Below are 72,089 nucleotides of genomic sequence, written 5' to 3' on the forward strand. Positions count from 1 at the left end.
TCTTTGTATTAACCTGTGGTGTGCAGCTCCTCCAAGGAATACAGAAGTGCTCAACTTCTGTGTTTCAGGTGATCTGTATCCAGCCGTATGAAGAAATAAAGGGTCATTGACCTACTGCGGAACCGAGAAACCCTGTTGGGGGTCGAGATTTTCATGAGGACTGAGGTAAAGTACTTAAGCTCTTCAGCTATTACCTTGCCTCCATCACTAGCCGTCCAGCATCAATTTGGAGCGGCCCAATGTCTACTTTTGCCTCTCGTTTGTTTCTTATGTATTGAAAGAAACTTTTACTGTCATTTTTCACATTACTGGCCAGCCGACGTTCAGATTTGATCCACTCCTTCCTTATTTCTCCCTTTGTTATCCTCTGTTTGTTTTTGTAGCCTTCCCAATCTTCTGATTTCCCAGTGCTCTTGGCCACTTTATAGGCCATCTCTTTTACTTTGATACATTTCCTGACTTCCTTTGTCAGCCATGGCTGTCTAATCCCCTCTCCCGGATAAACTTTTTTTTTCCTTTGGGATGAACCTCTGTACTGTGTCCTCAATTACACCCAGAAACTCCTGCCATTGTTGCTCTCCTCTCTTCCCCGCTAGGCTCTGCTTCCAGTTGATTTTCATCAGTTCCTCTCTCATGCCCCTGTAATTACCTTCATTTAACTGTCACATCATTATATCAGATTTTGCCTTCTGTCCTTCAAACTATAGACTGAACTCTACCACATTATGATCACTGCCTCCTAAGTGTTCCCTTACTTTAAGATCTTCTGTAAAATCTGGCTCATTACATAGCACTAAGTCCAGAATAGCCTGCTCCCTTGTGGGCTCCATCACAAGTTGTTCCAAAAAGCCATCCTGTAAACATTCCATGAATTTCCTTTCTTTGCATCCATCGGCAACATTATTCACCAAGTCCACCTGCATACTGAAGTCCCCCATGATCACCGTGACCTTCCCTTTCTGACATGCCCTATCTATTTCCCGGTGCATCCTGCGCCCCTGGTCCTGACCCCTGTTAGGAGGTCTGTACATAACTCCCATTATGTTTTTTTTTGCCTTTGTGGTTCCTCAACTCCACCTGCACAAACTCCACATCATCTGACCCTATGTCATTCAGTGCTGTAGATTTAACATCATTCTTAACTAACAAGACAACCCTACCCCCTCTGCCCACCTCCCTGTCTTTTCGATAAGCTGTAAATCCTTGGATGTTTAACTGCTAGTCCTGAACCCCCTGCAACCACATCTCTATGATGCCGACCACATCATAATCATTCAAGATCATTTGTGCCATTAATTCATTTACTTTGTTACGAATACTATGAGCATTTAGGTAAAGTGCCTTAATGCTAACTTTCTTAGCATTATTAGAGATATTGGAAATCATAAGATGTCCTAAGTTATCCTTTCTTTTTGCTGCATTCCGAGTCTGCCTTGAGCTTAAACCCACCTGTACACATGCTATCCTGCTGCTTATCCTTCCATTTAACTCCATATTCCCTGTCACTTTCACTTGCAATTCCACCCGATTCAGAAGTTTAAAGCCCCACTGACCACTATATTTATCCTTTTCGCGAAGACACTGGTTTCAGATCAGTTCAGGAGGAGATTATCCCAACAGTACAGATCCCCCCGGTTCCAAATCTGATGCCAATGCCCCATGAAATCGAATCCCTCTTTCCCACACCACTCCCTTAGCCACTCCCTTACTTCCCTAACTTTCTTATCTGTATGCCAATTGGCACGTGGCCTGGGCAGTTATCTGGAGATTATGACCCTTGAAGACCTGTACTTCAATTTCCTTCCCAGTGCTTGATAATCCCTGAACAGGTCCTGTACCCTAGCTTTGTCTATGTTGTTAGTTCCAACGTGGACCACAATGACTGGGTCATCCCCCTCCTGCACCAACATCCTTTGAAGCCAGTCAGAGATGTCCTGCACCCTGGCACCGGGCAGGCAATACACCATGCGGGACTCCGGATCCGGCTTGCACAGGATACCATCTGTCCCCCTATTTATAAAATCCCCTGTATAAACTACTTGCCTTTTTGCTCCCCCCTTCTTGGATGGCCTTCTGCACCATGGTGCTGAGGTCAGTTAGCTCATCCTGTCCACAGACCTTTCCCTCATCCGTACAGGGAGCAAGAATCTCATACCTGTTGGCCAAGGCCAAGGGCTGAGGCTCCAGCACCCCTGAACTCAGAATCTCTCTACCTGCCTCACTTACAGTCACACCCTGTTTCCCTGAACACTTATTGAATTTGAATTACTTAATCTACCGGGTGTGACTGCATCCTGAAACAAAGTGTCCAGGTAACTCTCCCCCTCCCAGATGTGACGCAGAGTTTGAAGCTCAGATTCCAGACCTTACTTCCGCCCAGCTCCCGCCGCTCTCTGCAGTAAAAAGGGCCGCTGGCTTCGAGGTCAGTGCTAAAAGAGCAATCACTTACCTTCCCAACAGCCTCTCTGCTCTGACCTCACTTTCAACCAGCTCCTGCCGCTCACTGCTGTAAAAAGCTAGCAGGTAATCATAAAAGCTAATGCAATGTTGGCTTTGTCACAGAGACCTGTGGGGGCTTTTTTAGTAAATAGGAGAATCCTAGCATCAGAGTAAAGGCAGGAGAATGGACATGTATACAGGTTTGCCCCCCTTAGCTAATCATGAGGAAGCCTGGAATATCTGGAGTCAAATGAATTCAGTAATATCTAAGAAAATTCCAAATTCCTTAAAGGATTGACAGTAAGGGCACAAAGGTTATTTCTCTGGCCCTGTGGGTGAGTACCCGAGAAACTTCTCAGAATAAAGGAAAATCCATTTCGGACTGAGATGAGGAGGAATCTCTTCACTGAGAGGATGATGAGTTTTTGAAATATTTTGCCCCAGACAACTTGTAGAAGCTCCACCATCAAGGCAGAGATTAGTAGATTTCAAGTTACTAATGACATCAAGGCACATGGAAATGTACACGAATGGCCATGACTTGGAACTGCGGAGATGGTTTGATAAGGGTGGAGGTGTAGGTGCTGTAGGTTCTGTGCTGTCAGCTGAAGGAGGTTAAACAGACCAGACATCTCCTTGCTGTCTGAACAACTGCTTACAACTTTATTTTCATCAGCCCACCCAGTGTGGCATGCTTCAGGCTTCCCCTGTCATCTTATGCCATGGCTTTCAATTTATGCACTGACCTGTAATTACATGGTCCATTCACTCCCTCTCTTAAACAGACCTCAACATTTGTCATGCTCAGACTCTAGCCCCAAATCCCATTTTACAGCCTGTACATTCATAAATTACATCACTCTTTCCTCAGCTGACCTCTGAAATCACTTGGGTAATTGCATTAGTCACTCTGGCACAGAGGAGATTGAATGGAAAGAGTAACTGTTTGTTTAGTAACTGTCAATAATGTCAGTCCCCATGGATCCTAATTGTGTTGCTGCAGGGTGTACTACATCTACTTTTAAGGGGCATTGTTCAATTTTTCCTCGCATTGTGCCATTGGGAGAGATAGCCGTGATACTAACAGAGATCTGGGACACCAGAGAGAGAGAGAGAGAGAGAGGAGGACAGATCACAGTTTACAATTGGAGAGTAATAGATTAGAATGATGCAACAATGTATTGGAATCTGGAAATGATGGACTGGAACAATACAACACTGGATTTGATGCTAAGAAAAAATGATTGTAATGTTACAAGAACAGATTGGAATAGTTTGACAAAGGCTCAAAACATCAGAATAGTCGATGGGAATGGTAAAATAATAGGAAGGGGTTTCATTGAGATGTTGAATTCTCTTTCTGCTACTTTTGCTTGGAAGCCACTGAAAATCCGTGTTCGAATGGTCCTTCGGATTATACAATTCATTTATTATCTGATTCTCGCTATCGTGCAGTGCCTGGTAAGTCCTTTGTACTGCTATAAGTTGTGGTATTTACGGTGCGACACTTGATGCTCCTATTTTCTTTCCTCTGCGTTGTTCATTCTGCCAACATTGATGAGGGTCTTACCGTGCTTGAAATTAATCTCTCATCTTTCCTGCTTCTTGCTTTCCTCTCGGTCCAGCTGGTAGATCTCTCGACCTGGCTATCACAGTGTGTGATTGAGTGCTCACTAATTCAGTATCCATTCCTCCACTGACTTCATGTCTATGAATTTGAGGTATTTGATCAATCAATACTAGAATCCTTGCTTGCATTTACAAACACCATTGTTTTACCATTGGTTCCGTCACTTGTTCACATGAGAGTAGCATCTGTTAGACCCATTTCTAAAATTCATTAACAGACAATTCAAGCTAAGTTTCTGTGATTTCCATTATGGGGCAAATGTATTACAGTCATGAACACTTCAGTTAACAGCCACTTTTATCTCATCTTATATTTTCATTGCATGGTCAATTTATGGAATAATAATTGTTGGATCCACCAAATAACCTGAAGACTGAAGTAAATATTTGTGACAGGAACAGATAAAAAATGCCAATTGTGCTCAATAAAACTGGTAACATTGTTCCAAGCAGAAACAATAACTACATTCTTTGCTTTCCTCATAGCCACTGTAGTAGCAATTGTGATCCTGTCCCAGAAAAAGTGTGGTCTCTCCCAATGTGACTCTCATGGCATTAGCAGATCTCCTGGTCATTATCTTTAACCTCAAATGGTGACACATTCCATTTGTCTAATTGGGAGAGCATCATTTCTTAGAAGGTATCCCTGTGTGTAATATCCACGCTGTCCTGCTTTATGCAGCCACTGACTGTTCTGTCTGGTTCACCGTCACTTTCACCTTTGATCGATTTGTAGCCATTTGTTGCCCAAATCTGAGAAGTAAGTATTGCAAAGTGAAAACAGCAGCCGTGGTTCTGGCAACAGTGACTGCATTGAGCTGTTTGAAGAACATTTTCTGGTATTTTCTGTTTACTAATAAGTATCACGACAGCAGCAGACCCTGGCTTTGTCGAGTGAAAAGGAACGTGAAGTTTTCTCCAGTCTGGGGAGCAATTGAGTTCTGTCATTACATACTAACACCAGGAGTTGCCTTTATTCTCATTCTGCTTCTCAATGTTTTAACGGTTAGACACATTGCAGTGACCAGCAGATCCCGCAGGAGACTCCATCAGCAGAGCAACAGAAAGAGTGCCAAAGACCCAGAGATGAAGAGTCGAAAGAATTCCATCATTTTATTGTTTCTTATCTCAGGAAATTTCATTCTGTTATGGTCAGTATCAATGGTGTATTCCATAAATTGGAGAATGACATTTTTGGTATATGAGTCTGTATATCTGCCTCTTTTTATAATGGAACTGGGCTACATGCTGCAGATGCTGAGTTGCTGCACAAACACTGTGATTTATGTCATCACACATCCTCAGTTCAGAGAGCATTTGAAGAATATTGTGCACTATCCCTTTATTCCAATTGTGATATGTATTAAACATTGAGACTGACTGAAAAATGACATCATCAGCTATCAATGTTGCACTCGATTCTGTCGAATCAACAGTCCCGGTGCCTTATTAATAAACATCATTGAAGGAAGATGATATCTCCAGGACCTTTGCTCTGTGATTTTTCCTGCCTAATTTGCCAGCCTGTGCACCTGTGCCAGGACACTGTTTATCTGCATCTCAATCCAAGTGTGGGTGTGTGGCTGTGCATGTGTAGAAGCATCAGATAGACAGATAGAGGAGCAGGTTCAGGAACAGACACTGTACTCAAGAGTGATCACAACATGATGAAATGTTGTCTTATCTGAGAGTGATAAACGTGGCAACAACCTTGCTCTTTTAACTTAATTCAAAGAAATACTCACCCGTGAAAGCACAGTTGGTTATGGAGTACAGCAGAAGCAGGATGTGAAATGTAGCATGGTAACTCAGCAGCTTTCAACTCTTAAGGAGGTATTTCATACTTCTCAAAAACTCATTTCACTGAGAGGCACTGCAATGAGAAGGGAATACCATTCTTTACTAACTACAGATGTTAAGCATCGTATCAAGGTGAATGAAATTGGTCAATGCTGTGAAGCTGACTGGTATAAGGTTGGATTTCGTTGAACCGTTAATGGATGAAGTTTTGAAAGAGAGGGAGAAAGTGGAATAGAAATTCTAAACCAGCAAGAAGTTTTGTTTCTACAAAGGTAGATAAAAGGATAATGGGAGCTACAGGAATATTCATCCCTGAGTGCATGGAATTCAGGAATTAACAATGATAAAGGAGGGAATGGTAAAGACATTGACCAAATAGTTTCTATCTCATTCTGTAGATGACGGGATAGAAATGGGCAAAATGACAGGAAATCAGGTGGAATGAACAGGGACTGAAAATGATTATTATCGTTCAGTGACTGGGAAATCGCAAGAAGTGTTGATGCAGGAAATTAGAGATGATACAGTGTGGACCTGGAGTAACACAGCAGGTCGGGCAACATCAGAGGAGCAGGAAAGTTGGCATTTTGGATTGGGGCCCTTCATCAGCACTGTGGAGGGGGAAGGAAGCTCAGCAATAAATGAGGTGGTCTGGGTTTGGGGGAAGGAAGGTGAGGTGGTGATGGGTGGATGCAGGAAGGGATTGTGGAGATTGGTCAATGGGAAGGATAAATGTAATAGACCAAGTTGTCGGACGTACAGGTTAATCCCTGTTGGAAACGGAATGACCGTTCGGGGCCAAGGATGGAGTTGAGTGAGAAGGAGGACAGGAAAGTGTGGAGCATTTGCAGAGAAAGGTACCGTGCATAGTGGGGCTATTGGGGGGTATGGAGCGCACAAAGGAGTCGTGGAGATCTCTGTGGAAACAACTCAACTGCATCTCCTGCATTTCCTGCAACTTTACCCGAAAACACCCACACCCCAACAGTAACAAAGATAGAGTCCCCCTGATCCTCCCATACCTCCCTACCAATATTTGAATCCAATACATGCTCCACCACTTTCACCACTTGCAATCAGACCCCATCACCAAAGAGATATTTCCCTCCCCATCCCTATCAGCATTTTGGAGCGACCGCACTCTCCACTAATACCTTGTGCGCTCCACATCCCCTCCCGGCAACTGCAGGAAGTGCTACAACTCCCCTTTGCACCTCCGCTCTCTCCCCCATCCAACACCCCAAGTGATCATTCTGTATCTGGCAGAGATTCACCTGAACCTCCTCCAATCTGGTCAACAGCTTCCGTTGCAAGCAATGTGGTCTCTTCTGTGTGGAGAGACCAAGTGCAGACTCAGTAAATGATTTGCAGAGTATCTGTGCTGTGTACGCTCCAATCAAGACCACCTTCCTGTTCCCAGCCATTTCAACTCCCTCCCTACTCCCTTGGCATCATATCCAAGACATAATATTGCAGTTGGGGATCTAACAGCATAATGGCCTCAACATACAATTCACTGACTTCAATATCACCCCAATCTCCGTCTCACCCCATGTCTAGCCCTCCCTCTTGTTCCCATCTCCTTGACCTGATACAACCACCTTCCTTCTCACCTTTCAGACCCACCCTTCCCATTGACTAATCACCACAATCCCCTATCTGCATCCACCAATCACTACCCACTGACCATCTCCCCACCGCCCCCCCCGCCATTTATTTTTGAGCTCCTTTCCCCCTCGCCAGTCCTGAAATAGGGTCCCAATCTGAAACATTGACTTTCCTGCTCATCTGATGCTCCCTGGCCTGCTGTGTTCCTCCAGGCCCACATGCATTGATATCATTATCATTCATGCAGGGTATATATTGCATTGTAGTGTTGAACATGTACTGCAAGGGTGTTGAGGTAAAGCAGGAGATTAACACTCAGCAATGATACTCTCTTGAGAAACCAGTACAGATAAGATGACCCAAATAACTCCATCTGCTGCAGCAATTCTGTGATTCTATCAGGAAAACAAAACAGGCTGAAGAATGATCTGTTCCTTACACCTGACTCTTTGCTTTCTAGGATCCTGAAATAAGTGACAGCGTATGAGTGCCAGACTTAATCAATTGGGCCAGTGGGCTGAGGAGTGGCAAATGGAGCTCAGTTTAGATAAATGCAAGGTGTTGCATTTGAGTGAAGCAAAACAGGGCAGGGCTTACATCATCAATGGTAGGGTCCTGAGGATTGTAATGGAATGAAGAGATCACAGGGTACAGGTTCATAGCTCCTGGATAATAGAGTCATGGTTAGACAGAGAGATGAGGGCTGCTTGCACATGCTAGCTTTCATTGGTCAGAGCATTGATTATAGCAGTTTGGATGTCTTGTCGTAACTGTACAATGTGTTGGTGAGACCACATTTGGACGACTCCATGTAGATCTGGTCACTTTACTACAGAAAGAATGCTGATATAAGTTTGAGTTCTAAGAAGAATTGAAGTGGCTGGTACTGCTTTCCCTGGAGCTGAGGAGACTCAGAGGTGACTATATATATGACTATGAAATCACAAGAGCTTTGGAGACTCAGGGGCAATTGTGGAGATGACTACGAAATCATGACAGGCATGGATAAGGTAGATACACAAAAGCTTTTCACCATGGTAGGTGCGTCAAAAACTGGAGAAGCATCAGTTAAATGTCAGAGGAATGAGTTACGGAGGGTCTGGTTGTCCAGTTTTTTTGAACACACAAAACATTCCTGGAATGGACTGTCAGAGGTAGTGGAGAAGGGAGAAAATAAAGACTTCAGATGCTGGAAGCCAAAGTCTACAGGTGTGAGACTGGAAAAGCACAGCAGGTCAGGCAGCATCAGTGGAACAGGAAAGTCAAAGTTTTGGGCCACATTCCTCCGTCAGAACTGGGGAGGAGGAGAGGAGCCAAGAAATAAATAATGGCAGGAGAGTGGGGCGGCGGTAGGGTAGGAGAGATGATGATTGGCTGAAGCAGGGTGGGGGTTCATTTTGATTAGTCCATGGGAAGGCTGGTGTGGAGAGTTGAGTAACAGGATCAACAGGTTAGGTCAGGTCAGGGAGGTCAGGAGGAGGGGAAGGACTGGACATGCGATAAGGTTAGGATGGATGAACTTTGAAGATGGTGAAGTCAGTATTGAGGCCATTTAAACTCCCAAGATGAAATATCTGGTGTTGTTCCTCCAGTTTATGTTTGGCCTCAGTCTGACAGTGGACATGGCCAAGGATGGGCATGTAGCCAGGGGAGTGGGAGTGGAATTAAAATGAATGGAAGCTGGAAGGCCAGTTTGTTTTATGCGTACCGAATGCCAGTTGGTGCCTGAGTCTGTGTTTTGTCTCCCGGATATAGAAAAGACCACATCAGGAGCAATGCATACAACAGGTTTAATTTAAAGGGAGACATCAGAGCAGGGGAGCTTAAAACTGTGGTAATTTCCTTGTGATCTACATGGGAAGTGGGCTCATTTCCCATTCCGGGCACTGGGAATGTGAGTAAGAAATGTCTCCAGTTCCAAATCCTGGGTTTTGGAACTGGTGTAGCGGATGGGATTTCTGTGGAGCATCTGCAAAGCTGAGAGAGCCGTGGATAGTATACATAGTGAGGTGGTCACACCTCAGGCCGAGAGTGCAGGAAGTGAATGAGTGACCATCACGCAGAGTAAGCAGATTCAGAAGACAATGCAGGAATCCCCTGTGGCCATTCCCCTGAGAAACAGATATGACACTTTAGATCCTGCTGAGGGCAATGGTCTCTCAGTGGGAAGAAGCAACAGCCAATTTCAAGACACCACCACTGGTTCTGCTGCACATGTGAACAGCAAAGCCTGAGGAAATACAATAGCTGTTCAATTGTAAGAGGAACAGGTAGGATTTCTGTGGCTGCAGACCACACTCCAGGATGGCATGATGCATCGCTCATATCAGGGGCAAAGGACGTTTCATAGTGGCTACATGAGGGGGAGGGTGAACAGCCAGTGCTCATGATGCACGTTGGTTCCAAAGCCATGGGAACACGTGGGAGAACGTCTTAATAGCAGACAATAGGGTGATTGGAAGCAAACTCATAATTTAAAGTTAGACATCTCAGGGTTGCGACCAGTGCAATGTGCCAGTCCGGGAGCAGATAGCAGGATGTGACAGAAGAACATGGGGCTAAAGAGATGCTCTGAGGTGGCAGTTTTCAAATTCCTGATGGAGTTGGGACGAGGACAAACTGGACTGGTTTCACCTGGTTAGGCCCAGGGGGCTTACACTTTGCCCCAAATTCGAGAGGGGCATCATGCCATCTCTTAGTCTGGCCTGCAGCCACAGATGCCTGTGGGGAATATGAGTGAGAGTGGTTGGGGAAGGTTTTGTTTAAATTGGCAGGGATTGGGAAGCAATGCAGGGAGTCAGGGGAAGTAGAGTCAAGGCAAAGAGAAAAAGACAAAATGATGAATAAAAGGCACGATAGGCAGAGGGACAGAATCAAATAAGGACACAGTCTGACAGTAAGATTGCTGAGAACCTAATAGCAGACTGTCGAATTTTCTATCAATGTGTAAAGAGAAAATGTTTGGAGACCTCTTTTACGCAGACTGAATGGACCCCCAATTGCATTCAGCAGAAATCCATCAGCAAAAGCTATCTGCCGAAGGAATGCAGCGAGTTAAACTGGAATTTTCCAGAGAGTCTATCCATCCGAGGAGCAGCTTCCTGGAGCCATACAGAAGCGGCCAACCCAGGTGCTGTGTTAGAATCCATCTTGCCAAAGAAGGTATATGAAAGAGGGAGTTATTGCAGGGGCAACGTGTGTTAGGAGCATCATTGTACCAGTGAAGTTGTTGTGTCAGGGACTAGTCCTGACAGAGCAGTTTTCATGTCAGGGGTAGTTGTGCCAGAGGGGTAGATGTAATCAGGGAGCTCAACATATCATGGACAGTCATGTAATGGGATTGGTTGGTGATGTCAGGGGACAGACATGTCGAGGAGTAGTTGTGTCAGGATGTAGGCGTGTTGGAGGTCGTAATGTTTGGGGGAGGTTGTGCCAGGGTTATGTTGGTGGTAGTTGTGGTGGGGGGTGGGTGCTGGGGTGTTCGTCCATTTCGGCATTTTCACTTCAGGGGGTAGTTGTGATATGGATTTGTTTTGTCAGAAGGGAATTTGTGTTGGGAAGTAGTCATGTTAGTGGAAGTTGCATTGGGGGCAGTCATATCAGGGGCAGTTGTGTTGGGGGGTAATCATGGCAAGGGCAATTCTGTTGGGGGACAGTCATGTTAGGGGTGGCTGTAACAATGCAGTCCTTTCGGGGGACAGTGGTGTCAGGGGGAATTCATGCGAGAGTTAGTTTTTTTAGGGTGCAGTGGTGTCAAGAGGCAGAAGAGTCAGGACATAGCCATGTCAGGGGGCAGTTATGTTGGGGTTAGTTTGTCAGGGGATAGTTGTGTCAGGGGGCAGTTGTGTCTGGGATTAGTGTGTCCAGTGTATGTGTATCAGGAGGCAGTTGTGTCGGGGTAGCTGTGGATTAGGTGTGTTGGTGAGTCATCATGTCAGGGGGAATGTGGGCTGGGTTTAACATGTCCTGGGATGGCCGTGTCAGAGGTTTGTTCCATCAGAGGTCAGTTGTATCAGAGGTTAGTTGTGACAGATGGCACTTCCGTCAAGGATACTCATGTCAGGATCTTCATGTCAGGGGAAGGGAGGGCATCCGGTAAGCCGATGGCCATTGTGTAAAAACAGTCTGGAAGAACACAGCAGGCAAGGCAACATCTGGGGGAAAGGAGCATCAACTTTTCAGGCATTTCTGGGAGGGAGTGATAGTTGGGTCAAGGCAGACAGAGAGACTATGGAGCAGAGACAGTGGGGGCGTCAAGAGGAGTGGTCAACTGAGCTGAGGTTTGGGAGGGCACTGGAGGTCTGTTTTCAACCTCCCTGGGTATTGGAACGTGACATCCAGTAACATCCCCATTGCTGCCCATTCCAACCCTCCCCAGGGTTAAAGAAATGAGCAGGACTCGAATTCAGTGGTGAAATCGATCTCTTAATCACTGAATGACCAGGGTGCAGAAACAACCAAGTGGAAGGATCATAGCAACAGCCCAGACCCGTTCTTGACACACAACAGTTCCCACTATGTTGCATGTAACCCAACAAAAACCTAAATAAATAACATTCGTCCTCTGCAATGGAAGGCAGGAGTCCATTGCACATATTAGTCTGGTATAGCAAATTGACAGCACTGAGCTACTCCAGGATGCAATTCCTTCCCAAGGAGCTGCTCCTATGCCAGCAGTGGGACTGGAAGTGGTATTGCTCCTTGCTCTTTGCCTCCTATTTGGAACAGTTTTATTCCTGGAACACCAGCTGCCGTTACAGCCCAAAACACTCAAACTCTACCTGTCCATTGTCACTGTACATGGTACTTCAATGCTACTCTTGAAAAAAGAGAGATTGTGTGTGTGTGTTTTCCGAAAGAGCCTGAGAGATTAAGAGAAAACACAGTATGGAACTGGAGGAAGACAGGAGGCCAGGAAGCTGGAAAGGCAAAGTTTCAGGCTGAAACCTTCTTCAGAGAGGTACCGACACTAAGCTTCAACGTTCCGGCTCCTCTGACGATGCCTGGTCCGCTGCATGCCTCCAGCTCCACACTGTGCTATCTCCAACTTCAGCATCTGCAATTCTTACTATCCCTGAGAGATGAAATAGTTGATTCTGACAAAAACAAAATCATTGCATCTTCATCTTCATTGAAATTTCTTGCAAGCCAAAGGGTCAAACAGTTGGATACAGCCGGAAATTGGTGCCCACACACGATAATGTGTGCGTGTAGCTGAAACACAGCACTGACTCATTTCAGCTCCTCCCTGTTAAAACTGCAAACCTGCAGGTTCAAAATTAGAATTAGTAGTCTCGTTAATTCCAATCCTGTGTGAGTCTTGATCACGACAAAGCTTCCATTTTGCATTGTGCTATCGAGTGATCATTGGATATTGCACTGTGAGAACTGAGCACTGCAGGGCACGCATTAGTAACAGGGTCACCCTGGATTGGAATGAATCTCACTGTATCTTTTCTGACTCAGGGATTCAGACTGCTGTCTCGCAATCTGCTTTGACAATGCCATACCCTTAATGAATTGGCTCTGATGAAGAACTCAATCAAAGTCAAACAGAGATATATGAAACAAAAACAGAAGTTGCTGGAAAAGCTCAGGAGGTCTGGCAGCATCTATGTAGAGACAATCAGGGGGATGATCTGAGGATGCTGTCACAGACCCAAAACATTCAATTTAATTTTCTGCACACAGATTCTGGCCAGACCTGGTGAGCTTTTCCAGCAACTTCTGTTTTTATTCCTGATTTACAGCATCCACAGTTATTTTGGATTTTAGAGACAGATGAAACTGGCTGAGAAAAAGTGATGATAAATGTTAGCAGGAGACCGACACCATCAAACCAGCACAGGTGGCAGCAGGCACTATACTTGGGAAAGCAAACCCTCCTCAAGACAAGGCTTATTGACAACAATCCCAAAAATAGAAGGGTCACTGGGCTCAAGACGTTAACTCATTTGTCTCTCTCCTACTTGGAAATCAAGAGATAGCCACCACCAGAATGCTCTCTGGCCAGAATCAATTGTAGCAGTGCCAACTGTAAACAGGAGAGTGCAATCCCTGTGACATCTCTATGGAATGGTAAAGGGGTATGGAAGGCACTTCATATGTCACCCTCCACATCCCCAGCCACGTTTAGATTTAAAAACTGATACCGAACTGGTTTCCTTCCCTTTCCCACCATTCTCACCTGCAGTTGAAATACCCGCTTATAATTGTAAGCTCAGGTTGCTACAAAGCCTTCCCTCAATCGGACAAATTACGCCCCCACCCCAGTGGATGACTCCCTTCTGAGGTCAGGAGAGGAGACAAAAAGTTTCTCTTGGCAAAGCAAGGGCACTGCAGCAGTGGCTGACACTTCCTTGAGACACTCTGCCATCTCTATATTTTAATGTGTCAATATCATCTCTCTCTCTCACACACACACACACACACACACACACACACACACACACAAATCCCACTTAAACACCTTCTGAATCAAAAACCGAAACAACAGACCTACTGATGAAGGGTAACTGGACACAAAATGTTGACTCTGTCTGATTGTCAAAGAACATAGAACTGTACAGCACAGGAATCGGGCCTTTGGCCCACAAATAGTGTCCTAACATGATGTCAAATGACATTAATCCCTTCTGGAACAAAGATAAAAGTTGCTGGAAAGGTCAGCAGGTCAGGCAGCATCTGTGAAGAGACACTCAGAGTTTACGTTTTGGTTCTGACGAAACATTCCCTCCGATCACCTTAAATGTATGGCCCTAATTATAGTTACTTCCACTCTGGGAAGAAAGATCTGACTGTCAAGCCAATCTGTGTATCTCATAAATTGATAGACTTGTACCAAATCTCCCCTCAGCCTCTGCTGCTCCAGAGTCAACAACCGAGTTTTTCTAGCCTTTTCTTGTATCACATAACCTCTAATCCAGGCAGCACCCTGGCAAACCTCTTCTGCGCCCTCTCCAAAGCCTCCACATTCTTCCTGGAATGTGGTAACCAGAATACTTCAAAATGCAAGCATTATCAAAGTCTTGCAAAGCTACAATATAACATCCTGACTGTTGTTCTCAATTCCTAGATCAACAAAGCCAATCATGACACAGACATTCATTGCCATCCTCTTGTAGCAGCCTCCTGGGTGCAAACACAGAGATTGCCAACTTGGCTGAGCAGCAAGGAATGCTGGGAACATTGGCCAAGTGAAACTCTGAAATCACAAAACCCACACACCAGACACAGTGCAAACACAGCAGCAAGGTAACAGGTAGTCTGCACAGACACCCCCAATAACTTATCCACTAAACAAAAGGCAGCCCAGACAGAAAGGCACCGGGTCATGCTGCACAAAGAAACCTGACAGCAGAATGCTGTCAAAATGATTGATTTTGTTTCAGATGATTAAAGTTTCTCACCCTGATTGGTGAGAAATACAGAAAGTTACAGAATCACATTTAAAATGTATAAAAACAGAGTTCACCTGCAGACCGCTCTCTTGGAATCGTTCTTGTAATCACCTGATGCCCACCGAGAAGACCAGAATGCAAAGAGGCAGAGACCAGCTGACCATCAGGAGAGAGGGAGAGAGAGAGAAAGCAGCTTCACAGACCCAGAGACAGAGCCACGGAAATAGTGACTGTGTAAATTTACAAGAGACTCTGGAAGTATTGTAAATGTGAGAGATAGTATGTTTCATATTGATAATTATTGCAATTTTGTTCCTGATAAATTGGGAATGTTTTTACTTTGTTACTGACTTGTGTTTGTATTGAGTTACCCGCTTTGGTATTGTGGGACACCTGTGCAAATTCATTCATAACATTCCAGTCGTAGTTGTCTGCAAAATGTTTAAGGAGGAATCAGACGACACGATCTACTTATGTGACCACTTTCAGGGAGCTATAGACTTGAACTCCAAGATCCCTCTGTACATCAATACTGTTCAGGACACTGTCATTAACTGTATACTTTTCCTTAACATTTGGTCTCCCCGAGTACAGCACCTCACACTTACATGAATTAAACACCATCTGCCATTTCTCTGCCCATATCTGGAACTAACAACCTTCTACACTGTCCACACCTTCGCCAATCTGTTATATCCTTAACAGATGCTGCCAGACCTGCTGAGCTTTCCCAGCAACTTTGTTTTTGTTCACCGATCTTTGTGTCATCCGCAAACTTACGTACCCACACATCTCCGTCTGCATCCAATACATTTGGAGATATCATAAACGGCAGAGGACTCAGTACAGATCTGTACAGAACACCACTAGTCACAGAACCTCCATCCTGAAAAACAACCCTCCACCATTTCCTGACAAACGATCACTGGACCCGAAACTTGAACTCTGATTTTTTTTTCTTCACAGATGCTGCGAGACTCTTAAAGCTGTTCCAGAAACTTCTGTTTTTGTTCCTCCACTCCTATCCTCTGTCGTCTGTGGACAAGCCAGTTCTGAATCCAGGTGGCCAAGTCACTGTGGATCCCATGCATTTGTACCTTCAGGGTGAGCCTCGCATGAGGGACCTTGTCGAAAACCTTACTAAAATCCATGTAGTCAATATATGCTGCTCTTCCCTCATCAATCACCTTTGTCATCACCTCAAAAAATTCAACCAAGTTAATAAGACATGACATACACTGCAGAAAGCCATGCTGACCATCCCTAACTGTCCATGTTTTTCAAAATGTGTGTAAATCCTATGCTAAGAATTATCTGCAAAAGCTTCTCAACCACCAACATGAGACTCACCAGTCTGTATATTCCTGCATTATCCCTATTTGTCTTAAAGAGAGGAACAGCATTATTGACTCACTAGTCCTCTGGGAACTCTCCTGTGGTCCACAAGTGACAGAAATGGAGTGCTACAGGACAGTGGTTAAACGACAGTTAACACTAGTACATGAACTTAGGCACAACAGTTAACACTTGGACAGGAATTTAGTCACAGATGTGATAGCAATAAGGAGAAGTGGTGAGGCAGCAGTGCACAGTATGGGGGATCAGCTTGAGTGAGCAGAAGATAACAATAAGGAGCGATTAAGAAATAGCTAAAACTGGATCCGGGAAACACGTGGGGCTAAGTAGGTGAAAAGGTGAGGAGTATGTGGCCACAGGCAGCTATGGCACATGCGTAGTAGAGAATAGTAAAAGCTAGAGCTGAACTACAGATGGGGACGCCCACTTAGGGAGACCCGAGGGAATACAAACATTGGCGCCGGAATACATAATGAATGGGATGTTTAAAAGAAGACTGCCAGCTCTCTGTCAGGGTCTCTCCAGTTCTCCGGGGGCACCCGACTCTGCAGACTCGCAATAAAAGAACTTATATCCACGACTTTGTCTCCAGCAGTTCTGTGATTGTGAGCACGGGTGTTTTGATAAATCTCACAAATCTGGGGGCTCGTCCGGGATTGCCACTCCGAGACGTCCGACGGCAGGTCTAGGAAGAGGGAGAGGTGCACCCCGCTGAGTTCAGTGGTCCCTGAAGTCCTGGCCCGACGTTGGGCGGTCTGAGCGAGTGATATCCGGACAGGAGACTCTGCAAACAAGTGGTGGTAGGACATCGGTAGCGTGCTGCGATATAGCAATTCTTGTGCAAAGGACCCGGGTAAGAAAGAAAGACTATTGACTACTACTCGGGCGATCGGGGGAACGTCTGCCGAAGAGCGGTCGGCAGGGTCTAGGTAACAAGACCCAGGGGAAACAGGCGCAGGAAGGACAAGGTGCGTCTGGGGCAGCTCACCCAATAGTCCGTGGGTTGAGGGCAGTGGGAAGTCGGCGAAGACTTCAGGATACCGGTACCAGGGAAGAAGTAGACATGGGAAACACGTGCACGAAACCCCGAGGGGGGAAGGAAGAGAAGGACTTTAAGGGAGAGTGCCCCGTGATCCTGCCTGATAGTCTGTTAGGGCGGCAGCGAAGGAATTGGGACACGGGGCGGACGAAGGGAAAAAGTAAGGAAGTTATGATAAAATACTGTTATTTTGAATGGCGAAAAACCCCGATCCGCGGACCCTCAGTATGGTGGCCATGCTAGGGGTCCCACAAGGATTGGGTTTGTCAGAACTTGAATGTCTTTGTGAGTCAAAAGAGTCCTCCTAATCCGGAGGAGCAGGACTATGCAAGGTCTTCGATACTGACAGCAAAGTTATTTAAAATGGATGAAAACAAAGAGGAGAACTCGAGCGCCCCCACGTGGAACCCCCTTGATCACCTGCCTCCACCCTACCAGGCAGCCCATCACGGTCCGGGGGCCGCGGGTGTGGAAGCGGCGGGGGACGTAGACCCGAACGTACCTAGCAATGAGGGGGAATATGACCTAAGGGAGGATGGGGATGATCAGTCAAAAGGGAACTCTCGGAAGACCTTCCTGATGAGAGGCTTCAGAAACAAGGCAGGGACAGAAGAGGATAAGGAGAACTGAAGTGAAACTGTTAATAGAAGGCACCCAGAACCCTATCACAATCGCAATGAATCCACTCCGAGAGGTCCCGGTGGGAAACAGCGACTTGGGATTCGTAAACGTTCCCCTCACTAGCATGGAAGTCAGGAATTTTAAGAAGGAGATGAAGAATCTTTTAGAGGACCCCTTAGGGTTGGCTGAACAATTTGATCAGTTTCTGGGGCCTAATATTTACACCTGGGACAAGATGCAAGCTATAATGGGGACCCTGTTCACCTCGGAGGAAAGGCAGATGATCCGGCAAGCTGGAGTGAGGATATGGGAAAGGGACCACCCGCCCCAGCAGGGGCAACTTAGGGTATTACCTGAGGCGAAGTTCCCCGATTTGGATAAGCAACAGGAAGGTGGGAGGCAAAATATGCAGGATCTTCGGGAGCTCATAGTAAAAGGGATAAAAGACGCGGCACCGAAGGGTCAGAATTTCGAGCGAGCCTTCGAGAGTAGACAGATGAAAGAGGAAGCTCCGGCTGTCTTCTTACAGAGACTACGGAAAAATATACAACAATACTCGGGTGTAGACCCAAACTCTGAGCCGGGACAACAACTGCTGCGGGCGAATTTCGTTACCAAATCCTGGCCGGATATTAAACGGAAGCTGTAAAAATTGGAAGACTGGAACGAAAAGTCGCTTGATCAATTACTCAAGGAGGCCCAGAAGGTTTATGTGAGGCGGGAGGACGAGAAGCAAAAGGGAAAGGCTAATATGATGATGCAGGTGGTAGAGCATACCGTCGGGAAGAAATGGGAAAGAGAGAGAGGGCGGGAGGCCCTGAGACAAGAAGAGTGAGGCAAGGTGGAGGGCGAACGGAGGGAAGGAGGGAGAGGACGGAGTGAGAGCAAGGCTGGAGGACAGGACCCTCTTGGTGTTACTATTGTAATGAAAAGGGACACTTTAAATGAGAATGCCCCAAACTGTGGAAAGAGACCCGTTCTTACGCGATGACGGAGGAGGACGATTAGGGGGATCGGGGGTTCCTCGCCCACGACGGGGTCCGTGGGCGGTAGAGGGGAACCCCTGGTAAATTTAAAGATAGGATTCCGAGGAGAGGAGATGGTATTTATGGTGGACTCTGGAGCTGAAAGGTCAAGCGTGGTCCATACTCCACGCGGAACATCGTTGAGAGAAAATAAAGTGAAAGTATGTGGAGTAGGCGGGAAAGTAATTGAAACAGTTGTAATTGAGAACGTGAAAGTGACATACCAAGACCGGGCAGTTACTGAGGACCTGATCCCACGGGCAGGGGTAAACCCTATGGGGAGAGATGTACAAGTACACCTGGGGGTAGGGACTGCTCCTGTTGGAGGACATATTGTGGCTCAGTTATGCACACTGAGGGAGGACGTTGAACGAGAGATCGGGGTCCAGGTCTGGTCTGGAGAGGGCAACAGAGGGGGTTTACAGATACCTCCCCTCCGAATAACCCTGAAGGAAGGATATGGCCCAGTACGAGTGAGACAGTATCTCATCTCTCTCGAAGGGCGAAAGGGGCTCCAGCCGGTTATTGAGGGTCTTCTGCGGGATGGAATGCTGGAAGGATGTATGTCAATCGATGGGATTGCGGGAACCGCAGTAGAATTGGGGTGCCTACCCGGGAACTGGTCGGCACAGTCCTGTGAATTGTACTCCCTGATGAGAGCATTGGAGTTGTTGGACAACCGGGAAGGCACGATCTACACTGATTCAAAGTATGCATTTGGAGTAGTGCATACATTTGGCAAAATCTGGAAAGAGCAGGGAATGATAACGACAAGGGGGAGGGAGCTGGCGCATGAACAATTGATCAAAAAGACCTTGGACGCGCTCAAGAAACCTGAAAGAATAGCGGTAGTACATGTTCCAGAACATCAAAAGGGAAATTCACCGGAGGCCAGAGGGAACCGAATGGCCGACGAGAACGCCCGAAAGGCTGCCCAATCCGCGACGGTACGAATGATGTCCCTGATCCCGTTGGGGGAAGGGGTAAAGAAGGTACCGCTATTCTCAGACTCCGATAAGGAGCGGATGAAAAAGGATCTGGGAGCCAGACAAACAGCGGACGGGAAGTGGTGGTTTCCGGATGGTAGACAAATACTGAACAAGGAGAGCTAAAAACCAAAGGCTTGCTGGCACAGAGCCCTCCTCTGGATTTCCCCATCCACCCGATAAAGGCAGGAGATTGGGTCCTTGTCAAGTCGTGGAAAGAGGAGAAGTTACGGCCGCAGTGGTCTGGCCCATATCTAGTGTTGCTGACAACGGAAACAGCGATTCGAACAAAAGAAAAAGGGTGGACGCACGCGGCGCGGGTAAAGGAACCAGTGGACCCATCAACCGAGGGAGAGTGGGAAGGCCGAGCGGGGGACAATCCGTTGACATTACGGATTAAGCGAAAAAGGACGATGAAGGACAGTAACCAGTTCAAAATTGTATATCACAGTCTGTTTATTATACTGTACCTTGCGGTTTGCAGAAGTGGGTTTAATTATTTTACTACACTCTGGGCAAACTATGCTAGACAGAAGGGACAGACCAATTGTTGGGTATGTGCGGCCATCCCACATCATGGGGAATCCGGAATCCCTCTTACCATTCTGCCTATGACTAGGGAGGAAGTAGGCGAGATGCTGCAGTTCAATACCTCTGTAAGTGATACGTGGGAGTCGGGCGGGGATACATGGAAATCTAGTTCCGGGAATTGGTGGCCGCGTTGGGGTAGGTGGAAAGGGAACAAGGGGGATTACAGTTTCAAGGGATGGTTTCCCCGACCGGCCCCACGGACCAAGGGACAATTGACGGTCTCAGAGTGACACCACCTGGGGGACAGGTTAACTCAACATGTTTCTGTAACTGGAATGTGAGCGTCCCGTTCCAATTGGGGAAGTCGTCCTGTAAAGTGTGCCAAGTGGCCCATGAATATAGCCTGTCCATACCATTAAACGGGACATATTGGGTATGTGACACCAGAGCATATCCATACCTGCCTGGGGAACAACATGAACATCATGGAGACCAGGGATCCGGCATAGAGCGGACCTTGCCACCTGAACAGAAGGGGTGGAGTGGTTGTTGTTACCTAGCCTACCTAATCCCTCATGTACACATCCCGAAACAAGTCCCATGGACTAGAAAGGAACGGGGGAAGAAGAGGCGCAAACCCAGAAAGGTGACGGAGACTGACCGCTTGTTCTGGACCCTCTTTCCTCCTTATGGGGCGGCTCGGGCAGGGGTAGAAATTCAACAGTTAGCTGCTTCCTTGGAGGAATTGGCCAATGGCACGGCCATAGCTCTAAGCGAGACGCAGACCTAGGTGCGGGCCCTCACTACTGAAATGATTGCCCTCAGATTAGTGGCCCTCCAAAACCGAATGGCCTTGGATTTTATACTCGCTGAGAAAGGGGTGACATGCGCTCTGATTGGGAATGAATGTTGTACCTCTGTCCCCGATGAGTCGCAAAACATTACTAATCTCTCCCAACATATTCGGGGTCAAATTGATAAAATACGAGAAGCGGGGAATAGGTATCGCAAGGAGGCAGGGTGGGAATGGGGCAGTTGGGGCTTGACTGGATTGGGTAATTGGTTGGTGAACCTAGCGATTTATGGCCTAATCATAGTGGTAGGACTAATAATAGGCCTGAACAGCCTGAAATGTCTATTGGCCCGTATGATGCCGGCCTCCCTGACCGACACGAGAACAGCACTATTTATGATGAAAACCCCGGACAGCGAGCACAATGACGACACCCAATGGAGAGAGATTGGCCAACTTAGAAAACAACTGAAGGAACGGGGAGGGAACGCTGAGGTGTCGGTTAACCAATAATGTGTGGCAAAAGAGAAAGGGTGGAATTGGGAGAAATGGAGTGCCACAGGACAGTGGTTAAACTACAGTTAATACTCGTACATGAACTTAGGCACAACAGTTAACACTTGGACAGGAATTTAGTCACAGATGTGATAGCAATAAGGAGAAGTGGTGAGGCAGCAGTGCACAGTATGGGGGATCAGCTTGAGTGAGCAGAAGATAACAATAAGGAGCGATTAAGAACCAGCGAAAACTGGATCCGGGAAACACTTGGGGCTAACTAGGTGAAAGGTGAGGAGTATGTGGCCACAGGCAGCTATGGCACATGCAGAGTAGAGAATAGTAAAAGCCAGAGCTGAACTACAGATGGGGACACCCACTTAGTGAGGCCCGAGGGAATACAAACATTGGCGCCGGAATACATAATGAATGGGATGTATAAAAGAAGACTGCAAACTCTGTATCAGGGTCTCTCCGGTTCTCCGGGGGCACCCGACTCTGCAGACTCACAATAAAAGATCTTGTTTCCACGACTTTGTCTCCAGTATTTATGTGACTATGAGCACGGGTGTTTTGATAAATCTCACACAAGGATGCAAAGCTCTGTGTCCAAGCTCCACCAACCTCCACTTTTAACTCTCAACAATTTGGGGGAGAAGCCATCGAGACTTGGAGACTTATCCACTCTAATTCTCTTCAAAAGACCCAAAACCACTTCTTTCTTCATCTCAAAATGCCCCAGCATATTAGCATGCTCCACATAAAGCTCAGTATCCTCCATATCCTTCCCTTGGGTGGATATTGATGCAAAGTATTCATTTAGGTTCTACCCGACATCCTCTGCCTCTCAGCACAAGTTCCCTCCTTTATCGCTGAGTGGCCCTCCCTTCTCCCGAGTTATGTTCTTTTTTAATGTATGTTTTGGATGCCTCAGAATGCTGCTTGACCTTATTTGCGAAGGTCATATCGTGGCCCCTCCTAGCTCTCCTAATTGCCTGCTTGTGTTCTTTCCTGCTTTCTTCACATTCCAAATGGTCCCAATTGGATTTTAGCTCCCTCAATGTTACATGTGCATCTTTTCTTCTTTTGACTAAATTCATAACTTCCCTCATTATCCAAGGGTCCCTGACCTTGCTATTGCTTGCTTGGATCTTGCCCAACCCTGCTGTACAGCAGAGTCAGTTGTGGTGACACAGGCCTGGGTGCTGCATTTCTTCTCTCCTGAGAGGCTGATCCCATCACCCAACACTAGCCAAAACAGTGTAGCTGTTAAAGAGGGGAGCAGCCACAGGAGACTTCTGCACGATCTGCCTGCCTGTCCTCTTACTCACCCATCTACCTGACCGAACATGTGGTATGACCACTTCCTCCTACCAAGCCGTAGATTGCAGTCTCTACCTACTGTATAACCCTCAGTGTATCCAACTGTCACCGCAACTGAATAACACGATCTGTGAGAAGCTGCAGCTGCTGACACTCCTGCAGAGATACCGTCAGGGACACTAGATTGCTCTCTGATCTCCGACATCAGGCAGGAGGAGCACACCACTGCCCTCACTGCTATCTCAGCCCCTTTACACGAAGAAAAATGAATCTTACTTTGCTCGCCTTATTCACTGAAACCCAAGGGGGACATTCTGGCTGCCTCAAATGACAAACCCAGCCCTTCCTTAACTGTGAGCTCAGAAGGTGACTCAGTGCTTTGGTGCCTGCGTTCTTTTCAGTTGTTGGCTCGTGGTAGTCAAAGGGCAGATTTGGGTTTAAGGGATGTTGTCACAGCCAAATGAAAGGGACCAGGTGGACAGGCAGTGGGTGAAGACTCGTGATAACTTCACCCCTGGTGTTACCCAGCCTCCTGCATATAACAGGTGATGGCTGTGACCAGAGCTTCCCCCTTCCAACTACAATCTTCAGTTCGGATGCATGGCACATCACTGTGTGAATCCAAATGTGCCACAGTCTCGTAAATTGTCAAGGAGAAGCTGCTAACGGGGACGTGGAGACAACCTCACCATTGACCCCAGAACCAAACCCTAACCAATGCATCAAAAAAGAAACCCGAGGTGAAATCAGAGAGGGATTTCACCATTCAACCCTCCCAACCCTACCCCATTATTCAATTGGATCATAATTGATCTCCCTTGGAGGTCTCGGCCAGAGAGGTGCTGAGAGCTTGAGAAGCTGGGAAATGGGGACTTAGTTTCTGAATCAGGCATTTCCCACTGTGACCAAATTCCACCCAAATATGAATGGATCAATCAAATGGAGAAATTCTGCAGATGTGATTTGGGAGAACCGGATCGTAGTGGTAAGTGAATGCTCCAGTTGCATGGGATCAAATCTCAACATGGCCTTTTGAATGGAATTTGAAGCCCGTGCATAAATCTACAACATAAACCAAGCCTTAGTAATGATGATTATTCAACTAATCACTGATTGGTGTAAAATCCAAAACGCGTTCACTCATATCCCTGCAGGAAAGGAAATCTGCTATTGTTACTCAGTTTAGCCTCCATGTGACCCCAGACTGCTCACTCTGAGATGAGTGGGGAGTTTTTTCTTAATCCTAGGGACATGTGTCTGTGGAATTCCTTCCCTGGAATAGCAGTTGTTTGGGGAGGGAAGAAACAAAAGTCATGAGCGAACCAAATCTTGGAGAAGACTCAAGGAGGCGATCATTGTCAGAGAGGTGTACAGTGCAGGTAAAGACCTTTCAGCCCATTGTGTCTGTGCTGCTGAGAAACAAACCACCTCACCATTCTAAATCCACTCCCCAAGACTTCGCCCAAGGCTTGACATTGTGAATGCAGATCTAAATAATTCTTCTTTTGTATTTGGGCTTCTGTTTCTCCTTCTCGAACAGGCAGTGAATTTCAGATCCTCACCACAATGAGTGAAAATATTTTTCTCCACATTCACTCAAAACCTCCTGCACATTCACTGAAATGTTTACATCCCACACACCCTGGTATTTGATTCTTCCATCAAGGGGAAATGTTTCTTCCTATCTCCCCAATCTCTGCCCCGCATTATTTTATACATCTTAGTCACGTGCCCTCTCAGTATCCTCTGTCCAATGGAAAACAACCCCAATCTGTCTTTAGTAACTGGCTTTGTCTATCCCAGGCAAAATCCTGGTAAATCTCCTTCACACCTTCTCGAGTGCAATCACATCCCTCCGAAAATGTGTATTGTGGGACTGCATACTCTTGCTGTGTGTCCCAGAACAATGCTTTTTAACAATTCTACCATAACCTCCTTGCCCTTAAACTCAATGCCTTGGCAAACAAAACCAAGTGTAATGTATGCCTTGTTAACCACTCCATCTCCTTATCCCACTCTCCATGTAGGCTGATGGAACCGCGCCCAAGCTCCCTCTGATTCTCAGTGCTACACAGCGTCGAACCCTCCATCATGTGTTTCCTTGTCTGCCCTCCTGCCCAAGTGCAACACTTAATGCCTACTGGATTGAACAAGTTTTCAGAAGGTCAGCTTCAGAGTTCATGGATCTCACTGACCAGACCTGTGCTATGCACACCAGCAAATTCCCAGGCAGCATCTCTCCACTGAGGAAGACCATATCCCCTGTGGAGGATTGAGACACCTGCCTCATGTGTCTTTGACAGAATATCACACACCCAAATAATGGATGGATGCTGGAAAAGTGGAGCTTTTAAGGATGGAATCCACAACTGCACTTGAATCTGACAGCTCTACACAAATGTCAATCATGCTGCAAAAAATATCAGCATATTGTCTAAATAGTGAGAGGTTGATGAGCTCTAAGATGCAGAGAGATCTGGGAGTCCTAGTGCAGAAGACCATGAGGCATAGGAGCCAAAATTAGGCCATTCAGCCCATTGAGTCTGCTCTACCATGCGATTATGGCTGATACATTTCTCAACCCCATTTTCCAGCTTTCTCTCTGTAACCCTTGATCCCCTTGACAATCAAGAACATACCTAACTCTGTCTTAAATATGTCAATGATTCACGAATCTCTGTCCAAAAAAGTTTCTCCTTGTCTCCGTTTTAAAGGCTCTTCCAATTACTCTAAGTCTGTGCTGTCAGATCCAAGGTTTTCCTGCCAAGGGAAACATCCTCCCAATGTCCACTCTCTCCAGGCTGTTGAGTATTCCTTAAGTTCCAATTAGGGCACCTCTTATCTTTCGAAACTCCAACGAGTACCGACCCAGAGTGCTCAAACATTCTCATATGTTAAGCCTTTCATTCCTGGAATCATTCTCGTGAACATCCTCTTGACCCTCTCCAGGCCGTTTACATCCTTCCTGAGGTATGAGGCCCAAAATTACTCACAATTCTCTCAATGTGGTCTGACCAGAACTTTATAAAGCCTCAGAGATACATCCCTGTTTTTATATTCTAGTCCTCTCAAATAAATGCTAAAATTGTATTTGCCTTCCTAACTACAGACCTAACATACAAGTTCACCTGAAGAGACTTCCAAGTCCTTTTTCACTTTAGGTTTCTGAAGTTTCTCCCCATTTAAAACTGTCTATGCCCCTGTTCTTCCTCCCAAAGTGCACATCCTGACACTTGCCACATTGTATTCCATCTGCAGCTTCCTAGCTCACTCTGCAAACCCATCAATCCTTCAGCACATTCCCCTCCTCTTCAATACTACCTGTTGCTCTTCCCGTCTTTATGTCATGAGCTTTGCCAGAATGTCATCAGTTCCATCATCTCAATCAAGAATGTATAAAGTGAAAGGCTGTGGTCTGTGCACTGACCCTTATGGAATATAACTGGCTACTGACTGCCATCCTGAGAAAGACCCTTTTATCCCACTCCCTGCTTTCTGCCAGATAGCCAATCTTCTCTCCATATTATCACCTTGCCTCTAACACCATGGGCCCTTGCCTTACTCAGCAGCCTCCTGTGCAGCACCTTATCAAAGGCCTTCTTGAATTCCAGGTAGATAATATCAATTGGCTCTCTTTGGTCTACCCTGCTTGTTACCTCCTCAATGAATTCTAAAAGATTTGTCAGGCATGACCTCCTCTTGATGAAACCATTTGCTGTGTTTTCCCACGCACTTCCAAGTATTCAGAAAGCTCCTCCATTTCTCTTCAGAAGTGTCCAGACCTGAAACGTCAGCTTTCTTGCTCCCCTGATGTTGCTTGGCATGGTGTGTGCATCCAGCTCTGCAGCTTGTTATATCAAATCTCTCGCCCAACCTGGTTTTGCATTGCATAGAATCTTCTGCTGCGTGCAAGCGTCAAAAATGAGCAATTATCAAACCAGACACAATGTATTATAAGGGAAATCCTCACCACAGCTCAAAATATCGGCTTGTACTATCTGGGAAGTTGGCTGTCACCAAACTGTTTTTAGGTGACAATCAAAAATGACACGACACCAGGTTATAATCCAACAGGTTTATTTGAAGACATAAGTTTATTTATAAACCTGTTGCAGTATAAGCTGGTGTTGTGTGACTTTTGACCCTGTCCATCCCAGTTCAACACTGGCAACTCCATGTCATGTTCAAAATGAACAGGAAAAAGTTGAAATAGAAATTGAATGTGAGAAAATGTGAAGTTGTTCTGTTTGGAAGCGAGAGCAACAGAACAGAGTATTATTTTAATGGAAGAAGATTGCAGAAAGCTTCCATACAAGGGGACTTGGGGGGACATGTGCACAAAATGCAGAAAGCTAGCAGGTAATCATAAAAGCTAATGGAATGTTGGCCATTACTTCAAAGGGTTTGGAGTATTAGAGGAAAGAAGTCTTTCTGCAAATGTGAAAGGTGCTGTGAGATAAGAAGAGATAAGATTTCATTGGAGGCAGATCAGAAATGTTCACAGGGATGATCCCAGGATGAAAGAATTGACTATAGAGCAAAGATCAAACAGATTACTACAGTACTCACTGGAGTTTAGAGAATGAGAGGCAATCACATGAAAGGTGTTGAAAGTGTGATGCACAGAGAATGTTTCCCCTCACAGGACAGTCTAAGAATACAGGGCATTGTCTCAGAACAAAGGGGAACCAATTGAACACTGAGATGAGGGGAAATTTCTTCTCTCAGAGGTTCATGAGTCTTTGAAACTCTTTGTTACAGAGAGCTGTGGGGGCAGAGCCCTTGTATGTATTTAAGGCTGAAACAGATTTTAGTAAATAGGGGAATCAAGCCATCAGAGTAAAGGCAGGAGAGTGGGCGTGTATACAGGTTTGGCCCCCTTACACAGTGATGAGGGAGACTGGAATATCTGGAGTTAGATGAATTCAGTAACATCCAAGAAAATTCCAAAATGCTGAAACAAATTTTCATTAAACGCAGGAAGGATACTTCTCTGGCCCTGTGGGTGAGTACCCGAGAACCTTCTCGGAATAAAGGAAAATCCATTTGGGACTGAGTTGAGGAGGAACATGATTCATAATGTTGATGAGCCATGATCATACTGAATGGTGGTGCTGGCTCGAAGGGCCGAATGGCCTACTCCTGCACCTATTGTCTATTGTCTAACATCTTCACTGAGAGGATGATGAATTTTTGAAATGCTGTGCCCCAGACAACTTGTGGAAGCACAGTCATCAAGGCAGAGATTGTGAGATTTCAAGTTACTAATGACATCAAGGCACATGGAAATGTACATGAATGGCCATGGTTTGGAACTGCAGAGATGGTTTGATAAGGGTGGACGTGTGGTGGAGTAGGTTCTATGCTGTCAGCTGAAGGAGGCTAAACAGACCAGACATCTCCTTGCTGTCTGAACAACTGCTCACCACTTTATTTTCATCAGCTCACCCAGTGTGTCATGCTTCAGGCTTCCCCTGTCACCTTACGCCATGGCTTTCAATTTATGCACTGACCTGTAATTACATGGTCCATTCACTCCCTCTCTTAAACAGAGCTCAACATTTGTCATGCTCAGATTCTAGCCCCAAATTGCATTTTACAGACTGTATATTTATGAATGACATCAGTCTTTGCTCAGCTGAACTCTGATGTCAGCAGGGAAAGTACATCAGTTAATTCTGGCACAGAGGAGACAGGAGATAAAGGCTAACTGTTTAGTAACTGGTCCCTGTGTCAGTTTCCATGGTTCCTAGCTGTGTTGCTGCAGGGTGTTCTACATCGACTAAAGGGGCATTGCTCAATTTTTCCTTGTTGCATCAACTTTTGGAATCTGGCAATGATGGATTGGAACAATACAACACTGGATTTGAATCTAAGAACAAAAGATTGGAATGTTACAACAACAGATTGGAATGGTTTGACAATGGTTCAAAATGTGAGAACAGTCGATGGGAATGGGAAAACATTGGGAAGGGGTTTCATTGAGATGTTGAATTCTCTTTCTGCTCCTCTTGATCGGAATCTGCTGAAATACTACATTCGAATGGTCCTACAGATTATGCAATTCATTTATTATCAGATTCTCGCTATCGTTGCAGTGCCTGATATGTCTTTTGTATTTCTATATATTGTGGTATTTACAGTGCAACACTTGCTGCTCTTATTTTCTTTTCTCTGTGTTGTTCATTCCGCCAAACATTGTTAAGGGCCTTACCATGCTTGAAATTTACTCTCTCATATTTCCTGCTTTTTGCTTTCCTCTAGACCCGGCTGTTAGGTCTGTAACCCTGGCTATCTTAGTGTCATATTGAGCACTCACTGACTCAGTGTCCATTCATCCACTGACCACATGTCTAAGCAGTTGAAGTATTTGATCAATTAATACTAAAATCCTTGCTTGCATTTATAAACACTTTTGTTTACCTTTGGTTCCATCATGTGTTTACATCAGGATACCATCTCATGGGTCTCACCCATTTCCAAAATTCATTGACAGCCAACTCAGGCTAAGTTTCTGTCATTTCCATTATGGGGCAACATGTATTGCAACCGTCACATACAGTCAGTTAACAGCAACTTTTATCTCATCTTATATTTTCATTACATGGTCAATTTATGGAATAACAGTCGTTGGATCGACCAAATAACCTGAACACATGCAAACATTTCTGACAGGAACATCTCAATCAGTGCTCAATAAAACTGGTAACATTATTCCAAGTAGAAACTATAACTACATTCTTTGCTTTCCTCAGAGCCAAGGTAGTAACAATTGTGATCCCGTCCCAGAAAAAGTGTGGTCTCTCCTGATATGTCTCTCACTACCTGGTAGCCATGGCAACAGCAGATCTCCTGGTCATTATTTTTGATCACATATTGCGACACATTCCATTTGCTATTTGGAAGAGTATCATTTCTTAGAAGGTATCCCTGTGTGTAATATCCACACTGTCCTGCTTTATGCAGCCACTGACTGTTCTGTCTGGTTCACCGTCACTTTCACCTTTGATCGATTTGTAGCCATTTGTTGCCCAAATCTGAGAAGTAAATATTGCAATGTGAAAACAGCAGCCGTGGTTCTGGCAACAGTGACTGGGTTGAGCTGTTTAGAACATAGAACATAGAACATAGAACAGTACAGCACAGAACAGGCCCTTCAGCCCACAATGTTGTGCCGACCATTGATCCTCATGTATGCACCCTCAAATTTCTGTGACCATATACATGTCCAGCAGTCTCTTAAATGACCCCAATGACCTTGCTTCCACAACTGCTGCTGGCAACGCATTCCATGCTCCCACAACTCTCTGCGTAAAGAACCTGCCTCTGACATCCCCTCTATACTTTCCACCAACCAGCTTAAAACTATTAACTGTTTGAAGAACATTTTATGGTATTTTATGTTTACTCATCGGTATTATCACAGGATCAGACCCTGGTTTTGTTTTGTGACAAGGGATGTGAAATCTTCTCCAGTCTGGGGAGCAATTGAGTTCTGTCATTACATACTGACACCAAGGAGTTGCCTTTATTCTCATTCTGCTTCTCAATGCTTTAACGGTTAGACACATTGCAGTGACCAGCAGATCCCGCAGGAGACTCCGTCAGCAGAGCAACAGAAAGAGCACCAAAGACCCAGAGATGAAGAGACGAAAGAATTCCATCATTTTATTGTTTCTTATCTCAGGGAATTTCATTCTGTTATGGTCAGTGTCAATGGTGTATTCAATAAATTGGAGAATGAATTTTTTGGGATATGAGTCTTTATATCTGCCTCTTTTTGTAATGGAACTGGGCTACATGCTCCAGTTGCTGAGTTGTTGCACAAACACTGTGATTTATGTCATCACACATCCTAAGTTCAGAGAGCATTTGAAGAATGTTGTGCACTATCCCTTTACTCCAATTGTGAAATGCATTAAACATTGAGACTGACTGAAGAATTACATCATCAGCAATCAATGTTGCTCGCGTTTCTGTCTAATCCACAGTCCTGGTGTCTTATTAATAGACATCATTGAAAGAAGATGATATCTCCAGGACCTTTGATCTGTGATTTTTTCCTGCCTCATTTGACAGCCTGTGCACCTGTGCCAGGACACTGTTTATCTGCATCTCAATCCAAGTGTGGGTGTGTGGCTGTGCATGTAGAGAAGCAAGAGATAGATAGAGCAGCAGGTTCAGGAACAGACACTGTACTGAAGAGTGATCACAACATGGTGAAATCCTGCCCAGTTTGAGGGTGGTAAACATGGTCCTGAGCTTGTTCTTTAAGCTTAATTCAAAGAAACATAAACCCATGTCAGCACAGTTGGTTATGGTGTGCAGCAAAAACATTTTAACTCTGAAACCTGAGACTTTTAGAGGCATTTCATACTGCTCAAAAAGTAAACTTTTCACTGTTATACAATTGAATGAGAAGGGAATACCAGTGTTTATGAACTACAGATGTTATTGGTGAATGAAACTGGTCAATGCTGTGAAGCTGACTGGTATAAAGTTGGATTTCTTCACCCTGTCCTATTTCTATAAGGGTAGATAAAAGGATTAAGGTCCCTCAAGGAAATATTCATCCCTGAGTGAATGCATTTCAGGAATTAACAATGGTAAAGGAGGGAATGGTGTGGACATTTACCAAATATTTTCCATCTCTTTCTGTAGATGACGGTAGAAAAAAATGCCCAAAATGACAGTAAATCAGGGCGGAATGAACCAGGACTGAAAGCAATTCTTATCGCTCAGTGACTGGGAAATGGGAAGAACTGCTGATGCAGGAACTTACAGATGATACAGTGTGGACCGGGAAGAACGCAGCAGGTCAGGCAATATCAGAGGCGCAGGAAAGTTGACATTTTGGGTCAGGGCACTTCATCAGGACTGTGGAGGGGGCAGAGAGCTCAGAAATAAATGAGGTGGTCTGGGGTTGGGGGGATGTATTTGAGGTGGTGATGGATGGAATCAGGAAGGGATTGTGGAGATTGGTCAATGGGAAGGGTTGACGTAATCAACCAAGTTGCAGGACGTACAGCTTAATCCCAGTTGGAAACGGAATGATTGTTTGGGGCCATGGATGGAGTTGAGTGAGAAGGTTAAGGGGAAAGTGTAGCATTTCCTGCATTTGCAGGGAAAGGTTTCAGGAGTACTGGGGTTGTTGGGGAGTGTGGAGCACACGAAAGAGTCGTGGAGAAAGCAGTCGCTGCAAAAATGACTCAACTGCATTTCCTGCATTTCCTACACTTTTACCCTTAAACCCCCTCCCTCTGACAGCAACAAGGTTAGACTCCCCCTGGTCTTCCCATACCACTCAACCAATATCTGAATCCAATGCATCCTCCACCACTTTCAACACTTGCAATCAGACCCCACCACCGAAGAGATATTTCCCTCCCCATCCCTATTTGCTTTTCATAGGGACTGCACTCTCCACTAATACCTCGGCCACTCCACACTCCCTACCTGGCAACTGTCGGAACTGCTACCCTTCCCCCTACACCTCCGCTCTCACCCTCATCCAAGACAACAATCATTCCATATCTGCCAGGAATTCACCAGAACCTCCTCCAATCTGGTCTACTGGGTCCACTGCTCCCAATGTGGCCTCCTCTATGTGGATAGACCAAGTACAGACTCAGGAAATGATTTTCCGAGCATCTGTGCTGTGTCCGCTCCAATCAAAAACACCTTCCTGTTCCCAGCCATTTCAACTCCCCTCCCCACTCCCTTGGCGACACGTCCATCCTGGGCCTCCTTCAATGTCATAATGAGGCCACATGAACTTTGGAGGAACAATACCTTATATTGCAGTTGGGGGTCTGACAGCTTTGATATCATTCTCATTCATGAAGGAAATGTACTGTGTTGTAGTGGAGGACAGGGACTGCAAGTGTGTTGAGGTAAAGCAGGAGATTAACACTCTGTAATGATTCTCTCTTGAGCAACCAATGCAGATAAGATGACCCAAATAACTCCGTCCGCTGCAGCAATTCTGCAATCCTATCAGGAAAACAAAACGGCTACAGAATGATTTGTTCCTTACACCTGACTCTTTGCATTATCGGATCCTGAATAAGTGACAGCTGATGAGTGCCAGACTTGATCAGTTGGGCCAGTGGGCTGAGGAATGGCAGATGGAGCTCAATTTATTCAAATGCAACGTGTTGCATTTTAGTGAAGCAAAACAGGCAGGACTTCCATCATCAATGGTAGGGTTTTGAAGATTGTTTTTGAACGAAGAGATCAAAGGGCACAAGTTCATACCTCCTTGAAAATAGACAATAGACAATAGGTGCTGGAGTAGGCCATTCGGCGCTTCGTGCCAGCACCAACATTCATTATGATCATAGTTGATCATCCACAATCAGTATCCTGTTCCTGCCTTATCCCCATAACCCTTGATTCCACTATCTTTAAGAGCTCTATCCATCTCTTTCTTGAAAGTAACCAGAGAGTTGGCCTCCACTGCCTTCTGGGGCAGAACATTCCATGTATCCACCACTCTCTGGGTGAAGACGTTTTTCCTCAACTCTGTTCTGAATCGCCTACCCCTTATTTTTAAAGTGTCCTCTGGTTCAGGACTCACCCATGAGCGGAAACATGTTTCCTGCCTCCAGAGTGTCCAATCCCTAAACAATCTTACACATCTCAATCACATCCCCTCTCATCCTTCTAAACTCAAGTGTATACAAGCCCAGTCGCTCCAATCTTTCAACATATGATAGTCCTGCCATTCCGGGAATTGACCTCGTGAATCTACGCTGCACTCCCTCAACAGCAAGAATGTCCTTCCTCAAATTTGGAGACCAAAACTGCACACAATACTCCAGGTGTGGTCTCACCAGGGCCCTGTCCAGCTGCAGAAGGACCTCTTTGCTCCTATACTCAATTCCTCTTGTTATGAAGGCCAGCATGCCATTAGCTTTCTTCACTGCCTGCTGTACCTGCATGCTTGCTTTCATGAACTGATGTACAAGAACACCTAGCTCTCATGTACTTCCCCTTTACCTAACTTGACTCCACTGAGATAGTAATCTGCCTTCCTGTTCTTGCCACCAAAGTGGATAACCACATATTTATCCACATTAAACTGCATCTGCTACGCATCTGTCCACTCACCTGGCCTGTCCAAGTCACCCTGTATTCTCATTACATCCTCCTCACATTTCACACTGCCACCCAACTTCGTGTCATCAGCAAATTAGCTAGTATTACTTTTAATGCCTTTGTCTATATCATTAGTGTATATTGTAAACAGCTGCGGTCCCAGCATCGAACCTTGTGGTATCCCACTCGTCACAAACTGCCATTCCAAAAGGGACCCGTTTATCACTACTCTTTGCTTCTTGTCAGCCAGCCAATTTTCAATCCAAGTCAGTATTTTGCCCCGATACCATGTGCCCAGTTTTACTCAGCAATCTCCTCTGCGGGACTTTATCAAAGGCTTTCTGAAAGTCCATGTACACTACATCCACTGGTTCTCCCTTGTCCATCTTCATTGATACATCCTCAAAAAATTCCAGAAGATTAGTCAAGCATGATTTCCCCTTCATAAATCCATGCTGACTCTGACCTATCCTGTTCCTGCAATCCAAATAGTCATAATTTCATCTTTTATAATTGACTCCAGCACCTTTCCCACCACTGACGCCAGGCTAACCGGTTTATAATTTCCTGTTTTCCCTCTCCCTCCTTTCTTGAAAAGTGGGACAACATTAGCCACCCTCCAATCCCAGGAACTGATCCTGAATCTATAGCACATTGGAAAATGATTACCAATGCGTCCACGATTTCTCGAGCCACCTCCTTAACTGCCCTAGGATGCAGACCATCAGGTCCTGGGAACTTTTCAGTCTTCAGACTTAACAGTCTATCCAACACCATTTCCTGCCTAATATAAATTCCCTTCAGTTCGTCCATTACCCTAGGTCCTTCAGCCACTATTGCATCTGGGAGATTGCTTGTGTCTTCCCTTGTGAAGACAGATCCAAAGCACCTATTCAACTCTTCTGCCATTTCCTTGTTCCCCATAATAAGTTCACCCGTTTCTGACTTCAAGGGCCCAATTTTAGCCTAAACCATTTTTTTTCTTTTTTCATACCTAAAAAAGCTTTTTCTATCTTCCTTTAAACTTTTGGCCAGTTTTCCTTCGTACCTCATTTTTTCTCTGCGTATTGCCTTTTTACTTATCTTCTGTTGCTCTTTAAAAGCTTCCCAGTCCTCTGGCTTCCCACTCATCTTTGCAATGTTATACTTCTTCTCTTTTATCTTTATACAGTTCTTAACTTCCCTCGTCAGCCACAGCCGCCCCTGCCTCCCTTTAGGATCTTTCTTCCTCTTTGGAATGAACTGACCCTGCACCTTTTGCATTATATCCAGAAATACCTGTCATTGTTGTTCCACTGCCATCCCTGTGAGGGTATTGAACCATTGAACTTTGGCCAGATCTTCCCTCATAGCTTCATAGTTCCCTTTATTCGACTGCAATACTGACACTTCTGATTCTGCTTCTCCCTCTCAAAATGCGGATTAAAACTTATCATATTGTGGTCACTACTTCCTAATGGCTCTTTTACTTACAGGTCCCTGATCAAATCTGGTTCATTGCACAACACCAGATCCAGAATTGCCTCCTCCCTGGTAGGCTCCAGTACAAGCTGTTCTAAGAATCCATCTCAAAGGCACTCTACAAACTCCCTTTCTTGGGGTCCAGTACCATCCTGATTCTCCCAGTCTACCCGCATGTTGAAATCTCCCACAACTGTAGTGATACCTTTGTGACAGGCCAATTTCAACTCTTGATTCAACTTGCACCCTACATCCTGACTACTGTTTGGGGGCGTGTAAATAACTCCCATTAGGGTCTTTCTACACTTAGAATTTCTCAGCTTTAGCCATACTGACTCTACATCTCCTGATTCTATGTCGCCCCTCGCAAGGGACTGAATGTCATTCCTCACCAACAGGGCCACCCCACCCCTTCTGCCCATCAGTCTGTCCTTTTGAAAGCACGTATAGCCTTGAATATTCATTTTCCAGGCCCTGTCCACTTGAAGCCACGTCTCAGTTATCCCCACAACACCGTACTTGCCAGTTTCCAACTGAGCCTCAAGCTCATCCACCTGAATTTGTTTGCTTCGTGCATTCATGTATCATATTTTTAATTTGATTTTCCCCTCACCCTTCCTATCAATCCCTATTTCACTTGTCCATATTGTGCGATCCCTTCTTGAGTTTCCAGCTCCGTTGATTCTGCTGTCTTTCTTAACTTCTCTTATTCTCAATTTCCCTTTAACTTCATTCTTAAATTTCCAGTTTGGCCCCTCTCCCCGACTACTTAGTTTAAACACGCCTGTGTTGCAGTGGCAAACCTGGCTGCCAGAATGCTGGTCCCCCACCTATTAAGATGTAACCCGTCCCTCTTGTACAATTTATCCTTAACCCAAAACATACCCCAGTGATCCAAGAATTTAAATCCTTGCTTCTGGCACCAGTTCCTCTGCCACAAGTTCAAGTCCATTATCTCCAAAATAGTCCCAAATAGAGTCACAGTTATACTGAGTGGTGAGGATGCTTGCACATGTGAGATTTCATTGATTAGAGCATTGATAATAGTAGTTTGGATGTTTGGTTGCAGCCGTACAATGCATTGGTGAGACCACTTTTGGATTACTCCATGTAGATCTGGTCACTTTACTACAGAAAGAAGGCTGATAGAAGTTTGAGTTATAAGAAGAACTGGATAGCATTGAGACTTCTTTCCCTGGAGCTTAGGAGACTCAGGGGTGACTGTAGAGATGGCTGTGAAATCATGAGAGGCACAGATAAGATATGCCTTGATGAGCAACAGCATTTCACCATGGTAGGAAAGTCAAAAACTGGAGAGGCATTGGTTAAATGTCAGGGGACTGAGATACGAAGGGTCTAGTTGTCCAGTTTTTTGAGCACAGAAAAATTTCCTGCAATGGAACACCAGAGGTAGTGGAAAAGGGAGAAAATAAAGACTTCAGATGCAGGAAGTCCATTCTACAGGTGTGATACTGGAAAAGCACAGCAGGCCAGACAGCAACAGTGGAGCAGGAAAGTCAATGTCTTGGATCAAATTCCTTTGTCAGAACTGGAGAGGAGGAGAGTAGCCCAGAAATAAATAAAAGGAGAAGGTGAGGCTGGGGTAGGGTAGGAGAGATGATGATAGGTGGATTCAGGGTGGGGGTTTATGATGATTGGACCATGGGAAGACTGGAGTGGATACTCGAGTCGGAAGATCAGCAGGTTAGGTCAGGTCAGGGCAGTCAGGAGGAGGGGGAGGGCTGGACATGCGATAAGGCTGGGACTGGATGGACATTGAAGATGGTGAAGTCAGTATTGAGGCCATTAGGCTGTAAGCTCCCAAGGTGAAATATCAGGTGATATACTTGTTTTTCCTGAAGAAGAGTCCTAATCCAAAACGTCAAGCTTTCCTGCTCCTCTGATGCTGCTTGGCCTGCTGTGTTCATCCAGCTCCACACTTTGTTATCTTGGATTCTCCCGCATCTGCAGTTCCCATTATCACTGAGACAATAATATCAGGTTCGTTTTCAGAGACCCTCACGGACTTGATGCAATAACAAGACACTGACCTGTTTAGAAAAACACAAATCCCTTTATTACAAAGCAAGTACAAGCTGTGGAGGCTCACTGTACTTAACCCGGCACAGATTGCAGAGTCTTAAAAGTAATTCTCCCCGAGCAGCCGACATTCCCCGCTTTTTATACTTTACTATGTACATAATACAAAAAACAATTTCACATCTCACGATGACATGATGCATGAAACAATTACTACAACAGAAAAAGACAGGATACTAAACAATTATTACATCAAGAACATAAAAGACCAGGATACAGTATCGATCATTCATGAAATGACTGCTAACGGCAGGAGATGATTTCAAGTTGTTAACGTGACAATGTAATTTCAAGTTGCCAATGTGTCTGATTTGAACAGTGCCCTGGTCTCTTTGTCAGAGACAGAAGTTACATCCTTCAGAAGTCTCACACCTTTACAAATGCTCCTCACTGAATCTTATTTGAGACAGTTTAACTCTAATTTTATTCAGGCATGAAGCTTAAGGCAGTGTCTGCATATCGATGTGTAGGAAGATAAGGAGTTACAAAGTTTTCCATCTAATTTCTAGTTGCACAGGAGGTTTTAAGGCAGTGTCAGCGTACCTATGTGCAGGCAGATAAAGGACATTGATTTATAGAAGTATAGAAATCAATGGGATGTTATCCCAATAACATCTCAATAAGACATAGGAGCAGAAATTAGGCCATTCAGCCCGTTGAGTGTGGTCCACCATTCAATCATGGCTGATAAGTTTCTCAACGCTATTTTCCAGCATTCTCCCAATAATCTTTGAACCCCTTGACCATGAAAAACATATCTAGCTCTATTTTAAATATGGTCAATGATTCTCCTTATCTCCATTTTAAAGGCTCTTCCCATTACTCTAGGTCTGTGCCCTCAGATCCAAGGTTTTCCTGCCAATGGAAACGTCCTCCCAACGTCCACTCTCTCCAGGCTGTTTAGCATTCCTTAAGTTCCAACTAGGATGCCTCATATCTTTCTGAACTCTATTGAGTATCAACCCAGAGTGCTCAAACACTGTCATATGTTTAGCCTTCCACTTCTGGAATCATTTTCACGAACCTCCTCTGGACCGTCTCCGGGCCTGATATATCCTTCTTGAGGTATGAGGCCAAAGATTGCACACAATCCTCTCAATGTGGTCTGACCAGACCTTTATAAAGCCTCAGAGATACATCCCTGCTTTTATATTCTAGTTCTCTCCATATAAATGCTAAAATTGTATTTGCCTTCCTAAGTACTGACCGAACATGCAAGTTCACCTTAAGAGGCTCCCAAGTCCTTTTGCACTTTAGATTTCTGAATGTTCTCCCCATTTCAAACTGTCTCTGCCCCTAGGGTGGCACGGTGGCTCAGTGGTTAGCACTGCAGCCTCACAGCACCAGGGAACCACGTTCAATTCTAGCCTCGGACGACTGTCTGTGTGGAGTTTGCACATTCTTCCCATGTCTGCGTGGGTTTCCTCCGGGTGCTCCGGTTTCCTCCCACGGTCCAAAAATGTGCAGGCTGGGTGGATCGGCCATGCTTAATTACCCGTAGTGCTCAGGGGTGTGTGGGTTATAGGGGAATGAATCTGGGGGCGATGCTTCAAGGGGTGGTGTGGACTTGTTGCGCCAAAGGGCCTGTTTCCACACTGTATGGATTCTAACATAATATATTCTTCCTCCCAAAGTGTACAGCCTCACACACTCACATGTTGTATTCCATCTGCCACTTCTTTGCCCACTCTCCAATCCTGACAATCCTTCAGCCGCTTCCCCTCCTATTCAATACAAACTGTTTCTCTTCCCATGTTTATGTCATCAGCAATCATTGCGAGAATGCCCTCAGTTCTTTGATCTAAATCAATCGTGTATAAAGTGAAAAGTTGTGGTCCCTGCACTGACCCTCTTGGAATACAATTTGCTACTGGCTGCCATTCTAAAAAGACCCTTTTATCCCACTCCCTGCTTTCTGCCAGATAGCCAATCTTCTCTCCATGCTATCACCTTGCCTCGAACATCATGGGCCCCTGTCTTAATCAGCAGCCTCCTGTGCAGCACCTTATCAAAGGCCTTCTTGAATTCCAGGTAGATAACATCAATTGGCTCTCCTTGGTCTACCCTGCTTATTCCCTCTTCAAAGAATTCTAAAAGATTTGTCAGGCATGATCTCCCCTTGATGAAACAATTTGCTGTACTTTCGCATGCTGAGTCCAAGTGTCAAAAATCACAGGGGACACAATGCATTGTAAGAGAAGTACTCATCTCGGGTTGAACTATCTGGGAAGTCTGCTGTCACCATCCTGTTTATTCGTCAAAATCAAAAATCACACAACACCACGTTATAATCCAACAGGTTTATGTGAAGACATAAGCTTATCTATAAACCTGTTGCAGTACAAGCTGGTGTTGCTTGACTTTTGACCCTGCCCATCGCAGTTCAACACTGGCAACTCCATGTCTTGTTCAAAATGAACAGGAAAAAGTTGAAATAAAAATTGATTCTGAGAAAATGTGATGTTGTTCCATTTGGAGAAAGACTGCAGAAAGCTTCAAGACAAGGGGACTTGGCGGGGGGGGGTGGGATATGGGCACAAAATGCAGACAGCTAGCAAATAACCAGAACAGTTAATGGAATGTTGGCCATTACTTCAAGGGGGTTGGAATATAAGAGGAGGTAAGTCTTTCTGCAAATGTGAAAGGTTCTGCTGTGATAAGAAGAGATGGACTTCAGTAAGGCATTTGATAAGGTTCCCCATGGAAGGCTCATTCAGAAGGTCAGGAGGAATGGGATACAGGGGAACTTAGCTGCTTGGATACAGAATTGGCTGGCCAACAGAAGACAGCGAGTGGTAGTAGAAGGAAAATATTCTGCCTGGAAGTCAGTGGTGAGTGGGGTTCCACAGGGCTCTGTCCTTGGGCCTCTACTGTTTGTAATTTTTATTAATGACTTGGACGAGGGAATTGAAGGATGGGTCAGCAAGTTTGCAGACGACACAAAGGTCGGAGGTGTCGTTGACAGTGTAGAGGGCTGTTGTAGGCTGCAGTGGGACATTGACAGGATGCAGAGATGGGCTGAGAGGTGGCAGATGGAGTTCAACCTGGATAAATGCGAGGTGATGCATTTTGGAAGGTCGAATTTGAAAGCTGAGTACAGGATTAAGGATAGGATTCTTGGCAGCGTGGAGGAACAGAGGGATCTTGGTGTGCAGATACATAGATCCCTTAAAATGGCCACCCAAGTGGACAGGGTTGTTAAGAAAGCATATGGTGTTTTGGCTTTCATTAACAGGGGGATTGAGTTTAAGAGTCGTGAGATCTTGTTGCAGCTCTATAAAACTTTGGTTAGACCGCACTTGGAATACTGCGTCCAGTTCTGGGCGCCCTATTATAGGAAAGATGTGGATGCTTTGGAGAGGGTTCAGAGGAGGTTTACCAGGATGCTGCCTGGACTGGAGGGCTTATCTTATGAAGAGAGGTTGACTGAGCTCGGTCTCTTTTCATTGGAGAAAAGGAGGAGGAGAGGGGACCTAATTGAGGTATACAAGATAATGAGAGGCATAGATAGAGTCGATAGCCAGAGACTATTTCCCAGGGCAGAAATGGCTAGCACGAGGGGTCATAGTTTTAAGCTGGTTGGTGGAAAGTATAGAGGGGATGTCAGAGGCAGGTTCTTTACGCAGAGAGTTGTGAGAGCATGGAATGCGTTGCCAGCAGCAGTTGTGGAAGCAAGGTCATTGGGGTCATTTAAGAGACTGCTGGACATGCATATGGTCACAGAAATTTGAGGGTGCATCCATGAGGATCAATGGTCGGCACAACATTGTGGGCTGAAGGGCCTGTTCTGTGCTGTACTGTTCTATGTTCTATGTTCTGTTCTATGTTCTATAACATTTCATTGGAGGCAGATCAGAAATGTTCACAAGGATGATCCCAGGATGGAAAAATTGGCTATGGAGCAAAATTAAACAGATTACTACTGTACTCACTGGAATTTAGAGGAATGAGAGGCAACCACGTGACAAGTATTGACAGTGCGATGCACAGAGAATGTTACCCCTCACGGGACAGTCCAAGAATAAAGGGCTTCGTCTCAGAATGAAGGGGCACCAGTTCAAGACTGAGATGATGGGAAATTTCTTTTCTCGGAGGGTCATGAGTCTTTGGAACTCATTGTCACAGAAAGCTGTGGGGGTTGAGCCCTTGTGAGTATTTAAGTCTGAAATAGATTTTAATAAATAGGGGATCAAGGATCAGAGTAAAGGAAGGAGAGTGGACGTGTAAACAGGTTTGGCCCCCTTACTTAATGATGAGGGAGACTGGAATATCTGGAGCTGGATGAATTCAGTAATATCCAATAAAATTCCAAATTGCTTATAGGGATTGACAGGAAGTACAGGAAGGATATTTCTCCGGCCCTGTGTGTGGGTACCCGAGAAACTTCTCAGAATCAAGGACAATCCATTTTGGACTGAGATGAGGAGGAACCTCTTCACTGAGAGGATGATGAATTATTGAAATTCTGTGCCCCAGTCAACATGTGGAAGCTGTACCATCAAGGCAGAGATTGGGAGATTTCAAGTTACCAATGACATGAAGGCACATGGAAATGTACATGAATGGCCATGATTTGGAAATGCGGAGATGGTTTGATCAGGGTGGAGGTGTAGGTTGTGTAGGCTCTGTGCTGTCAGCTGAAGGAGATTAAACAGACCAGACATCTCCTTGCTGTCTGAACAACTGCTCACCGCTTTATTTTCATCAGCTCACCCAGTGTGTCATGCTTCAGGCTTCCCTGTCACCTTAGGCCATGGCTTTCAATTTAAGAACTGACCTGTAATTACATGATCCATTCACTCCCTCTCTTTAACAGACTTCAACATTGGTCATGCTCAGACTCTAGGCCCAAATCCCATTTGACAGCCTGTACATTCATTAATGACATCAATCTTTCCTCACCCAACCTCTGAAATCACCTGGGTAATTACATCAGTTTACTCTGCCACAGAGAAGATGGGATGGAAAGAGTAACTGTTTGTTTAGTAACTGTCACTAATCTCAGTCCCAATGGATTCTACCTGTGTTGCTGCAGGGCGTACTACTTATAAGGGGCAGTGTTCAATTTGTCCTCTCATAGTGTCTGTGGGACAGACAGCCGTGGTACTAATAGAGGTCTGGGATACCAGAGAGAGAGAGAAGGACTGATCACAGTTTAAAGTTGGAGTGTAATAGATTAGAATGATGCAACAATGTATTGGAATCTGGCAATGATGGATTGGAACAATACAACACTGGATTTGAATCGAAGAACAAACGATTGGAATGTTACAACAACAGATTGGAATGGATTGACAATGCTTCAAGATGTGAGAACAGTCGATGGGAATGGGAAAACAATGGGAAGGGGTTTCATTGAGATGTTGAATTCACTTTCTGCTACTTTTGATCGGAAACCACTCAGATCCCGCATTCGAATGACCCTTCGGATGATGCAGTTCATTTATTATCCGATTCTTGCAATCATTGCAGTGCCTGGTAAATCTTTTGTATTTCTACAAATTGTCGTATTTTGCTGCTCTTGTTTTCTTTGTCTGTGTTGTTCATTCTGCAACCCATTGATAAGGGCTTTACCGTGCTTGAAATTTACTCTCTCATCTTTACTGCTTCTTGCTTTTCTCCAGGTCCTGAACCCTAGTTACCTTGGTGTCTTTTTGAGCGCTCACTGGCTCAGTATCCATTACCCCACTGACCTCATGTCAATGTTGTTGAGGTTTAATACTGGAATCCTTGCATGCATTTAAAAAACAACATTGTTTAACCATTGCTTCCATCACGTGTTTACATGACAGTCACATCTCTCAGATCTTGCCCATTTTCAAAATTCATTAACAGACAATTTAAGCTAAGTTTCTGCGATTTCCATTATGGGGCAAAATGTATTGCAACAGTCACGAACACATCAGTGAACAGCATTTTTTATCATATCTTATATTTTAACTGCATGGTCAATTTATGGAATAACAGTCGTTTAGTTCACCAAATAACCTGAACACTGAAGTAAATATTTATGACGGGGCTGGATACAAAATTCCATGTGTACATCTCAATCAGTGTTCAATAAAACTGGTAACATTGTTCCAAGCACAAACTATAACTTCATTGTTTGCTTTCCTCACAGCCAACATAATAACAATTGTGATCCTGTCCCAGGAAAAGTGTGGTCTCTCCCGATGTGTCTCTCACTACCTGGTAGCCATGGCAATAGCAGATCTCCTGGTCACTATCTTTGACCTCATATTGCGACACATTCCATTTGTCTATTTGGAAGGGCATCATTTCTTAGAAGGTATCCCTGTGTGTAATATCCACGCTGTCCTGCTTTATGCAGCCACTGACTGTTCTGTCTGGTTCACCGTCACTTTCACCTTTGATCGATTTGTTGCCATTTGTTGCCCAAATCTGAGAAGTAAATATTGCAAAGTGAAAACAGCAGCCGTGGTTCTGGCAACAGTGACTGGATTGAGCTGTTTGAAGAACATTTTCTGGTATTTTCTGTTTACTCATCGGTATTATGTCAGGAGCAGACCCTGGTTTTGTTGGGTGAAAAATGTACTGAAATTTTCTCCAATCTGGGGAGCAATTGAGTTCTGTCATTACATTCTAACACCAGGAGTTGCCTTTATTCCCATTCTGCTTCTCAATGTTTTAACGGTTAGACACATTGCAGTGACCAGCAGATCCCGCAGGAGACTCCACCATCAGAGCAACAGAAAGAGCACCAAAGACCCAGAGATGAAGAGTCGAAAGAATTCCATCATTTTATTGTTTCTTATCTCAGGGAATTTCATTCTGTTATGGTCAGTATCAATGGTTTATTCCATAAATTGGAGAATGAAACTTTTGGGATATGAGTTAGTATATCTGCCTCTTTATGTAATGGAACTGGGCTACTTGCTGCAGATGCTGAGTTGCTGCACAAACACTGTGATTTACGTCATCACACATCCTAAGTTCAGGGAGCATTTGAAGAATATCGTGTACTATCCCTTTACTCCAATTGTGAAATGTATTAAACATTGAGACTGACGGAAGAATTACATCATCGGCAATCAATGTTGCACGTGTTTCTGTCTCATCCACAGTCCTGGTGTCTTATTAATAGACATCATTGAAAGAAGATGATATCTCCAGGACCTTTGCTCTGTGATTTTTCCTGCCTAATTTGACAGCCTGTGCACCTGTGCCAGGACACTGTTTATCTGCATCTCAATGCAAGCGTGGGTGTGTGGCTGTGCATGTGTGGAAGCATCAGAGAGATAGATAGAGGAGCAGGTTCAGTAACTAACACAGTACTCAAGAGTGATCACAACATGATGGAAATGCTATCCAGTTTGAGGGTGATAAACACGGTACCGACCTTGGACTTTAAACTTAATTCAAAGAAATACAAACCTGTGAAAGCACAGTTGGTTATGGAGTACAGCAAAAACAAGATGTCAAATTCTAGCATGGTAACTCAGAAGCTTTCGGCTTTTAAGATGACATTACATACTTCTCATAAAGTATACTTTTTCACACACTTCAGTGAGAAGGGAATACCATTCTTCACTGACTACAGATGTTGAGGATCGTATCAAGGTGAATGAAACTGGTCAAAGCTGTGAAGCTGACTGTTATAAGGTTGAATTTCTTTGAACCATCATTGGATGATTTTATTTGAAAGAGAGGGAGAAACTGGATGAAAAAATGTAAACCAGCAAGAAGTTCTATTTCTTGAAAGGTGGATAAAAGGATATAGGTAGCTAAAGGAAATATTCATCCCTGAGTGAATAGAATTCAGGAAATAACAATGATAAAGGAGGTAATGGTACGGACATTGACCAAATATTTTCTGTCTCATTTTGTAGATGGTAAAAATGGCCAAAATGACAAGAAATCAGGACGGAGTGAAGAGAGACTGAAAACAATGCTTATCGTTCAGTGACTGGGAAATAGCAAGAACTGCTGATGCAAGAACTTAGAGATGATACAGTGTGGGCCTGGAGGAACACAGGGGGTCAGGCAACATCAGAGGAATGGGAATGTTGACTTTCTGAATCGGGTCCCTTCATCAGGACTATGGAGGGGGAATGGGTTCGGGGGGAAGGATGTGGGGTGGTGATAGGTGGATGCAGGAAGGGATTGTGGAGATTGGTCAATGGGAAGGGTAGACATAATAGACCAAGTTGCAGGACGTACAGGTTAATCCCTGTTCGAAACAGAATGATTGTTCTGGGCCATGGATGGAGTTAAGTGTGAAGGTGTAGGAGGAAGTGTAGCATTCCCTGCTTTTTGAATCTTGTCTACTGCATTCATTGCTCCCAATGTGAGGTCTTCTGTGTGGAGGTACCAAGTGCAGACTCAGTAAGTGATTTACAGAGCATCTGTGCTCTCTACGCTCCAATCAACACCACCTTCCTGTTCCCAGCCATTTCAACACCCTTCCCCAGTCCCTTGGCAGCACGTCCATTCTGCACCTATTTCAATGTCACCATGAGGCCACATGAACATTGGAAGAACAAAACCTTATGTTGCAGTTAGGTATCTTACAGCATAATGCCTCAACATAGAATTCACTGACTTCAAAATCTCCCCAAACCCAGTCTCACCCCATGTCTAGCACTCCATCTTATTCCCATTTCCTTGACCTGCCACAACCATCTTCCTTCTTACCGAGCAGCCCCACCCTTCCCAATGGACAATCTCCACAGACTCCTACCAGCATCCACCAGTCACCACGGACACCAAGTTTCCCACACGCCACCCCCTCCTTCTATTTAGTTCTGAGCACCATTCCTCTCCCCAGTCCCAATGAAGGGTCCCCATCTGAAATAGTGAATTTCCTGCTCGTCTGATGCTGCATGAACTGCTGCGTTCCCTGATGATGCTGAATTGAAAGGGTACATCATAGCAGGGGAGCTTAAAACTTTGGTCTGGTCCTTGCATTCTTCATGGGAAGTGGGCTCATTTCCCATTCCTGGCACTGGGAATGTGAGTAGGGGCTGTCTACAGTTACAACTCCTGGATTTTGGCACTGGTGTGATGGGTGGGATTTCTGTGGAACATCTGCGAAGCTGAGAGAGCCGTGGATAGTACAAATAGTGAGGTGGTCACACCTCAGGCTGAGAGTCCAGGAAGGGCCATCATGCAGTGTAAGCGGACTCAGAAGACAATGCAGAAATCCCCTGTGGGCATTCCCCTGAGAAACAGATATGACACTTTAGATACGTCTGAGGGCAATGGTCTCTCAGTGGGAAGAAGCCAATTTGAAGACACTACCACTGGTTCTGCTGCACATGTGAACAGCAAAGCCTGAGGAAATACAATAGCTGTTCAATTGTAAGAGGAACAGGTAGGATTTCTGTGGCTGCAGACCAGACTCCAGGTGCCATGATGCCCCTCTCATATTAGGGGCAAAGGATGTTTCAGAACATCTACATGAGGGGAGGGTGAACAGCCAGTGGCCATGATGCATGTCAATGCCGACGACATGGCAGCAAAAAATGGCAGAAAACCGGAGTAGCAGACAATAGGGCGATAGGAAGCAAGCTAATAAGTAGGTCTTTAAAGGTCGACATCTCAGGATTGCAACCAGTGCAATGTGCCAGTCAGGGAGCAGGCAGCAGGATGTAACAGATGAACACAGGGATAAAGAGATGCTCTGAGGTGGCAGTTTTCAAATTTCTGATGGAGGTGGGATGAGGACAAACTGGACTGGTTTCACCTGGTTAGGCCCAGGAGCTTACCCTTTGCCCCAAATACGTGATGGGCATCATGCCATCTTGGAGTTTGCTCTGCAGCCACAGCTGCCTGTGGGGGAATATGAGTGAGAGTGGTTGGGAAGGGTTTAATTTAAATTGGCAGGGAATGGGAAGCTATGCAGGGAGTGAGGGGAAGTAGAGTCAAGGCAAAGAGAAAAAAGAGAAAAATATGAAAAAGAGGCACGATCAGCAGAGGGGCAGAATCAAACAAGGACACATTAAAAAGTAATGGGAAGTGGTCAAGGAACGTTAAAAAGACAAGCCTAATGGCATTCAAAATGAAGTGGATGAATTAATCATGATAACGCCTGTGATATCATTGGAATTATAAAAACATGGCTGTTAAGGGACCAGACCTGATAACTGACCATTCAATTGTATTCAGTATTTGGGAAGGACAGCCAGAATGGAAAAGGCAGTGGAGTTGTATTCGTGGTTCAAAACGATACAAACACAATATTGAGGAAAGTTATCAGGTGAGACAATGTACAATGTGGATAAAATTGAAAGATACCAGGGCAATCTTACAGTCCAGTGGGTAAAATAGGGAGATATCAAGGGGCAAAAGTCATTGATATCTGGACCACCAAAGTGCAGTGGTCATTTTGGGAATGGTATTAAATAGAAAACTAGAACTGCATGCAGTAACAGAATAGTTCTAATCATGGGTGACATTAATCTGCATGTAGTTTGGGAAAATAAAATTAATCACAACTGTGTCCACAGAATGTTTTTCAGGACCAACACATTGATGATAAAATGAGGACAAGCCACGAAGTGGTGTTACGCAGTGAGAAAGAAATAATTGGTAATGTAGTTCTGGGGGACTCCTTCGGGATGCGACTATAAGGACTGAGAGTGAAGTTGTTGATTCTCAGACAAGAATCCTGAATCCTGAGAAGGATAACGGTGATGGTATATGTTGTGAGTTGAATATGATGGCTTGGGGAATGTTACAGTAAGCAAGAGTAGTGGACAGGCAATGGTGAGCATTTAACGAGTGAATGAGTGAACTACAAAAATGATGTGTCCCTGTCTGGAACAAAAATTCAAAAAGAGAGTAAAATCATGATTAAAAGGGAAGGTAGTGACAGCATTAGATGCCAAAAGGTGGCATACAAATTGACGAGAAAAACAATGTACCTAAGTGTTGGGAAAAAATAGAAGTCAGCAAAAGAGGAGCAAAAGGGTGATTACAATTTGGGGAATAGAGGATGAGAGTAATATTGCTGAGAACCTAATAACAGACTGCAGAACTTTCTATCAATGTGTAAAGAGAAAAGTTCTGGGGACTTCTCTTCTGCATACTGAATGGACCCCCATTTGCTTTCAGTAGAATTCCATCAGCAAAAGCTATCTGCTGACGGAATACAGCGAGTTAAACTGGAATTTTCCAGAGAGTCTATCCATCTGAGAAGCAGCTTCCTGGAGCCATTTAAAAGCGACCAATCCTGCTTCTGAGGTAGAATCCGACTTGCGAAATAGTAAGCTCGGGAATGTGAGGGTGATTGCAAACTGCTGTAACACCTAAATAAGCACCTTGTTCGGGTGCCTTCCCCAGTACCTGACCCGAGCCTGCTGGCAGGTCATCAGTGGATGAAGACGAACAGTTAATATTTAAAGCTGTATCTCCTCTATCTGCTGAAGGAATGCACCAAGTTAAGTTGGAATTTTCCAGACAGTCTGTCCTCCGAGGAGCAGCTTCCAGAAGCAGCCACCACCCCAGCCTCTGAGTTAGAACCCTACTTGTAAAATAGTAAGCTTGGGAATGTGAGGGTGATTGCAAACTGCTGTAACACCCAAATGAGCACCTTGTCAGGGCACCTTCCCCAATCCCTGACCCGAGCCTGCTGGCAGGTCATCAGTGGATGAAGATGAACAGTTAACAGTCGAAGCTGTATCTCCTTTCGCGTCTGGCCGAGCAGCACCCTCTTATGATGCTGGAGAAATTGTTGTTGTCTCGCTTTGGATTGTTGGTCTTCTTACATTTTAGTCCTTTGATCAACACACATTTAGAGAATGCCCCAAACATGTTGAAGAGTTTCAACTCAAGGAAGTATTTCTGTCAGGTCAGAAGGCATACAAAGGGGGTTGTTATTGCAGGGGTAATGTGTGTTAGGAGCATCGTTGTGTCAGGGAAGTTGTTGTGACAGGGACTAGTCCTGCCAGAGCAGTTATCACGTCAGGGGTATCAGAGATAATGGGAACAGCAGATGCTGGAGAATTCCAAGATAATAAAATGTGAGGCTGGATGAACACAGCAGGCCAAGCAGCATCTCAGGACACATCATCCTCCGACACTTCCGCCATTTACAATCCGACCCCACCACCCAAGACATTTTTCCATCCCCACCCCTGTTTGCTTTCCGGAGAGACCACTCTCTCCGTGACTCCCTTGTTCGCTCCACACTGCCCTCCAACCCCACCACACCCGGCACCTTCCCCTGCAACCGCAGGAAATGCTACACTTGCCCCCACACCTCCTCCCTCACCCCTATCCCAGGCCCCAAGATGACATTCCACATTAAGCAGAGGTTCACCTGCACATCTGCCAATGTGGTATACTGCATCCACTGTACCCGGTGCGGCTTCCTCTACATTGGGGAAACCAAGCGGAGGCTTGGGGACCGCTTTGCAGAACACCTCCGCTCAGTTCGCAACAAACAACTGCACCTCCCAGTCGCAAAACATTTCCACTCCCCCTCCCATTCTCCAGATGACATGTCCATCATGGGCCTCCTGCACTGCCACAATGATGCCACCCGAAGGTTGCAGGAACAGCAACTCATATTCCGCCTGGGAACCCTGCAGCCATATGGTATCAATGTGGACTTCACCAGTTTCAAAATCTCCCCTTCCCCTACTGCATCCCTAAACCAGCCCAGTTCGTCCCCTCCCCCCACTGCACCGCACAACCAGCCCAGCTCTTCCCCCCCCACCCACTGCATCCCAAAACCAGTCCAACCTGTTTCTGCCTCCCTAACCTGTTCTTCCTCTCACCCATCCCTTCCTCCCACCCCAAGCCACACCCCCATCTACCTACTAACCTCATCCCACCTCCTTGACCTGTCCGTCTTCCCTGGACTGACCTATCCCCTCCCTACCTCCCCACAGATACTCTCTTCACCTATCTTCTTCACTCTCCATCTTCGGTCCACCTCCCCCTCTCTCCCTATTTATTCCAGTTCCCTCTCCCCATCCCCCTCTCTGATGAAGGGTCTAGGCCCAAAACGTCAGCTTTTGTGCTCCTGAGATGCTGCTTGGCCTGCTGTGTTCATCCAGCCTCACATTTTATTATCACGTCAGGGGTAGTTGTGCCAAAGAGGTTGATATGACCAGGCAGCTCAACATGTCCTGGACAGTCATGTAATGGAATCGGTTGGTGATAATAGACAATAGGTGCTGGAGTAGGCCATTCGGCCCTTCGAGCCAGCACCACAATTCATTACGATCATGGCTGATCATCCACAATCAGTATCCTGCTCCTGCCTTATTGCCGTAACCCTTGATTCCACTATCTTTAAGAGCTCTATCCATCTCTTTCTTGAAAGTATCCAGAGAGCTGGCTTCCACTGCCTTCTGGGGCAGAGCATTCCATATCTCCACCACTCTCCGGGTGAAGAAGTTTTTCCTCAACTCTGTTCTAAATCACATACCCCTTATTTTTAAACTGTGTCCTCTGGTTCTGGACTCACCCATCAGTGGAAACATGCTTCCTGCCTCCAGAGTGTCCAATCCCTTAATAATCTTAAACGTCTCAATCAGATCCCCTCTCATCCTTCTAAACTCAAGTGTATACAAGCCCAGTCGCTCCAATCTTTCAACATATGATAGTCCCGCATTCCAGGAATTGACCTCATGAACCTACACTGCACTCCCTCAATAGCAAGAATGTCCTTCCTTAAATTTGGAGACCAAAACTGCACACAATACTCCAGGTGCGGCCCCACCAGGGCCCTGTACAGCTGCAGAAGGACCTCTTTGCACCGATACTCAATTTCTCTTGTTATGAAGGCCAGCATGCTATTAGCTTTCTTCACTACCTGCTGTACCTCCATGCTTGCTTTTATTGACTGATGTAGAAGAACACCTGGATCTCGTTGTACTTCCCCTTTACCTAACTTGACTCCATTTAAATAGTAATCTGCCTTCCTGTTCTTGCCACCAAAGTATATAACTGCACATTTATCCACATTAAACTGCATCTGCCATGCATCCGTCCACTCACCTAGCCTGTCCAAGTCACCCTGTATTCTCATTACATCCTCCTCACATTTCACACTGTCACCCAACTTCGTGTCATCAGCAAATTTGCTAATATTACTTTTAATGCCTTCATCTATATCAGTAATATACATCTTAAACAGCTGCAGTCCCAGCATCGAACCTTGTGGTACCCCACTGGTCACCTCCTGCCATTCCAAAAGAGACCCGTTTATCACTATTCTTTGCTTCCTGTCAGCCAGCCAATTTTCAATCCAACTCAGTATTTTGCCCCCAATACCATGTGCCCAATTTTGCTCACCAATCTCCTCTGCGGGACTTTATCAAAGGTTTTCTGAAAGCCCAGGTACACTACATCCACTAGTTCTCCCTTATCCATCTTCATAGATACATCCTCAAAAAATTCTAGAAGATTAGTCAAGCACGATTTCCCCTTCATAAATCCATGCTGACTCTGACCTATTCTGTCACAGCTATCCAAATGAGCCGTAATTTCATCTTTTATAATTGACTCCAGCACCTTTCCCACCACTGACGTCAGGCTAACCGGTCTATAATTTCCTGTTTTCTCTCTTACTCCTTTCTTGAAATGTGGGACAACATTAGCCACCCTCCATTCCGCAAGAACTGATCCTGAATATGTAGAACCTTGGAAAATGATTACCAATGCATCCATGATTTCTAGAGCCACCTCCTTAAACACCCTGGGTTGCAGACCATCAGGTCCCAGGGACTTATCAGCCTTCAGACCTAACAGTCTATCCAACACCAATTCCTGCCGAATATAAATACCCTTCAGTTCGTCCATTACCCCAGGTCCTTCAGCCACTATGGCATCTGGGAGATTGCTTGTGTTTTCCCTAGTGAAGACAGATCCAAAGTACCTGTTCAACTCTTCTGCTATTTCCTTGTTCCCCATAATAAATTCACCCGTTTCTGACTTCATGGCCCAATTTTAGTCTTAACGATTTTTTTTCACATACCTAAAAAAGCTTTTATTATCCTCCTTTATATTTTTGGTCAGTTTTCCTTCATAGCTCATTTTTTCTCTGTGTATTGCCTTTTTAGTTATCTGCTGTTGCTCTTTAAAAGCTTCCCAGTCCTCTGGCTTCCCACTCATCTTTGCTGTGTTATACTTCTTCTCTTTTATTTTTATACAGTTCTTAACTTCCCTCGTCAGCCACGGCCGCCCCTGCCTCCCCTTGGGATCTTTCTTCCTCTTTAGAATGAACTGATCCTGCACCTTCTGCATTATATCCAGAAATACCTGCCATTGTTGTTCCACTGCCATCCCTGTGAGGGTATTGAACCATTGAACTATGGCCAGCTCCTCCCTCATAGCTTCATAGTTCCCTTTATTCAACTGCAATACTGACACTTCCGATTCTCCCTTCTCCCTCTCAAAATGCAGCTTAAAACTTATCATATTATGGTTACTACCTCCTAATGGCTCCTTTACTTACAGGTCCCTGATCAAATCTGGTTCATTGCACAACACCAGATCCAGAATTGCCTCCTCCCTGGTAGGCTCCAGTACAAGCTGTTCTAAGAATCCATCTCAAAGGCACTCCACAAACTCCCTTTCTTGGGGTCCAGTACCATCCTGATTCTCCCAGTCTACCCGCATGTTGAAATCTCCCACAACTGTAGTGATACCTTTGTGACAGGCCAATTTCAACTCTTGATTCAACTTGCACCCTACATCCTGACTACTGTTTGGGGGCGTGTAAATAACTCCCATTAGGGTCTTTCTACACTTAGAATTTCTCAGCTCTATCCATACTGACTCTACATCTCCTGATTCTATGTCCCCCCTCTCAAGGGACTGAATGTCATTCCTCACCAACAGGGCCACCCCACCCCTTCTGCCCACCAGTCTGTCCTTTCAATAGCATGTAGAGCCTTGAATATTCATTTCCCAGGCCCTGTCCACTTAGACAGACATGTTGATATGTTACTGACTTGTGTTCGCATTGATTTACCCGCTTTGGTATTGTGGGACACCTGTGCAAATTCATTCATAACATTCCAGTCGCAGTTGTCTGCAATATGTTTAAGGAGGAATCAGACAACACTATCTACTTATGTGACCACTTTCATGGAGCTATAAACTTGATCCCAAATATCACTCTGGACCTCAATACTGTTCAGGTCTCTGTCATTAACTGTGTACTTTTCCTTAACAATTTAATCTCCTGAGTACAACACCTCACATTTACATGGATTAAACTCCATTGACCATTTCTCTGCCCTTATCTGTAAGTAACAACCTTGTACGCTATCCAGAACTCCAATCTGTTTTTTTTCCTTCACAGATGGTGCCAGACCGGTTGACCTTTTCAAGCAACTTTGTTTTTGTCCACTGATCTTTGTCTGATCTGCAAACTTAATAACCACACATCTCCATCTACATTCAAGTCATTTAGATGTGTCATAAACAGCAGAGTACCCATGTCTGAAGAAGGATCTCGGCCCGAAACGTCAACCTTCCTGCTCCTCTGATGCTGTTTGGCCTGCCATCCAACTCTACACCTTGTTATGTCAATCTCTCCAACATCTGCAGTTCACACTGTCTCTGAAACAATTTTAACCCCTCTGCGAAGCCTTCCCTGAAGAAGTTACCCTCCTCCCTTCAGCATTTCTGATGAAGGGTCGAGGCCCAAAACACTACCCTTCGTGCTCCTCTAATGCTGCTTGTCCTGCTGTGTCCATCAGGCTCTAAACCTTGTGACCCAAGTAACCAGTACAGATCCCTACAGAACACTACTAGCCACACACTTCCAGCCAGGAAAAGAATGCTCCACCATTAACCTAAGGATGAGTCAAATGACCGTAACATTAATCTGAGTTTTTCGTAATTGATGCGACGAAACCTGTTAAGCGTTTCCAGCAACTTCTGTTTCCGTTTGTCCACCATTACTCTATATCTTCTGTGGACAAGCCAATTCCGAATCCACGTGGCCAAGTCACCACGGATCCCATGCATCTGTATCTTTTTGTTCACTGATCTTTGTCTGATCCATTAGCTTCATAACCCACACATTTCCATCTACATCCGAGTCATTTAGGTGGATCATAAACAGCAGAGTGCCCATTTCTGAAGAAGGATCTCGGCCCGAAATGTCAGCCTTTCTGCTCCTCCGATGTTGCTTGGCCTGCTTTGTTCATCCAGCTCTACACATTGTTACCCCAGTATCCAGTACAGATCCCTGCAGAACACCAATAGTCACAGACTTCCAGCCTGAAAAACAACCCTCCATCATTTCCTGATGAAGGGTCACTGGACCCAAAAAAATTAACTCTGATTTTTTTTCTTCACAAATACTGTGAACTGTTGAGTTTTTTCAGCAACTCCTGTTTTTGTTCCTCCACCACTATCCTCTGTCTTCTGTGGGCCAGACAATTCTGAATCCATGTGGCCAAGTCACCGTGAATCTCATGCACCTGGATCTTATGGGTTAGCCCAGCATGAGGGACCTTGTCAAAAGCCTGACTAAAATCCATGTAGACAATGTACACTGCTCTACCCTCATCAATCACCTTTGTCACCTTCTCGCAAAATTCATCCAAGTTAACAAGACATGACAGGCATTGCAGAAAACCATGCTGACTGTCCATAACTGGTCATGTTTTTCTCAATGTGTGTAAATCCCATCCTAAAAATTAACTCCAAGACCTTCCCAACTACCGACATGAGACTCACCGGTTTGTATGTTCCTGGATTATCCCTAATTGTCTTGCAGAGAGGAACAATATGAACTCCTCACCAGTCCCTTGGAACCTCTCCAGTGCCTCGCAAGGACTCAAAGATCTTGGTCAAGGCCCCAGCAATCATCTCTCTTAACTCATTTCACAACTCGGGGGAGATGCCATTGGGTCCAGGAGAAGTGTTATTCTTCAAAAGGCCCAACACCACTTCTTTCTTCATCGCGGAATGCCCGAGCATATGAGCAAGCTCCACACAAAGCTCACTATCATAGATAGAATCCCTACATTGTGGAAATAGGCCCTTTGGCCCAACAAGTCCACACCGACCCTTAAAACATCCTACCCAGATCCAACCCCCTACAACCCACCTAATCTACACGTCCCAAACACTATGGGCAATTTAGCTTGGCCAGTCCACCTAGCCGGCCCATCTTTGGCCTGTGGGATGAAACCGGAACACCCGGAGGAAACCGATGCTGACAAGGGAAGAATGTGCAAACTCCATGTAGACACGTGAGCAGAATGGAATCAAACCTGTGTCCCTGGCATTGTGAGGCAGTAGTGCTAACCACTGAGCCACCATGCCGCACTATCGTCCATATCCTTCTCCTGGGTGAAAACTGACAAAAAGAACTCATTTAGAACAAAGAACAGAGAAGATTACAGCACAGGAACAGGTCCTTTGGCCCTCCACGCCTGCACTGATCCACATCTTTTATCTAAATCTGTTGCCTATTTTCCAAGGATCTGTATTCCTCTGCTTCCTATCCATTCATGTATCTGTCTAGATACATCTCAAATGATGCTATCATGCCCACCTCCGCTTGCAACGCGTTCCATGTACCCACCACCCTCTGCGTAAAGAACTTCCCACGCATATCTCTCTTAAACTTTTCCCCTTTCACCTTGAAATCGTGACCCCTCGTAATTGAGTCCCCTACTATGGGAAAAAAGCATCACGCTATCTACCCTGTCTATACCTCTGATGATTTTGTCGACCTCAATCAGGCCCCCTCTCAACCTGCATCTTTCTAATGTAAATAATACTAATCTACTCAACCTTTCTTCATAGCTAGTGCCCTCCATACCAGGCAACATCCTGGTAAACCTCCTCTGCACCCTCTCCAAAGCATGCACATCCTTTTGGTAATGTGGCGACCAGAACTCTATGCATTATTCCAAATGTGGTCGAACCAAAGTCCTATACAACTGTGACATGACCTGCCAACTGTTGTACACAATGATATGTCCGATGATTGAAAGCATGCCGTATGCCTTTTTGACCACTCTATCTACCTGCTTTGCCACCCTCAGAGTACAATGGACCTGAACACCCAGATCTCTCTGTGCATCAGTTTTCCCCAGGGCTTTTCCATTGACCAGATAGTTTGCTCTTGAATTGGATGATACAATATGCATCACCTCGCATTTGTCTGGATTGAACTCCATCTCATTTCTCACCCCAACTCTCCAATCTCTCTATATTCTGCTGCATTCTCTGACAGACCCCTTCACTCTCTGCTACCCCACCAATCTTAATGTCATCTGCAAACTTGCTAATCAGACCATCTCTACCTTCCTCCAGATCACTTATGTATATCACAAGCAACAGTGGCCCCAACACGGATCCCTGCGGAACACAACTGGCCACAGGTCTCCATTTTGAGAAACTCCCTTCCACTACAACTCTCTGTCTTCTCTTACCCAGCCAGGTCTCTATCCATTGAGCTAGTACACCCTGGACCCCATGCAACTTCACTTTCTCCATCAGCCTACCATGGGGAGCCTTGTCAAACATCTTACTGAAGTCCATGTCAATGACATCTGCAGCCCTTTCCCCATGTCAACTTCGTCACTTCCTCAAAGAATTCCAAAAAGTAGGTAAGACATAACCTTCCCTGCACAAAACCATGCTGCCTATCAGTAAAATGCCCATTTTCTTCCAAATGTAAATTGATCCTATCCCTCAGTACCTTCATCAGCAGCTTCCCCACCATGAACATCAGGCTCACCGGTCTATAATTATCTGCACTATCCTTGCTACGCTTCTTAAACAAGGGGACTACATTGCCAATCCTCCAGTCCTCCTGGACCTCACCCATGCTCAACGATGTTGCAAAGATATTTGTTAAGGCCCCAGCTCTCTCTCGCTTCCCTCAGTAATCTGGGATAGATCTTATCCGGCCGTGGGGACTTGTCCACCCTAATGACTTTTAGAATACCCAACACTTACCCCCTCCTTTTGTGGATTCATCCTTGAGTAATCAAACATCTACCCCCAACCTCAACATCCGTCATGTCCCTTTCCTCGGTGAATACCGACGCAAAGTACTTTTTAAGAATATCACTCAATTTCTTTGACTCCTTGCATAACTTCCCTCCGTTGAACCTGCGTGGGCCAACCCTTTCTCTAGTTACCCTCTTGCTCCTTACTAATGAATAAAAGGCTGTGGGATTTCCCTCAACCCAGTTTTCTAAAAGTATTTCACGACCCCTTTTAGCCCTCTTGATTCCTCATTTCAGATTGGTCCTACTTTCCCGATATTTTCCTAAAGTGTCTACTTTCAGTCACCTGGACCTTATGTATGCTTTCTTTTTCCTCTTTGCTGATCTCACAATTTCACTTGTCATCCATTGTTCCCTAATCTTGTCCTTTCTTTCGCTCATTTTCATGGGGACATGTCTGTCCTGCACTCTAATCACGCTCTCTTTAAAACCCTCTCACATATCACATATCACATCTCCCTAAAACAGCTGCTCCCAATCCACAATCCCCAGCTCCTGTTGAATCTTGCTGTAGTTGGCCTTCCCCCAATTTAGCGCTCCTCCTTGAGGACCACTCTCGTCCTTGTCCATGAGTATTCTAAAACTTACGGAATTGTGATCACTATTCCCAAAGTAATCCAGAACTGAAACTTCAAACACCTGGTCAGGTACATTCCCCAACACCAGGTCCAGTGTGGCCTCTTCACAAACTGGACTATTTACATACAGCTCCATAAAACCCTCCTGGATGCTCCTTACAAAGTCCGCTCCATCTAAACGCCTGACATTAAGTGAATCCCAGTCAATGTTGGGAAAGCTAAAATCTCCTATCACCACCACCCTGTTGCTCCTACGTCTTTCCTTAATCTGTCTACCTGTCTATCTCATGCTCGCTATTGGGAGGCCGGCAGTATAGCCCCAACATTGTTATCGCACCCTTCCTACATCTGAGATTTGCCCATATTGCCTCACTGTTGGAAGTCTCCATAGCGTCTTCTTTCAGTACAGCTGTGATATCCTCTTTGACCAGTAATGCAACTCCTCCACCCCTTTTACCTCCCTCGCTATCCTGCCTGAAGCATCTATATCCTAGGATATTTAGTTGCCAATCTTGCCCTTCCGTCAACCTAGTCTTAGTATTAGCAATAACATCATACTCCCAGGTAGTAATCCAGGCCCTAAGTTCATCTGCCATACCTACTACACTTCTTGCATTAAAATAAATGCATCTCAGGCCACCTATCCCTTTGCATTCATCATCCGCTCTCTGCCTACTCTTTCCCTGAATCACACTGACTTCACTATCTAGTTCCTTACAGGCTCTAGTTACGACCTCCTTACTGTCCACTAACATCTGCATTTGGTTCCCATCTCCCTGCCATATTCGTTTAAACTATCCCCAACAACGTTAGCAAAAGCACCCTCACCCCACCCAGGACATTGTTTCCAGTCCTACCCAGGTGTAGATCGTCCGACTTGTAATAGTCCCACGTCCCCGAGAACTGGTCCTAATGTCCCAAAACCTGAACCCCTCCCTCCTGCACCATCTCTCAAGGCACTCATACATCCTGCCAGTTCTTCCATTTCTACTCTGATTAGCATGTGGCACTGGTAGCAATCCTAAGATTACAACCTCTGAGGTCCTACTTTTTAACTTGGCTCCTAACTCCCTAAATTCTGCTTGTAGGACCTCATCCCCATTTTTAGCTAAATCATTGCTGCCTGTATGCACCACAACAGATGGGTGTTCACACTCCACATTCAGAATGTCCTGCAGTCAATCTGAGATATCCCTAACCCATGCACCTGGGAGGCAACATACCATTCGGAAGTCTTATTTTCAACCACAGAACCACCTACCTACTCCCCTTACAATGGAATCCCCTATAACTATAGCCCTTCCACTCTTTTTCCCGTCCTTTTGTACAGCAGAGCCAGCCACAGTGCCATGAACGTGGCTACTGGTGTGGTGGGCGGGATTTCTGTGGAGCATCTGCAAAGGTGAGAGAGCAGTGGATAGTACAAATAGTGAGGTGGTCACACCTCAGGCTGACAGTCCAGGAAGGGCCATCATGCTGCCTTCACCTAGTGAGCCATCTCTCCCAACAGTATTCAAAACGGTATACCATCATGCCATCCTGGAGTCTTGTCTGCAGCCACAGAAATCCTACCTGTTCCTCTTACAATTGAACAGCTATTGTATTTCCTCAGGCTTTGCTGTTCACATGTGCAGCAGAACCAGTGGTAGTGTCTTCAAATTGGCTGTTGCTTCTTCCCACTGAGAGACCATTGCCCTCAGCAGTATCTAATGTGTCACATCTGTTTCTCAGGGGAATGCCCACAGGGGATTCCTGTATTGTCTCTGAGTCCTCTTACACTGCATGACGGCCCTACCTGGACTCTCAGCCTGAGGTGTGACCACCTCACTATTTGTACTATCCACGGCTCTCTCAGATTCGCAGATGTTCCACAGAAATCCCACCCACCACACCAGTGCCAAAACCCAGGAGTTGTAACTGTAGACAGCTCCTACTCACATTCCCAGTGCCAGGAATGGGAAATAAGCCCACTTCCCATGCAGAACGTAAGGACCAGACCACAGTTTTAAGCTCCCCTGCTATGATGTACCCCTTTCAATACAGCATCATCAGGGAACACAGCAGTTCATGCAGCATCAGACGAGCAGGAAATTCAATATTTCAGACGGGGACCCTTCGTTGGGACTGGGGAGAGGAATGGTGCTCAGAAATAAATAGAAGGAGAGGGTGGCGTGCGGGCAATTTGGTGTCCATGGTGATTAGTGCATGCTGGTAGGGGTTTGTGGAGATTGGCCAATGGGAAGGGTGGGGCTGCTCGGTAAGAAGGAAGATGGTTGCGGCAGGTTAAGGAAATGGGAATAAGATGGAGTGCTAGACATGGGGTGAGACTGGGGTTGGGGAGATTTTGAAGTCAGTGAACTCTATGTTGAGGCATTATTCTGTAAGATACCTAACTGCAACATTAGGTTTTGTTCTTCCAATGTTCATGTGGCCTCATGGTGACATTGAAATAGGTGCAGAATGGACGTGCTGCCAAGGGACAGGGGAGGGGAGTTGAAATGGCTGGGAACAGGAAGGTGGTGTTGATTGGAGCGTAGAGAGCACAGATGCTCTGCAAATCACTTACTGAGTCTGCACTTGGTCCCTCCACACAGAAGACCTCACATTGGGAGCAATGAATGCAGTAGACAAGATTGGAGGAGATTCATTTGAATCCTTGGCAGATACGGAATGATTGTTTGGGGGTCTTGGATGGGGGTGAGAGCAGTGGTGTAGGGGGAGGGGAAGCTGTTCCTGCAATTGCTGAGTGGGGAGTGTGGAGTGGACAAGGTATTACTGGAGAGAGCGGTCCTGACAAAAAGCTAATAGGTATGGCGAGGAAACCATCTCATTGGTTATGGGGTCTGATTGCAAGTGTTGAAAGTGGTGGAGCATGCGTTGGATTCAGATGTTGGTCAGTTGGTATGGGAGGACCAGGGGGACTCCATCCTTACTGCTGTTGGGGGGAAGATGTTTGAGGGTGGAAGTGCAGGAAATGCAGGAGATGCAGTTGAGTTGTGTCTGCAGGGAATGCTCTCTCCATGACTCCTTTGTGCGCTCCACACTTCCCAATAGCCCCACAACGTCCAAAATCTTTTTCTGCAAAAGCAGGGAATGCTACACTTCCTCCTTTTGCTGTACCCCATAACTAACTGTGCTTTCATGGGTTTGTATTTCTTTGAATAAAGTTTAAAAACCAAGGTCGGTACCGTGTTTATCACTCTCAAACTGGATAGCATTTCCATCATGTTGTGATCACTCTTGAGTAGTGTGTCTGTTACTGAACCTGCTCCTCTATCTATCTATCTGATGCTTCCACACGTGCACAGCCACACACCCACACTTGGATTGAGATGCAGATAAACAGTGTCCTGGCACAGGTGTACAGGCTGTCAAATTAGGCAGGAAAAATCACAGATCAAAGGTCCTGGAGATATCATCTTCTTACAATGATGTCTATTAATAAGACACCAGGACTGTGGGTGAGACAGAAACACGTGCAACATTGATTGCTGATGATGTAATTCTTCAGTCAGTCTCAATGTTTAATACATTTCACAATTGGAGTAAAGGGATAGTGCACAATTTTCTTCAAATGCTCTCTGAACTTAGGATGTGTGATGACATAAATCACAGTGTTTGTGCAGCAACTCAGCATCTGCAGCATGTAGCCCAGTTCCATTACATGAAGAGGCAGATAGACTGACTCATATCCCAAAAGTTTCATTCTCCAATTTATGGAATACACCATTGATACTGACCATAATGGAATAAAATTCCCTGAGATAAGAAACAATAAAATGATGGAATTCTTTCGACTCTTCATCTAAGGGTCTTTGGTGCCCTTTCTGTTGTTCTGTTTTAAGGTGCTGGAAAAGCTCAGCAAGTCTGGCAGCATCAGAGAAGGAAATAACAGATTGGTGAAATTGTGGACAGTGCAGAAGGTTGTTCATTGCAGATATGGGCAGAGAAATGGCAAGTGGTGTATTAGGGCAGCACGGTGGCTCAGTGGTTAGCACTGCAACCTCACAGCAACAGGGACCCAGGTTCGATTCCTGCCTTGGGTGACTGTGTGTGTAGAGTTTGCACATTCTCCCCGTGTCTGTGTGGGTTTCCTCTGGGTGCTCCGGTTTCCTGCCACAATCCAAAGATGTGCAGGTTCGGTGGATTGGCCATGCTAATAATAGTGTTCAGGGGTGTGTGGGCTATAGGGGGATGGGTCTGCGTGGGATGCTTCAAGGGGCGGTGTGGACTTGTTTGGCTCAAGGGCCTGTTTCCACACTGTAGGGAATCTAATCTAAAACAATGACACGGAAACTTTTCTCTGAATCCCAGGGACATGTGACTGTGGAATTTCTTCTGTGGGATAATAGTTGTTTGGGGAGGGAAGAGACAAAAATCATGATCAGACCAAAACTTGGAGAAAACTCAAGGAGGCGATCAGTGTCAGGGAGGTGTTCAGTGCAGGAGAAGACCTTTCAGCCCATTGTGTCTGTGCTGCTGAGAAACAAACCACCTCACCATTTTAAACCCACTCCCCAGGACTTAGCCCAAGGCTTGACATTGTGAGTGCATATCTAAATAATTCTTCTTTTGTATTAGGGCTTCTGTCTCTCCCACTCTTACAGGCAGTGAGGTTCAGATCCCCACCACCCTCTGGGTGAAAATATTTCGCTTCACATTCCCTCAAAACCTCCTGCACATTGTCTTAAATATTTCCACCCCACTCACCCTGGTACTTGATTCTTCCATCAAAGGGAAATGTTTCTTCCAATCTCCCCGATCTCTGCCCCACATTATTTTATACATCTTAATCATGTACCCTCTCAATATCTTCTGTCCTATGGAAAACAACCCCAATCTGTCTTCAATAACTGGATCTGTCTGTCCCAGGCAAAATCCTGGTAAATCTCCTTCACACTTTCTCTAGTGCAATCACATCCCTCCTGTAATGTGTATTACGGGGACTGCATACTCTTGCCATGTGTCCCTGAACAATGTTTTTTCACAATTCTACCATAAGCTCCCTGCCCCTCAACTCAATGCCTTGGCAAATAAAACCAAGTCTAATGTATGCCTTGTTAACCACTTCTTCTCCATAGCCCACTCTCTAAATAGACTGATGGACATGCACCCAAGCTCCCTCCGATTCCCAGTGCTGCACCACGGCCCAACATCCATGTGTTTCCTTCCCTGTCCTCCTGCCCAAGTGCAACACACCACACGAACTAGATTGAACAAGTGTTCGTAAGTTACGTTTTAGAGTTCATGGATCTCACTGACCAGACCTGTACTGTGCACACCAGCAAATTCCCAGATAGTGACTATCTACTGAGGAAGACCATGACCCCTGTGGAGGATTGACACACCAGCCGCATGTGTGTTTGACAGAATATCACACACCCAAATAATGGATGGATGCTGAATAATGGGAGTTTTTAAGGATGGAACCCACAACTGCACTTGAATCTGACTGCTCAACAAAAATGTCGATCATGCAGCAAAAATATCAGCATATTGTCTAAATAAGGAGAGGTTGCAGAGCTCTGAGATGTAGAGAGATCTGGGAGTCCTGGTGCAAACGACCATCAGACAGAAGAGCAGAAATTAGGCCATTCAGCCCGTTGAGTCTGCTCCACCATTCAATCATGATTGAAAAGTTTCTCAACCCCATTTTCCAGCTTTCTCTCTGTAACCCTTAATCCCCTTGACAATCAAGAACATATCTAACTCTATCTTAAATATACTCAATGATTCACGATTTTCTGTATGAAAAGTTTCTCCTTATCTCCACTTTAAAGGCTCTTCCCATTACTCAAAGGCCATGCCCTCAGATCCAAGGTTTTCCTGCCAATGGAAACATCTTTCCCAACCTCCAGTCTCTGTATTCCTTAAGTTCCAATTAGGATGCCTCTTATCCTTCTAAACTCCATTGTGTATAGATCCAGAGTGCACAAACGTTCTCTTATGTTAAGCCTTTTATTCCTCAAATCATTCTCATGAACCTCCTCTGGACCGTCTCCAGAATGGATACATCCTTCCTGAGGTATAAGGCCCAAAATTGATCACAATACTCTCAATGTGGTCTGACCAGACCTTTAGGAAGCCTCAGAGATACATCCCTGTTTGTATATTCTAGTCCTCTCCAAATAAATATTAAAATTGTATTTGCCTTCCTAACTGCCGACCCAGCGTGCAAGTTCACCTTAAGAGACTCCCATGTCCTTTTGCACTTTAGATTTCAGAATTTTCTCCCCATTTAGAACTGTCTATGCCACTATTCTTCCTACCAAAGTGTAAGGTCTCACACTTTCCCACATTGTATTCCATCTGCCACTTCTTTGCCCAGTCTCCAAACCTGTCAATCCTTCAGCACCTTCCACTCCTCTTCAATACTACCTGTTGCTCTTCCTGTCTTTGTATCATCAGCAAACTTTGCCAGAATGCCCTCAGTTCCTTCATCTGAATCAATACTGTATAACGTGAAAGGCTGCGGTCCCTGCACTGACCCTTATGGAATACAACTAGCTACTGGTTACCATCCTGAGAAAGACCTTTTTATCCCACTCCCTGCTTTCTGCCAGATAGCCAATCTGCTCTCCATGCTATCACCTTGCCTCTAACACCATGGGCCAGTGTCTTACTCAGCAGCCTCCTGGACAGCACTTTCTCAAATTCTTCCTTGAATTCCAGGTAGATAACATCAATTGACTCTCCTTGGTCTACCTTCCTTGTTACTTCCTCAAAGAATTCTATAAGATTTGTCAGGCATGACTTCCTCTTGATGAAACCATTTGCTGTGTTTTCACATGCACTTCCAAGTATACAGAAAGCTCATCCGTTTTTCTTCAGCAGGGTCCAGTCCTGAAACATCAGCTGTCCTGCTCCTCCGATGTTGCTTGGCCTGCTGTGTGCATCCAGCTCTACATCTTGTTATCTGAAGTCTCTCGCCCAACCTGGTTTTGCATTGCATAGAATCATCTGCTGAGCCCAAGCATCAAAAATGAACAATTATCATCAGGGACATAATGCTCTGTCAGAGAAATACTCAGCACAGCTCGACATATTGGATTGACCTATCTGGGAAGTCTGCTGTCACCATCCTGTTTATTGGTGAAAATCCAAAATCACACGAAACCAGGTTATAATCCAACCGGTTCATTTGAAGACTTAAGCTTATTTATAAACCTGTTGCAGTATAAGCTGGTGTTGTGTGACTTTTGATTCTGTCCAGCCCAGTTCAACACTGGCAACTCTACATCCTGATCAAAATGAACAGGAAAACGTTGAAATAGAAGTTGAATGTGAGAAAATGTGAAGTTGTTCTGTTTGGAAGCGAGAGCAACAGAACAGAGTATTATTTTAATGGAGAAAGATGGCAGAAAGCTTCAATAAAAGGGGACTTGTGGACACGTGCACAAAACACAGAAAGACCAGAAGACCATCAGACATAGGAGTGGAAGTAATGCCATTCAGTCCATCGGGTCCACTCCGCCATTTAATCATGGCTGATGGGCATTTCAACTCCACTTACCCGCACTCTCCCCGAAGCCCTTAATTCCTTGCGAGATCAAGAATTTATCAATCTCAGCCTTGAAGACATTTAACGTCCCAGCCTCCACTGTGCTCTGTGGCAATGAATTCCAAAGGCCTACCACTCTCTGGCTGAAGAAATGTCTCCTCATTTCCATTCTAAATTGACCCTCTCTAATTCTAAGGCTGTGCCCACGGGTCCCCGTCTCCCAGCCTAATGGAAACAACTTCCCAGCATCCACCCTTTCTAAGACATGCATTATCTTGTAAGTTTCTATTAGATCTCCCCTCAACCGTCGAAACTCTAATGAATACAATGCCAGGATCCTCAGCCATTCATCATATGTTAGGCCTACAATTCCAGGGATCACCCGAGTCACTGTCAATGAAGCAATATCATGTATTGATTGGTAATTGTTTGAATATACTGTGCAATCACTCCATGTACCCTGCTTTAAGAAAAGTATAAAAATGTCTTTGTATTAACCTGTGGTGTGCAGCTCATCCAAGGAATACAGAAGTGCTCAACTTCTGTGTTTCCGGATTATCTGTACCCAGCCGTATGAAGAAATAAAGAGTAATGTTTTAAACAGCCAGTCCGATTGCTAGTGTTCATTGACTGACTGCGAAACCAAGAGACCCTGTCGGGGCTCGAGATTTTCATGAAGACTGATATAAAGTACTTAAGTTCTTCAACTTTTATCTTGTCTGTCATCACTAGCCTTCCAGCATAATTTGGAGTGGCCCAATGTCAACTTTTGCCTCTCATTTGTGCCTTATATATTGAAAGAAACTTTACTATCATTTCTAATATTACTGGCTAGCCTACCTTCATATGTGATCCTCTCCTTCCTTGTTTCTCTCTTTGTTCTCCTCTGTTTGTTTTTTTAGCCTTCCCAATCTTCTGATTTCCCAGTGCTCTTGGTCTCTTTATAGGCTGTCTCTTTTAATTTGATACATTTCCCGACTTCCTTTGTCAGACATGGGTATCTAATCCTCCCTGGATAATCTTTTTTTTGCTTTGGGATGAACCTCTACACTGTGCCTTCAATTACACCCAGAAACTCCTGCCATTGTTGCTCTACTGTCTTCCCCGCTAGGCTCTACTTCCAGTTGATTTTTGTCACTTCCTCTCTCATTTCCCTGTAATTATCTTTATTTAACTGTAACACCATTACATCAGATTTTGCCTTCCCTCTTTCAAACTGCAGACTGAACGCTACCATATTCTGATCGCTGCCTCCTAAGGGTTCCCTTACTTCAAGATCTTTTTTAAAGTCAGGCTCATTACATAGCACTAATCCAGAACAGTCTGCTCCCTTGTGAGCTCCATTGCAAGCTGTTCCAAAAAGCCATCCTGTAAGCATTCCATGAATTCCCTTTCTTTGGATCCACCGGCAACATCGTTCAACAAGTCCACCTACATACTGAAGTCCCCCACGATCACCGTGCCCTTGCCTTTCTGACATGCCCTATCTATTTCCTGGTGCATCTTGCGCCCCTGGTCCTGATCACTGATCGGAGGTCTGTACATAACTCCTGTTATGGTTTTTTTTTGCTTTTGTGTTTCCGCAACTCCACCCACTCAAACTCTATATCATCTGACCCCATGTCATTCAGTGCCATAGATTTAATATCATTCTTAACTGACAAGGCAACCCCACGCCCTCTGCCCACCTCCCTGTCTTTTTGATAAGTTGTAAATTCTTGGATGTTTAACTGCCAGTCCTGAACCCCCTGAAACCATGTCTCTGTGATGCCTACCACTTCATAATCATTCAAGATCATTTGTGCCATTAATTCATTTATTCATTCAGCCTCAAGCTGAAACCCACCTGTACATATGGTATCCTGCTGTTTATCTTTCCATTTAACTCCATACACCCTGTCGCTTTCACTTTCCCCTCCCCCCGACTCAGAAGTTTAAATTCCTACTGACCACCCTATTTATCCTTTTCACTAGAACACTGGTTCCAGATGAGTTCAGGTGGAGAACGACGCAACGATACAGATCCCCCAGTTCTAAAACTGATGCCAATGCCCCATGAAATGGAATCCCTCTTTCCCACACCACTCCCTTAGCCATGTGCTTACTTCCCTAACCTTCTTATCCCAATGCCAACTGGCTTGTGGCACATAATCTCTGGATTATGACCCTTGAAGACCTGTGCTTCAATTTCCTTCCTAGTTCTTGATAATCCCTGAACAGGTCCTCTACTCTAGCTTTGCCTATGTTGTTAGCCCCACTGTGGACCACAATGACTGGATCCTCCCCCTCCCGCTCCATTATCCTTTCAAGGCGGTCGGAGATGTCCTGCACCCTGGCACTGGGCAGGCAACACACCGTGTGGGACCCCGATCCGGCTTGCATAGGATACTATCTGTCCCCCTAATTATAGAATCCCCTATAACCACTACTTGTCTTTTTGCTCCCACCTCTTGAATGGCCTTCTGCACCATGGTGCCATGGTCAGTTGGCTCATCCTGTCCACAGCCCTTTCCCTCATTCGTACAGGGAGCAAGGTGCTGAAGGGCCGCTGGCTTCGAGGTAAGTGTTAAAATAGCAATCACTTACCTTCCCAACAGCCTCTCTGCTCCAACCTCACTTCCACCCAGCTCCCGCCACTCTCTGCTGTAAAAAGCTAGCAGGTAATCATAAAAGCGAATGCAATGTTGGCAGAACTTCAAGGCGGGTTGGAGTATAAGAGGAGGGACGTCTTCCTGCAAATGTAAAAGGTGCTGCTGACATAAGAAGAGGTAACATTTCATTGGTGGCAGATCAGAAATGTTCACAAGGATGACCCCAGTATGGAAGAATTGGCTATGGAGCAAAGATTAAATATCACTGGAGATGAGAGGAATGAGAGGCAATCACATGAAGAGTGTTGACACAGTGCTGTACAGACAATGTTTCCCCTCACAGGAGAGTCAAAGAATAAAGGACACTGTCTAAGAATGAAGGGGCACCAATTGAAAACTGAGAAGAGGGGAAATTTCTTCTCTCAGATGTTTGAGAGTCTTTGGAGCTCTTTGTCACAGAGAGCTGTGAGGACTTTTCAGTAAATAGGGGAATCAAGCCATCAGAGTAAAGGCAGGAGAGTGGATGTGCATACAGGTTTGGCCCCCTTAATTAATGATGAGAGAGGCTGGAATATCTGGAGTTAGATGACTTCAGTAATAGCCAAGAAAATTCCAAATTGCTTAAAGAGATTGACAGTAAGCACAGGAAGGATATTTCTCTGGCCCTGTGGGTGAGTACCCAAGAACCTTCTCAGAATAAAGGACAATCCATTCAGGACTGAGATGAGGAGGAATCTCTTCACTTAGTGGATGATGAATTTTAAAAACGTTGTGTCCCAGACAACATGTGGAAGCTCTACTTGTGGAAGGCAGAGAGTTGTTGATTTCATGTTATTCATGACATCACAGCACATGGAAATGTACATGTATGGCCATGATTTGGAACTGCGGAGATGGTTTGATAAGGGTGGAGGTGTAGGTTGTGTAGGCTCTGTGCTGTCAGCTGAAGGAGATTAAACAGACCAGACATCTCCTTGCTGTCTGAACAACTGCTCACCACTTTATTTTCATCAGCTCACCCAGTGTGTCATGCTTCAGGCTTCCCTGTCACCTCAGGCCATGGCTTTCAATTTAAGAACTGACCTGTAATTACATGGTCCATTCACTCCCTCTCTTAAACAGACCTCAACATTTGTCATGCTCAGACTCTCACCCCAAATCCCATTTTCCAGCCTGTACATTCATTAATGACATCACTCTTTCCTCAGCCAAGCTCTGAAATCACCTGGGTAATTACATCAGTTTACTCTGACACAGACGAGATAGGATGGAATGAGTAACTGTTTGCTCAGTAACTGTCACTAATGTCAGTCCCCATGGATCCTAATTGTGTTGCTGCAGTGTGTTCTACATCTATTTATAAGGGGCATTGTTCAATTTTTCCTCTCATAGCGTCAGTGGGAGAGAAAGCTGTGGGACTAACAGAGATCTGGGACACCAGAGACAGAGCGAGAGAGAGTAGGAAGATTGCAGTTTACAATTGGAGCGTTATAGATTAGAATGATGCAACAATGTATTGGAATCTGGCAATGATGGACTGGAACAATACAACACTGGATTTGAATCTAAGAACAAACAATTGGAATGTTACAACAACAGATTGGAATGGTTTGACAATGGTTCAAAATGAGAGAACAGTTGATGGAAATGGTAGAACAACGGGACGGGGTTTCATTGAGATGTTGAATTCCCATTCTGCTACTTTTGCTTGGAAGCCACTGAAGATCCGCGTTCGAATGGTCCTTCAGATTATGCAATTCATTTATTATCCGATTCTCGCTATCATTGCAGTCCCTAGTAAGTCTTTTGTAATTCTATAAATTGTGGTATTTACGGTGCAACACTTGCTGCTCTTATTTTCTTTCCTCTGCGTCCTTCATTCTGCCGACCATTGATAAGGGCCTTACCATGCTTGAAATTTACTTTGTCATCTTTCCTGCTTCCTGCTTTCCTCTAGGTCCGGCTGCTAGGTCTGTAATCTGGCTATATGAGTGTCTGATTGAGCACTCATTGACTCAGTATACATTCTTCCAATGACCTCATGTCAATGTGGTTGAGGTATTCGATTGTTTAATGCTAGAAAAATTTTTTGCTTTTACAAACACCATTGTTTCACAATTGGTACCATCACGTGTTTACATGACAGTCACATCTCTTAGATCTTACCCATTTCCAAAATACAGTAACAGACAATTCAAGCCAAGTTTCTGCGATTTCCATTATGGGGAAAAATGTATTGTGACAGTCACAAACACTTCAGTTAACAGCAACTTTCATCTCATCTTATATTTTTTACATGGTCAACTTATGGAATAACTGTCATTGGGTTCACCAAATAAACAGAACACCGAAGTCAATATTTATGACAGGACTGGATACAAAATGCCATTTGTGCACTCAAACAGTTTTCAATAAAACTGGTAACATTGTTCCAAGCAAAAACAATAACTACATTCTTTGCTTTTCTCACAGCCAATGTAGTAACAATTGTGATCCTGTCCCAGGAAAAGTGTGGTCTCTCCCGATGTGTCTATCACTACTTGGTAGCCATGGCAATCGCAGATCTCATGGTCATCATCTTTGACCTCATATTGCGACACATTCCATTTGTCTATTTGGAGGAGCATCATTTCTTAGAAGGTATCCCTGTGTGTAATATCCACGCTGTCCTGCTTTATGCTGCCACTGACTGTTCTGTCTGGTTCACTGTCACTTTCACCTTTGATCGGTTTGTCGCCATTTGTTGCCCAAATCTGAGAAGTAAATATTGCAAAGTGAAAACAGCAGCCGTGGTTCTGGCAACAGTGACTGCATTGAGCTGTTTGAAGAACATTTTCTGGTATTTTCTGTTTACTGATCAGTATTACAATAGCAGCAGACCCTGGTTTTGTCGGGTGAAAAGGAAAGTGAGATTTTCTCCAGTCTGGGGAGCAATTGAGTTCTGTCATTACATACTAACACCAGTAGTTGCCTTTATTCTCATTCTGCTTCTCAATGTTTTAACGGTTAGACACATTGCAGTGACCAGCAGATCCCGCAGGAGACTCCATCAGCAGAGGAACAGAAAGAGTGCCAAAGACCCAGAGATGAAGAGTCGAAAGAATTCAATCATTTTATTGTTTCTTATCTCAGGGAATTTCATTCTGTTATGGTCAGTATCAATGGTGTATTCCATAAATTGGAGAATGAAATTTTTGGGATATGAGTCTGTATATCTGCCTCTTTTTGTAATGGACCTGGGCTACATGCTCCAGATGCTGAGTTGCTGCACAAACACTGTGATTTATGTCATCACACATCCTAAGTTCAGAGAGCATTTGAAGAATATCGTGTCCTATCCCTTTACTCCAATTGTGAAATGTATCAAACATTGAGACTGACTGTAGAATTACATCATCAGCAATCAATTTTGCACACGTTTCTCTCTCATCTACCGTCCTGGTGTCTTATTAATAGACATCATTGAAAGAAGATGATATCTCCAGGACCTTTGATCTGTGATTTTTTCCTGCCTTATTTGACAGCCTGTGCACCTGTGCTAGTACACTGTTTATCTGCATCTCAATCCAAGTGTGGGTGTGTGGCTGTGCATGTGTAGAAGCATCAGAGAGATAGATAGAGGAGCAGGTTCAGTAACAGATACACTATGCAAGAGCAAACACAACATGATGAACTGCTGTCGAGTTTGATGGTGATAAACATTGTGCTGACGTTCAGCTTTCAACTTAATTCAAAGAAATATAAACCCGTGA

General features: G+C 45.0%; 1 protein-coding gene across 2 annotated transcripts; it reads left to right on the forward strand.

Annotated features, from left to right (window-relative positions):
- The first annotated feature begins 42,801 nt into the window (after positions 1-42,801).
- On the forward strand, positions 42,802-45,716 carry LOC132210818 (probable G-protein coupled receptor 139). 2 transcript variants are annotated; one of them, XM_059653254.1, is made up of 2 exons: positions 42,802-43,184; positions 45,557-45,716. In XM_059653254.1, the coding sequence occupies exons 1-2, from the start codon at positions 42,899-42,901 to the stop codon at positions 45,631-45,633; spliced, it is 363 nt and encodes a 120-aa protein (XP_059509237.1). In that variant the 5' UTR covers positions 42,802-42,898; the 3' UTR covers positions 45,634-45,716. The 2 variants fall into 2 exon arrangements, with proteins under 2 accessions (XP_059509237.1, XP_059509236.1); XM_059653253.1 differs by lacking the exon at positions 45,557-45,716 and adding an exon at positions 43,828-44,731.
- Positions 45,717-72,089: the final 26,373 nt, after the last annotated feature.

This window comes from Stegostoma tigrinum, chromosome 21 (genome assembly GCF_030684315.1).
Source record: "Stegostoma tigrinum isolate sSteTig4 chromosome 21, sSteTig4.hap1, whole genome shotgun sequence".
In the NCBI taxonomy this organism is placed as follows: Eukaryota; Metazoa; Chordata; class Chondrichthyes; order Orectolobiformes; family Stegostomatidae; genus Stegostoma; species Stegostoma tigrinum.

What these genes read in the sequence shown, in the direction of transcription:
- LOC132210818 (XM_059653253.1), top strand. Translation starts at nt 42,899, where the DNA reads ATGTATTGGAATCTGGCAATGATGGATTGGAACAATACAACACTGGAT. An exon ending in TGCAATCATTGCAGTGCCTG is followed by an intron (nt 43,185 to 43,827) that starts GTAAATCTTTTG and finishes CTTTCCTCACAG; the next exon opens with CCAACATAATAACAATTGTG.